Source organism: Primulina huaijiensis, chromosome 5, assembly GCF_012295235.1.
Source record: "Primulina huaijiensis isolate GDHJ02 chromosome 5, ASM1229523v2, whole genome shotgun sequence".
Lineage (NCBI taxonomy): Eukaryota > Viridiplantae > Streptophyta > Magnoliopsida > Lamiales > Gesneriaceae > Primulina > Primulina huaijiensis.
In genome coordinates, this window is record NC_133310.1 from 5,436,171 (window position 1) to 5,508,259 (window position 72,089).

General features: G+C 34.8%; 5 protein-coding genes across 5 annotated transcripts; 4 read left to right on the forward strand and 1 right to left on the reverse strand.

Moving 5' to 3' along the window:
• Positions 1–11,067: 11,067 nt before the first annotated feature.
• LOC140977478 (uncharacterized) lies at positions 11,068–11,559 on the reverse strand. The gene has a single exon (XM_073442214.1). The coding sequence runs from the start codon at positions 11,557–11,559 to the stop codon at positions 11,068–11,070; it is 492 nt and encodes a 163-aa protein (XP_073298315.1).
• A 30,965-nt stretch (positions 11,560–42,524) lies between these two features.
• On the forward strand, positions 42,525–53,226 carry LOC140976532 (pleiotropic drug resistance protein 1-like). The gene is made up of 24 exons (XM_073440754.1): positions 42,525–43,019; positions 43,118–43,238; positions 46,614–46,702; positions 46,790–46,874; positions 46,970–47,129; positions 47,215–47,291; positions 47,400–47,453; positions 47,535–47,625; positions 48,126–48,427; positions 48,510–48,791; positions 49,250–49,566; positions 49,652–49,812; positions 49,923–50,026; positions 50,119–50,275; positions 50,354–50,434; positions 50,517–50,614; positions 50,697–51,029; positions 51,117–51,407; positions 51,499–51,582; positions 51,694–51,827; positions 51,919–52,146; positions 52,232–52,403; positions 52,489–52,743; positions 52,860–53,226. Exons 1-24 carry the CDS (start codon positions 42,688–42,690, stop codon positions 53,115–53,117), a joined length of 4,266 nt encoding a protein of 1,421 aa, XP_073296855.1. The 5' UTR covers positions 42,525–42,687; the 3' UTR covers positions 53,118–53,226.
• Positions 53,227–59,800: 6,574 nt separating this feature from the next.
• LOC140977479 (uncharacterized) lies at positions 59,801–61,141 on the forward strand. The gene has a single exon (XM_073442215.1). It carries the CDS (start codon positions 59,801–59,803, stop codon positions 61,139–61,141), a length of 1,341 nt encoding a protein of 446 aa, XP_073298316.1.
• A 6-nt stretch (positions 61,142–61,147) lies between these two features.
• On the forward strand, positions 61,148–61,594 carry LOC140977480 (uncharacterized). The gene has a single exon (XM_073442217.1). The coding sequence runs from the start codon at positions 61,148–61,150 to the stop codon at positions 61,592–61,594; it is 447 nt and encodes a 148-aa protein (XP_073298318.1).
• Positions 61,595–62,950: 1,356 nt separating this feature from the next.
• On the forward strand, positions 62,951–63,840 carry LOC140977481 (uncharacterized). The gene is made up of 2 exons (XM_073442218.1): positions 62,951–63,180; positions 63,570–63,840. The coding sequence occupies exons 1-2, from the start codon at positions 62,951–62,953 to the stop codon at positions 63,838–63,840; spliced, it is 501 nt and encodes a 166-aa protein (XP_073298319.1).
• Positions 63,841–72,089: the final 8,249 nt, after the last annotated feature.

Genomic DNA, 72,089 nt, shown 5'->3' on the forward strand with positions numbered 1-72,089 from the left:
AGATTCTCGTTTGCGAATAACGACTTAAAACGACCTATGGTGATTTGGTTCTATTTACTATAACCTATAATATTGATTTTTCTCATAATTTCTAATATTAGAAATGGAGGTCCAAACTTAGCATATTTTATTTTCCTTATACTGTACCCGAGATGTTCATCAACCTCTTATATTTCAAGACTAAAATCCCAAAAGCACCTTTTCTTAAATTTATTGAATTCAAGGTATTATAAGGCTTTAAATCCAAATATTATCATTAACACAATTCAACTTAAAAGATCTTAGCACCAAAATTTACTAATCGACTTCTATCCTGAGTAATACACTTAATAGTTAGCACTTATTTCAACCCCATAATAATATTAGTCTAAGATCTTTGAATCAAATCTTTATCTTACAGTACCAATTAACGTAACTTAACTATTTACAAGTACATCCCAAATATAAAATCGTTGCAAATCTTAACTTTCGAGTAATGTTAATCCATAAAACCAAATATCAAATATCGATCTTCTACCTATATAAAACACTTTCTAGCATCCATAACATGCTTAAACTATTTTCTTCCCAATTACAATTTAGTTGAGGCCTAAGACACTAGGACTTTTCTCATTGGAACGAATGTCGTTTTCTATCGTATCCTTAATGTTTAATTAACATTAGCATATAAAACTTAATAAGTTATCCCATGTTAATGCTAGACTAGCTCTAATAATCTGTCTTCACTTATAGTCCATAGAATTCTAGAACCCACATATCAAGATTTTAGATTTACTTACTCGATAAAAATCTTCATATTTGTTAACTGGTAACCTATGTTGAACACAACTGATTGCTTTTTGCTTTTATTTCTCCCAAAATTTTTATATAAACACATATCTCATAAACTTGTAATTCAAACTTATATAGCCCAAATAGTCTTAGATAATATAATTCCAACACACATTTTCACTAAATCCCAAGTTTCTTAATGACTTTTAAAAATTCCTCAAGTGCCTTTATTTTTATTAAGCATAACATCCAAATTTCTATGAGTATGCCATATATACTTATTTTTATGAGTATACCATATACACTTACTTCCAAATATCACGATATTACTAGACTTTTAAGAACATATATTTTTAATTTCCCCAAGACAAGATGTCTATCTCACTTCTTACATACGTCTCCCATGTAACCTAACCATCAATCATACACAACTTCCTCAAAAATTTAACTCTAACAAGGGTATAATTTTAACTCTTAAGATCATAACTAAAAATTATGATACATGTAAATCAAACCCTAAGTTCTCGAAAATATGTTTACTTAAAGTCTAATACTATAACTTGACTAATTGGTCAACTTTACCATAAATTGTCATCACTCTAAATTTTTAATTTGCCACAACATTATTTCACCAACACTTAGATTTTCAAACCCAATATTGATTCATTCTACAATTCCCTTGATTGTCATTCCTTACAGTATTATAACCAAGATATCTCGAGGTTCTAAATACCCCTCCATTACTAAATCCTCAAAATTTAATAATTGGCCCTAATATTCATCGAAAATTCACCATTTCACCATACATAATTTTCGAAAATTGTGTTTCCATCCCCTAAGATTTCGAATTCTTACCATTTAGTCTCAATAGTTCCGACGATTTGTATCATAGCTCATGAATTTCACATTCCATCAATTTGGCACCTAAAATTTCAGAAATTATTTTTTTCACCCCTAGAATTCCAGAAATTGCGAAAACAACACCTATTTACCTAAGATTTACAAATAGTCCCTAGAATTTTTAAAATTTGCAACTTAGTCCTGAATTTTCGAAAATTCCAGATTTTACCCTAGAAATTTCGGTTATCGCAAATTCAGTCCCTGGACTTTTAAGTATTTTGGATTAGTCCTTAAAACCTCGGCCAAGTACAATTAGGCTCTCTAAGTTTTCGAATTTTGCAATTTGGCCCCTAAGTTTCCGAAAAATGCCATACATGCCCTCAAATTCTTAACAATTGAAAAATAAATTCCTACTTTCCTCGAAGATTATCCAATTGGTCCTAAATTTCGAAAATTCTACAACTAACTCATAAGTTCTTAGCATTCTTAATTTCATTCTATAGGTTTCCCATAACATGAAGTTCAATAATTTTAAGCTTATAAAACCCAAAATAAATTCTCATAACCAATCTTCCCTTTCCATCAGAACCTAAAATCCCAAATTATACATTTTTATAGTTCTAAAGACGTTTCAGTATTCGAATCATTATTCCTTATACATAATTCTCAAAGACTAACTCAATTAGTAACCACGAACCATCAGTATTTTCTTAGAAAATTTACATCTCCCAAAAGCATGTAAAATCTTCATTATTAACTTATGGTCCAAAAAATAGAACATAAGTACTAAAGTCCTAAAATCCATATAGTCAAATCATTTTCAACCTTCCCTAACGCCCATTAACCAAATTCTTAAACATGTCTACTTACACCAAAAAGCCAGCATGCATGAAAATCATATAATTTCTTATTTCATATCGTAACTTGCATAAAAATTCTAAAGCATATAGTCTTCTACCAAAAAAAAAATCATGCAACCATGCAGGTTTAATCGTAAAAATCATTTATCATGCAAACTTAAATATAAATACCATTTAACTTCAAAAAGTGTTTACACATGTAGCTTAAACGTATAGACCATGTAAACATGCAGGTGATAACATTAAAAATATTTAAACTTACTGACTTGAGGCTTGACGATTTAGCTTTCCGGAAATGGCGTGGAACAACCCTTTGCAGGAACGTCGGCTCTGATACCAACTGAAACGTCTACTCTCGTTTTTCTTTAAAATATCCTAGAATTTTTTTTCCTTCCTATACTACTCTCGGCCGCATATACATATTATTTTGACATCATTTAAAATAAAACTTACAAACCAAATATTTAAAAAGTCATAAGTAAGCATTCAAACATAAAGTCATAAATCAACAACCAAACATAACTTAGTATTTTTCAAAATATAGTATAAACTCTTTGATCCTCTCAAATCTCTCAAAAACATATAAAAGTGGAGAAATCTTTAAAGTAAACTTAAATCATAAAATTGGTTTTAATTGTGGAAAACTAGCGACGGTCCTCGGGTTGTGTGCACGTTCAGCCTAGCAAGTTCAACCATCAAGACCACCATCATATTCATGCTTACCTATATCAATCACACCTAGTGAGTCTATTGACTCAGCAAACCTTAACAATGATAACAAGTAATACATATACATCCACATGCAACAGTGAAAATACTTTTACTTAAAATAACTTTTCGTGAACATGCATAACTTAAACATTTTTCTTTTTATCATATACATTTCTCTTTTCATCATATATGTATAGGTTTTCCTTTTATTGAATTCAGATCGTTAATTGTGACTTTCATATCAGCTGAAAGTCGATTGATTCATCTACGTGTAACCTTAGTACTGGGCGGCGGGGACATCAGCGACACTCTCATCCGTCAACTGAGCCTTGGCCTTACATATCATCATATCCTTTTGATGGGAATACGATCGTCGGGCTCCCTCTGTGGTCTTTTTCCTGATGATATCCCCAATCATATCATCGTATCATCGTATCATCGTATTAGTCACAATTAATTCACCTTCTTCAACTTACCGTAATTCCATCACTTATAAAAATTCATGCATATACATATCAATTTTCTTTTCGAAACCAAGCATGCAACACATCTTTTAGCATTAATGTTTCATCATTAAATTTCATAAACATTTGAAATAAAAATTTTAATATTATTAACAGTATTCAGGGCACTGCCAGGACGTCTAACATTTTTCGGGTGTAAAATAACCGTTTTGCCCCTGAAACCCTAACTTTCTCAATTTATCCTTAGACCTTGAAACGACGACCCAAATCCATCCAAACTTAACATGATACCTTAAAATCCACCCATAAATATTTTTTAAACGTAAACTTAAGCTTCTCGACTAATTTTCCAATTCGTTTCTTAAACTTAAATGTACATCTAAGTTTTGATTCGTATGGACTCGAAACTTAACTTAACTTTACCAAACTTGAACCAAAGCTTCCTAACACATAACTAAACCTTTTTCAACCCAAACTAAGCCAATTAGAACCCTTGAACACCCTAGGATATCTACTGAAACTTTCTGCACAAAGAGTCCTAGTACTATGCGGTTTGAGTCCATAGTATGCCTCGGCTCCAGCACTAACCAGAGTGTCCAGTCCCTAACCATCGACCCTAGGACCCTAACCGACGCCCCAACAAGCTATTGGACAAAAGCTAACCCCCCATGAGTGACCAACCCTTCACCCATGCACTAACAAGCCATGCGCGACTTCCCTCATGCCGCAGCCCCCTTGCCTTCGAAGCAGCCTTCGTGTGACTTATCTAGGACCATGGCTCAGCCTTCTTAAGACCCTTGGATAAAGGTTTCATATTTGACTAAATTGATGTAGCAAATCTAAGGAAAAAAACTTACCGTGCGAATTAATACTTCGAAATTTGGCAAGCTATGTATCTTCGAGTAGTTGGACTATTTATGAAAGTGCTTCGACCAGTTCCTCTTTCGTCCAGCAGTTCATTAAGTTCATTGTATTGTTGTCGAGTGAAGGCGGAAGAAAACAGAAGGTTAGGGACTTGGGCTAATGGGTAGGGCTCTCATCCTTGACCCTCATATTTTTCTTTCAAAATGAGTTGGGTGGGTTTGTGACGGAAATCATACACTCGAATCTCACATATGATTATCGAATAAATTCATATTTTGATTTAGGATCTTTGTAGTTGATTTACTAATCTTTTTCGATGATATTAATACACTTCGATGGTCTGATGCCGATCACGAACGGAAAGGAATCAATTATGCACAATCCAAATGCTTAATAATAGTGATATGTTTGTTGCGATATTTTTGAAGAACAAGTCTCGGCCCCCCATAATTTGTATATCATAATCATTGTTTTGGAGTAGGATTAGGGAAGTTATTTAGAAAAATAACCACTCCCTCCATAAATTCAAATTACCAATTTGAATTGTTTGGGTCGGGTCGGGTCGGCCCTCATGGGCGACCCATTACCATTAAACCATATATATATAAATTCTTACATCTCCCACTCGCACATGAGGGCTAGACATCTTTCCTAGATTTATCACAATCATATATCACCAATTTCATACAAGCAAATGGATCGTGTGACCAACGAGCATATTAAATAAGATCTCAGAGCCATACACGGTTAAGGATATATAGCAGCTCAATTCAAAAAATATTTATGAGGACTTTTTACTCGTTATACCTCAGATTTATTTTATTACACTAATCAACGTATCTCTTGTCCCAAAATAAAATAAAAGAGCATACTTGATTCAAAATTATTCATATCTGTATGTATTCACAATTATGTTCTAACAACTAAGTTAAACATAATTAGGCGGCTTGTGAATACAAAATAAGTGTCAAAATAAATCTTCCTCTCCCACTAGAATCTTTCGATCTTTATTTTAGCTGCTTTCTTAGACATGTACCTCATCACCGAATCGTTCATAGCTATTGGTATCATGCTAAAGTAGCATCACTAAAATAAAATTAAAGAAACAGTTGAAAGTCTTAAGGGTATAAGTTTAGGTTTATTTATAAACCTATGGATCTCACACAATGATCTGGGACTCGAATAATCATTATCCAAATGGTCACTTCAGCACACGCGGTATGAAACACGTGCTACGATGTGTTTCTTCCTCTTTAAAATGTATGTCACAAAAAATATTCACATCGTACAGATCTTAGTTCAAGTGCATCTCAACACTCAAATTGAGTTTATTTTTTACTTATCCTCCAACATGTATCAATATAAAGAAAACTCTAATCTGGCTATAAGACAAGTTAAATGGATTGTGGGAAAATCCATTTCGATTACAATAAAATCTAAATAAGTAATATCATCTTGGTAATATATACCAAGGCAACATATGTATGGATTTGTTCTCAACAAAACCAATATCGTCTCATCTCTGCATGTTTCTCAGCACCAGAGGTGATTGCTCGTGTGAGAGAGCCAATCTCAACTTGTCAGACATACGTTCAATTTTCAGATTAGTAATTCATAAAGTGTACACATTACACATAATGAAAACATCATTATAATAATGAGTACATTGTCTTAAATACATGTGTTTAGTTACAATCATATCTTACGTAGTCCAAGAGATCTAATATGATCTATAAATATGTCTCTTGGTATTGGCTTAGTAAACAGATCAGCCACCATCATGCGTGTAGGAATGTATTTCAAAATCACTTCTTTCTTTTCAACTATATATCTGATAAAGTTGTACTTCGTGTCAATGTGTTTGGTTTTTCCATGGTATTTGGGGTCTTTTGTGTAAGCAATTGCCGATTGACTATCACAATCACTACAAGAAAAATGATTTTCCGCAGCACGTCATCAACAGCGTGCATTAAAAGCACGCTGCGAATATTACTTTTAACGGCGTGCATCCATATGTGCGCTGTTAATATTATTGCACTTGACAGTATTAACAGCGTGCATTAAAAGCACGCTGCGGATAGTAATATCCGCAGCGTGCAGTTATATGTGAGCTGTTAATAACTTATGCAATTTTCGCAGCGCACAATAAAGGCACGCTGTTAATAATATTATTAACGGCGTGCATGTTTATGTGCGCTGTTAATAGTAAATCATTTTTTTTAAAAAAAATAAATTTTTTTTAACGGCGTGCATATATAAGCACGCCGTGGAAAATGGGTGCGCCATCATTTAGCGACGGTTTATTTAACCGTCGCCGATTTAAATTTAGCGACGGTTGTTTTTATACCGTCGCTATTGGCGACGGTTTTAAATACACCGTCGCCGATTTAAAACTAGCAACGGTTTAAAATAACCGTCGCGAAATTTAGCGACAATTAAGCATTAATCGTCGCTATATTTAGCGACGGTTTTCTTATACCCGTCGCAAGGTTTTACATCGGCGACGGTTTATTATAAAACCGTCGCTAGTAGCGACGGTTTAAATACAAACGTCGCTAATAGTCTATAAATATCCGCATTTCCTTCCCATTTCTTCACAACACTCAGAATTTTTCTCACGATTTTAAGATTTTAGTTTCGATTTAGTGTACTTTTTTGTTTCGATTTTTACTTACTTTGTAAATATTATTAAAAATCACGAGTATTGTTATTAGATTGTAAGTTTTTTTAAAAATTTTATTAAATTATAAAAGTAATTTTTTTTTATTTTAACGAAAAGATTAGCGACGGATTATGAAATTCCGTCGCTAAATGTATCGACAGTTTTAAAACCGTCGCTAAACTTAGCGACCGTTTAAAAACTGTCGCCTATAAATTTAGCGACGGTTATAAACCGTCGCTAGTAGCGACGGAATTTTAAAACCGTCGCTAAAATTAGATTTTGCAATAATTATTAACAGCGTACATTGCACGCTGCAGATAATAGTATTAACGGCGTGCATGTGCACGCCGCGGATAATAAGATTAACAGCGCGCACATGTACGCCGCGGATAATCTTAAACTTTCAACAGCTTTGAACTTTGCAGCGTGCAATGTGCGCTGCGGAAAACGAATTTGCGCGCTGCGAAAAGCCATTTTTGTTGTAGTGAATAAATCGTTAAAGCTCCCACTGGATTTCTTATGATACCCAAATGACATAGGAATCTCTTCAACCAAACGCTTTCTTGCACTGCAGAAGTACATGCCACAAATTCTGCTTCCATTGTGGATAGTGATACACGAGTTTGTTTCTTGCTTCTCCAAGAGATGCATCCATTATTTAGCAAGAAATCATAACCAGAAGTTGATTTACGCTCATCTAAATCACCACCCCAATCAGCATCTGTGTATCCTTTTAGTGTTAAATCTTTTCCTTGATAACAAAGGAAGTAATCTGTAGTGCCTTTCAGGTATTTTAGAATCCTTTTAACTACACTCCAGTGTCTTCTTCCTGGATTAGATTGATACCTGCTGACCAGACCCACGACATAACAAATATCGGGACGTGTACACATCATTGCACACATCAAACTCCCAACTGCACTAGAATATGGTACTTTAGACATCTCAAGGATTTCTTCAGAAGTGTTTGGGCACATTTCACGACTTAAGCTTTCACCTTTGGCCACAGGAGTATCAATGGGTTTGAAATTGGACATTCTAAATCGTTCTAGAATCTTTTTAATGTAAGATTCTTGAGACAGTGCAAGAAGTCTCTTAGAACGATCTCTGTGATTTTTAACACCTAGAATGTAATCTGCCTCACCCATATTCTTCATTTCAAAATTTGAGGACAACCATTTCTTAATGGTTTCTATATACTCCTTGTCATTCCCAGCTAACAATATGTCATCGACATAAAGAGATAGAATTACAAACCTTTTATTTGATCTTTTCACATATACATAATGGTCTTCATCTATCATAATGAAGTCATATGAGATTATTGCTCTGTGAAATCTCAAATACCATTGTCTAGAAGACTGCTTAAGGTCATAAATTGATCTATTCAATCTACAAACATTTTTTTCTTGACCTTTAACAATGAAACCTACTGGTTGTTTCATGTATATTTCTTCCTCAAGTTCTCCATTGAAGAAAGCAGTCTTTACATCCATTTGATATAATTCTAAATCAAAATTAGCAACTATGGCCAATAATAAACGAATAGCAGTCAATCTCACTACTGGTGAAAAGGTTTCTTCGTAATCAATACCCTCTTGTTGAGTATAACCTTTTGCCACTAGTCGAGCCTTATACCTCTCTATAGTTCCAGCAGACTTTCGCTTAATTTTGAGAACCCATTTGTTCCCAATAGCTTTACGTCCCTTTGGAAGTTCAACTAGTTCCCAAACTTGGTTTGATTTCATTGAATCCATTTCTTCTTCCATTGCATTCATCCATTTGTCACTTGAAGGACAAGATAGAGCCTCACCTATATTTTTAGGCTCTTCATCATCTATTGTAGATATTACATAAGCATGTCCTTCAATCTCATATTGACGTTTGAGCATACCTTTCCTATTACTCGTTCGAAGTTGGGGATCAGATGGATCAAAATGATCAAGATTGCTTCCACTAGGATCACATGAACCATTGTGATAATGATTGTTCCCATTTGAATTAATCCCACTCGGATCAAATGAATCATTTTTATCAGGATTTCTCCAGTTGGAATCAAACAACAACTCATCTACTTGAACTTTTGATGATTCATTTGGCAACAACTCATTATCTGAATTAGATAATCCAAATAAAGGTTCATTCTCCTTGATTTCACCTTTCTTAGGAAAGTCATTTTCAAGAAATTTTACATTTTCGTGATTCAATCTCAGTGATGCTTCCATCTTCTTTTTCACCAATGAACACGTAACCCTTAGAATGCTCAGAGTATCTGACAAAAATACATTTCTTTTCTCGAGGACCCAACTTTCCATATTTACTTGTTGTGTCATAAATATATGCAGCTGATCCCCAAGGTATAAGGTTACTTAGGTCTGGTTTTCTACCAGTCCATAGTTCATATGGCGTGGAAGGAACTGACTTTGAAGGCACCTTGTTTAGTATATAGGCCGCAGTTAATAAAGCATTTCCCCAAAAAGAAATATGCAAATTAGCTTGCGCCATCATGGACCTTGTCATGTCTAACAATGTTCTATTCCTTCTTTCAGCAACACCATTTTGCTGAGGTGTGTAAGGAATGGTTAATTGTCTAACTATTCCCTTTTCATTACATAGATCCTTGAATTGATCAGACAAATATTCACGGCCTCTGTCAGTTCTCAAGGCTTTTATTGTCTTATCCATTTGATTTTCTACTTCATTTGCATAACGTCTAAAACATTTCAATGCTTCAGACTTATGTGAAATCAAATAGACATGACCATAACGAGTGAAATAATATATAAATGTAATGAAGTAAGAAGCTCCATGTCTAGCCTTCACATTCATTGGACCACATATGTCTGAATGAATCAATTGCAATAGAAATTATGCCCTAATTGCTTTTCCAAATGGTTTTCGTGTCATTTTACTAGCAAGACAGTGTTCACAATCCAACAAATCAAGTTTAGACAGAGAACCTAAAAGTTCTGCTTTGATTAGTCGATTCATCATGTCTTTTCCAATGTGACCTAGTCTAGCATCCCAAGTGTAAGCATCCACATTTGCATTACTAGATGAACAAATATTTAACGAAACACAACGATCAACATAATAGTTAAACATTTGTCTGTCACAATCCAACACGATAAAACCATTCCTAAGATGTCCACAACCATAATACATATTGCTATAGTAAATACGAACAAGATCACTACTAAAGTTCAAACTGAATCCTAGTCCTAGAAGAACAATAACAGATATTAGATTTCGTCGAATCTCTGGTGCATAGAGGACATCAAGTAAGATAAGAGTTCGGCCACCATGCAACTCTAGTTTGGAAGTACCGATGCCTTTGAATTCAACTTTCGCATTATTTCCTACATATATCCATCTCGTGCCACAAGGAACTCGACGAAAATCTACAATCGCTTCACGATATCTAGTTACATGGTCTGTTGCTCCTGAGTCTACAATCCACACAGGATAAGATTCAGTTAGTAAAACAGTACTAGAGACACATATAGTACTCAAAAAAGCGTTAAGTGCTACCTTTTTAGGCTCAGGGCACTCACGAGCGAAATGACCAAATGCTTGGCAATTGAAGCACTTCATTTTGCTCTTATCTTCCTTCTTCCCAAACCTCTTACGCTTGTTCTTTTGGTTTGGCTTGAAGTTGTTTTTCTTAGACCCTTCCACAACATTCTTCCCTTTCCTGTTTTTCTTCCAATTCTTAAAGCGTTTAAAGCCCGAAGCTTTCTTGGAACTAGATTCAACCACAAAAGCACTTTCTATGGACTTAGCAGCACCAAGCCGCTCATCCTCAAGTTCAACATGGTGAGCAGCATCAGAGAAACTTAATGCTATCATTGTGAGTCAGATTAACTTTCAGATGCTCCCACTTTTCAGGAAGAGGTCAGATCAAAGCTTGAACTTGTTGCTCATCAGAGAGGATATGACCAGCTGAAGTCAATTCACGTATCATATTTGACATAGTTTTCAAATGTTGTTTGATGCTGTGATCAACCTTTTTCTTGTAAGTGTCAAACTTGATAGTCAATTGCCTCAGATGATTGACAGTAGTACCTTCATATTTCTCTCTCAGGTACACCCAAATGTCATGAGCAGTGAGATGCTGTTCACATTCATGGATGAGATCATCAATCACAGAACTAACCAGTATAGCACGAGCAGTGGAATCTTTCTTTTTCCATGCCTGATAAGCTTCCTGGTCTCTCCTCTGCTGAGCAGTGTTACCCACATCGGGATCCTGCATGACTTGGTTGATACCTTCTAAGGCATCTTGCTCATCAAGCACATACCCAATCTTATGGCGCCAAGTATCATAGTTGTCACCATTCAGTTTGTCATCCTTGTTGAGATCAGCAATGATAGATTTTGATGACATGGTCTGTTTATTTTAGAGGTGATAACACATGTTAATGCTCATTAAATGTACACTTTAGTTTTGTACTTAAAATTAGCATCTATAATGATTTAACATAAGGCATAGACTCGAAAGTTCACTAAGTTCCTAATCATCATCTACAATCCTAATGTTGCATCATTATAAATTTAATTTCTAAGTAACAAAAAAATATCAATTGATTTTAGGTGAGAATCCCAACCTAAAAACTCCCACTTAATTTGAGATATCTCAATAAATTCAAAATAAACATATGTAGATAAACATGTATTAAAATAAACTAACATCAAAGTTTACAATACATGCTTCTATTTAAACATAGATAAAACACATACTACATTACATATGTCACATAACATGCTCACATAAAAAAAATGAAATAAATAAACATATATAATAACAAGTCATCTTCCTAAGGAAAATCTAATTTCGTTTTATTTTTACACATGTGGGATATCATTTTGGTCATTCCCTTCGAGAGCCTATCTGATGGAGCGAACTTCAAAAGACGAACTCCAGAATTTATCTGTAAAGATAATGTCTTCTTCATCTCAAGTTCAACTTCTTTCTCCCATCTCTTAATCAATGATGACTTCAACTCATCAAGGCAGATCATTGATCCCCTTTGGTTAAGCAAATCATCGATTATGCTCTTCCAATGTCTAGTTAGAGAATCTCTTAATAGTCCAACTATTATATCATGTTCAAAGTGATGACCCAAATGCATAAGATATAAACGTTTACTATCCTTAACTTTAATATGTTGAAGCAAGGTGTGTATGGGATCCATTTTATAATGTTTAAACATGTGATACTTTGCTATTCGTTCTGGAGCTCTTTGAACTTTAGCTTCTCCCCGAAGGATACTAAGAGTGTGTTTAATTCTTGTCATATCTATAAGAAGAGAGCAAAATTAAATTGGACACAAAGCCAACCTTAATATTTAAGATTCAAGATGAAATTTTTTTTATACATGATAACAATCTCTCATTGTCCATATTATTGACAAGCTATCCTTTGATATTAAACAAATGAAACTCTTATCGTGGATCACATGTAGCCATTAAAAAAAAATTATTTTTATTTGTACGATTTCCAGTCATGAATCTCAAACGTTGCTTCCTGGAACCAATGAAAACGTGGTGCAATGATGTAATCACATGAAACAAACTTTGCAATTTTATAATCACATGAAACAAGCCGTGAGTCTCATGAATTGGCCAATGAATTAGATTCAACATCATAGCATTAAAAAACAAAACCCACCGCATGGCAAAAAAAAAAAAGAACATAATTGTGAGATTATCGTGTCAAATATTCCATTTTGAACACATTTGTTTCTTCATTCTCATTCTTCCTTGCTTCATATATATTTATTTTCGAGAATAAATTTTACATGCATATGAAGTTTTGGAATTAATATTGAGCGAACATAAAACATTACCGAAATGCATAAAACCAAGTTAGAATATCAACTAGCACATAGCTCTGATACCAATGACGGAAATCATACACTCGAATCTCGCATATGATTATCGAATAAATTCATATTTTGATTTACGATCTTTGTAGTTGATTTACTAACCTTTTTCGATGATATTAATACACTTCGATGGTCTGACGCCGATCACGAACGGAAAGGAATCAATTATGCACAATCCAAATACTTAATAATTGTGATATGTTTGTTGCAATATTTTTGAAGAACAAGTCTCGGCCCCTCATATTTTGTATATCATAATCATTGTTTTGGAGTAGTATTAGGGAAGTTATTTAGAAAAATAACCACTCCCTCCATAAATTCAAATTACCAATTTGAATTGTTTGGGTCGGGTCGGGTCGGCCCTCATGGGCGACCCATTACCATTAACCCATATATATATAAATTCTTACAGTTTGGGTTGATATGTGGAATGATTCTTAATTCAGGTCAAGCGATCTCAACAAAAAAAAAAAAATTGGATAAGATTTCGAGCCCAATCTGATCTGAATTGAACCAAAAAACACTCAACTCTAACATTATATTTTTCAGGTTGACTCGAGTTGGGTTAATTTTTTACACCATTACGTTCAGACTGTATATCGTTTTTATTTTCTATTCTTTGCATGCACAATATTAGGAACAACAACGGAGGTGTTACCTAATTTGTATCTTGCATTCAAATCGAAGAATAAAGTTAATAATTTCATTACAATATATTTGAATTTCAAATCAGTAATATAAATCTACTCAAATTCTTTGGCTATTCAAATTAATCTCTCAACATTAATTTTAATTTAATGAACCAAACCAAAACATTTCAAATCTTCAAACATTTGAGTTGTTGAGCATTTATTTTGATGTTTATTACCAGAATTGCTAAGACATCCAATTTATTCACAATTAAATCGTGACAAATAAACTTCTAAATAAGGGGAAGTCGTGTTTCTTTCTTCTTCTTTTCAGAGCTCGCCAGTTAATACCGACTCTTTGGTAGTCTTGTAGAGGTGTCCTCAGTCTAGTGTGAACCCATATTCAACCATAAGTAGGCCCTTACAACTAAGCCTACTTTTATATATCAATGAGTGAGTTTGTTTGTTTGTTTGTTTCAATTTTTTTTTTTTTTATTTTTAGTCGTGGTAAGTGGGCTCTTGTTTTTATCAAGTTTCATGCTAATATACCATTTAAATTTAATTTTGATGAATAAAAACTAAACTAATATGATTTAGCATAAATTAATGAATTCATATTATCTAAATTGAACTGACTCGCTGAAAGACGTACTACGCTGATATAAGATGAAACAGACAAAAAAAATTGTGTTGTCCAACTAAACTGATCTGAAGAGTATCTACAACAACTTAAATGAAACCAAACTGTTCACGTAAATGATGTAATAGAACATATCAGCTAGCACTGATCTGGCAATTTTTTTTGAAGACAATAGATAGTTATCTCCGAGTATATTCCAAAGGTTGTTAACAAAGAAATAATAAAAGATCTGTTAGTTACTCTTTCTAGTTTTTTTTATTACAATACACGCGGAGGAGGGGAATCGAACTCGGGGAGGGAAGCCAGCTAATCTGACAAGTGAGACCACTGGGCTACAAGCCTGGTCTCTACTCTTTCTAGTTAATATCCAAGAAATTTGAATTCTTACTTACCTTTTTTACACACTAGCTTTATTGTACTGTGAGAATCTTTGTAACTGTCAGAAGACTTTTTATTAATTTATTGAGTTAAGAAAGAGTTACTACGAGTTTCAGCTCAATAGGTTAGTGAACCGAGCTAAAGTTAGTTTGTACAATAGGTTGTACCAATAAAATCTTTTATTAAAATCCTTCTGAAAACAGAAAAATGTGAGACGTAGAAGCTTACTCTTTGAACTTCCATGAACAAATTATTGCCTATTTTCATTTTCAGCCATCTTACCAGTCCTATTTGACGTTACTTGTGTTGTTCATTCATTTATTCCAACTGATATGTTAAACTCAAGTATATCTTATTCACTTAGTGCTTTAAGCTGTTTCGGAACTTAGTATTATTGTAGCTCATTTTACTCAGTCAAATTAGAATATTAACTTGAGTTCTTAACGCAGTTTAAGTTTTACACTATTTCTCATATTTGTATAACAATTCATTAACTCCCTCTAAAATGTTATTTTCGATCCTAACAAGTATCAGATAGGTTTATTCTGATATCTGAATATCTGATATACTTTGATGACTTTTTTTAATAACAAAATCTTTATGTTTTCTAAAAGAAAGTATGATATGACTTGAAGATCCTAATGTAGTCACATTTATCATCTTAAGATGACATAGACGGACCTATGAAGATCATGAAAGCAAATATAATTGTGCAATAACATAAGGTTTTCTTAAATGGTAGAAAAACCTAGAATGTAGTGTGCTGCCGATGACAAAAAAAAAGCTAATCTGGACAAAATTGTCAAAGATATCATTTACAAAACATTAGATAAAAATGTTTAGAAAAATTAGAACATGTTCAAATGCTAAAGAAATATGAGAAAATTAACCCAACTTTGTGAAGAAAATGATTTGATTAAGGAGAACAAGCTGATGGTGGTCATTCAAAAGTTTGATAATATCAAAATGAAGGCTGGAAAGATGATGAACGAGTTCGATGAGAGATCCAGTAGCATTGTTATCGAGTTGGCAACTCTTGTAAAAGAGTATAACATCAGAGATGTTGCACTTAAAAGTTATGAGAGCTCTGCCAAGAGAATGAGACGTCAATAATATAACCATGCGAGAGTCCAAATATTTGTATAAGCTTAAGAACAATCTGTTTGTTGATACGAAGGCTTATGAGTTTGAGTTGGGAAAAAAGAATGAAGAAGAGTCATTTGTTCCACAAGTTACAAAGATCTTATCGTAGCAGAAGAATCTCCATCAAAGTCAGCAGGACAAATAAGCAATGACGCCATGTTATTGTTCTTCACGAAGTTTGGAAAATTCATGAGAAATAATCATAATAATTTTCAAAATTTCATTAAAAAGAACAACTATAACAAAGAATCAAACTCTTCTGATCAAGCGTGGTTTAATTTTGGCAGACCAGAACACTTCATTGCTGACTCTACTAGTCTCAAGAAGGATGGCAAGAAGTCAGTTGACAAGAGAATAACCAAAAAAGAAAATAGATCTTTTAGAAAGAAAAAAGAACAGAAAGTGCTGATAACATACGAGAGCAAAAGCAAGTGGGCTGAGTCAGACTCAGATACCATAAGCTCAGATGATGCCTCTAGTGAAAGTGACGAAGAGTCAGTCAAATGATTAACGACAAATGATGATCTGGAATCAAACCTTGATGATCTATTTGATTTTTCCTCTAAGGAATTTACACGAGATGAGTTAGTCACTACACTTAACAAGATGATTATGAAGTACAAAGACTTTCATAGACATTTGAGGAAGTCAAAGCCAAAAAAGGGTTGATATTATAACGACTAAAAATGAAAATATGCGATAAAAATTCCAAGTAATAACAATTGAAAATAAAAGGTTGAACAATTTGGTCAACACTTGGATAAAGTCTTCTATTTCACTTGAAAAATTGAATGAAGGTGAAAAGCAAGATAGTACCAGATAAGGTTTAGGCTTTGGCAATAATGATTGAAGCTCTTCCGAAACAAGTACTAAGTTTTTCTTAGAGAAATACAAATCTCATTGATATATTTTGTCAGACCCAACACCATGTATAAAAATTTAGAATTTGAAATTCAATTCAGTCAACCTATTTATAAAAAGAACAAAAGAATGCATCGTGGCCTTGGATATGTAGAACCTTAGAGTTCTAATTCAGGATGACTCAAAAACAGAATCAACATGAATGGTTATAGTTCACATTCCAAATTGATCTGGTCTGATAAGAGTCATCAGACTGAATTCTATGAGGCTCAAATATAATAATTACTACAATTGCAAAATAGTTCAGAAGAGATACATGTTAACATATCAGAATGGAAGGTCCAATCAAAGTTTTGTTAAGCACATACCACACAACACTAGTAAGACTAAAATATTATGTACCCAAATATATGTGGGTACCAAAGTCATTTATAAACTGCGCTTGTAGGTAAAAGATTTCGAGCTGTTGAAGAAATCAACATGGTACTTGGACAGTGGATGTTCAAGACACATGACAGGAAATGATAAGTTGATATCCGAAATTATTAAATATCAAGAACCCAGAATCTCTTTTGGAGATGATTCGAAAGGTAAAACTATAGTAAATGGTAAGATTATTCATGATACTATTTTTACTAAATATATACTTTTACATGAAAACTATGTTATAATTTAATTAACATAAATCAGTTATGTGATAATAGATATATTGTAGAATATCACAAACACACTTGCAATGTTAAGATTCCAATTGGTAAAACTATGCTGATAGGTAATAGAACTGGTAACACATATAAAATATACTGGTCTATTGAACAACCATATGATCCGACATGTTTTATTGTTGTTAATGCTAACAAAAACTGGCTATGGCACCAAAAGCTTAGTCAAGACCATTGCTAACTTGAGTTAGAACAGCTTAGTAGTTGGTTTGCCCAAGATTGACTTCTCAAAAAACAATAAATGTTCATCATGTCAGATGGTAAAGCAAGTTAGATCGACCTTCAATAACAAATGAAGTATTGCTTCAGCTCAATGCTTGGAACTACTTCATATGGACTTGTTTAGTCCTATATTGATGATGAGCTTAGGGAGAATGAAGTACACCTTGGTGATTATCGATGATTTCTTAAGATTTACATGAGTCATCTTCTTGAAGTCCAAAGGCTAAACCAGTTCTCAACTGATAAAGATCCTAAAGCGTATATAGAATGAGAAGACCTTAGTGGTCGAAAAGATCAAAAGTTATCAAGGAACTGAGTTTACCAATAGGTTGCTTGAAACTTATCTGGAAGACAATGTAATCAAGCATGAGTTCTCAGCTGTCAGATCACCTCAGTAGAATGGTGATGCTGAGAGACAAAATAGAACACTTAAGGAAGTAGCTCGAATCATGTTAGCTGACTCTGGGATCTCACAGGGTTTTTGGGCTAAAGCCGTGAACACCGCCTATTATACTCAGAACAGATCGATAATCAACAAAAGACATGGAAAAACACCTTATCAGATCTGGAATGGAAATATACCAAAAATATCATACTTCTGGGTATTTGGTTGTTAGTACTTTATTCACAACAATAATAAAAATTATTTAATTACATTTGATGTAAAATCAGATAATGGAATATTTTTAAGATATCATATGTTATATCGTATATTTAATACTAGAACTCTAGTTGTTGAAGAATCGGTTAATATAACATTTGATGAATCTTCTATTATTCCTAATGCAAACAATGCACATTTACACTACAAGAAAAGAGACATACGACAATGGTGAAAAATCGTTGTCATATATCTTGAAAAACAGTTGTTAAAGCCCATGTGGTTAAATGGTTCGCTCAAAGACAACGGTTTTTCACCGTTGTTGTAGCTACAATTTGCGACGGTTTTCTCATGATTTCTGTCGCTAATATTTTCAATAAAAAATAAAAAATTTACTTTAATAATTTTACAAATCTAAAAAAACTTACAATTTGATTATACTAACAATATTCATTAACTTAACTAACACTTAAAAATTTACCAAAAATTAAAGTGAAAAAATTTATCCTAAATCGAAACTAAAATCGTGTAATAGAGAAAAATTTTAAGTGTTGTGAAGTGGTGGAGGAAAATAGACCGAAAGTGGGGAGATTTATAGACAATTTGCGACGGTTTTTGCTTAAACCGTCACTAATAGAGACGATAATTGCAAAACTGTCGCAAATTTTAAATTTGCGACCGTCACTAAAACTAGCGACGGTTCGGAAAAACCGCCGCTAATTTAAAACATGCGACGGTTTACTTAAAACCGTCGCTAAAGTTAGTGACGGTTTAAGCAAAATACTCGCTAATTTTCTGAAACCGTTGCTAAATTTAACGACGGTTTTATCAAAATCGTCGCTAAATATGGCCACAGTTTCTCCAAACCGTTGTCGATTGTCCAAAAAAACATGCTCAAAGACAACTGTTCATAGAACTGTTGTCTTTGACCATAAAAAAGGCTCAAAGACGGTTTTGTAGAACTGTTGTTATTGACCCTAAAAACCGTTGTCTTTTGCCCCGAAAGACAACAATTTTTATAAAACTGTTGTCTTGTGCTTAAAAAACGCACATACGACAACTGTTTTCACTAAAACCGTTGTTAAAAAGTATACGACAACATTACGACAACGGTTTTAGTAAAAACCGTTGTCATATGTGCGTTGTTGTTTGGGTTTTTTCTTGTAGTGTTAAATGATCTTACAAATAGAATGAAAAACACTAATATTCGGTCTAAAAATGATGATGAGTCTGAGTTTAGAAGAAAAGATAACTTGCATTGTGAGCCAGACATTTCTATCACTCGAGCTGATGAAGACATCGAGTTGATTCCAGAAGATCAAGGTGAACTAACAATATATCAAATTGATCCAATTCAAAAAATCAAACTAAGCTTGTTTTAGAACAAGCTAATCCGATCCAAGAACAAAATTCTCCAACTGTAGATCCAAATCATTTTGGACCATGCTATCGGTGGAGTAAAAATTATCTACCTGAGTTGTTTATAGGTAATTCTTATGATCCTTTAATAATTAGGTTGTAGGACTTGTTGATTAAAATTAATGATTAAAATTAATATTGAATGTTTTTAGGGAGAATTTTCAGAATAAGATAATAAGACAGCAGTTGTATCTATATGCTCCAGTTGTTTAATAGCTCAAGCTTATGAGTAATTTTTATCTCATCATGTAGCTCTTATTTTTTGATATTTACCCAATAGAAATTTGATAAGAACGTTCAACTATCCACTTTATTATTGTATTTAATTTTGTCAGACACATTTATTTACCATCTTAATTGTACAGTTTTGTCTTTTCAATTTTTTTTTTAAATTTCAAATATTCTCCACAAACATGTTGACACTTAGACTGACACGTTTGTCTCTTATGCGACTGTATATATTCCTAAAATTTCACTGAATCAAGTTATTGTTTTTTTATTATCTTCTTCCTCAAGCCTTTTCACTCAGAGCAATATTTTTCAAAAATCATTCATACTATTCCTTGAAAATGTCTTCCTTCACCATAAATGCCCTTTCAATATATTTTGATGATATTTATCCGATATTGGATGATAGCATGATATCCATGCTCAAGACTTTAGAAGAAACTGGGCTGAAAGGTTTTCTAAGATGTGCCAATTACATTTACGAAAAAAATTGTCTCAATTCTTTTCCTCTACCAAAATAGAAGATGAGGCAATAATTTGCACCATTGGTGATTAGACCTTCTTCATCGGTCAAATTTTTTTTACTGAAACCTTCGGTCTGCCAACATAAGGAATCACTGAGTTTAACAGACTACCTTCTGCAACCACTGAAGAACTGAAGGTTAAGTTTTCACATTTTGGTGCCTCCCTCAAATCGCTCGGAAAGAAGAAGAAAATTAAGCTTGAGTACAGGTTACTGAATGATATCGTAGCAAAATCACTTAATGCAATATCCAAATCATTTGATGCCTTCACTTTTTAACGTCTCCAGATAATGATAGCCATAACAGCCGGAGTCAAGACCAATTGGTCTGATATCCTCTATAACATTATGGTGGTCATGATTTCCAACCCAGACAAGCAGCACCAAAGCTTTGTCGTACCAATCTATCTGCTAGTTGAAAGAAGTAAAGCTCAAATGGGACCATCTTCTACTCTACACATACATAAAGTGTTAAACAAAAAATCTTGCCATCTACAAGTCAAAGAACGTCATTTGACATGATGATCTATTGAAAGTTATGAAAAAAGTGGTCGAAGAGAAGAACAAGAAGAAATCACCCAAGAAAGCTCAAGTCAAGTGAAACCTAGAGGTTAAAACCTCTTACTGAGAAGGAATTAATTCAGATCAAGTGACAAGAGAAGCTCTCGTTAACTCAGGTCTTCTCCTCAACTCATGAGAAGAAGAAGAGAACAAAGAAAACCAAGCTCATGAAACATTTTAATGAACCTATCAGACCAGCTCCCATTCTATCTTTTCCAACCACCAAGGTAATGCCAAGTTTCAAAATCTTTAAAACCAAAATCAATGAGAGTGCACGTTATGAGCGTTGAATTAAAACTGCCCCATCATCTACAAGAGTAACAAAAAAAATTCCTTCAGACCAGATGGAAGAACAAATCAAGCATCTAGAAGCACATATTCTTCAAAATAAAGAAACCTTGGTTGAGTCAAATAAAATAAAACATCGGAATTTTCTTGGTAATTTCTAACTCGAATCATAAAGTGCATTTCAAATAATTCAAACATGATTTCGAATATCATAACTAATATCGAATAAAAAACTGATTTCAAAGATATCATATCAAATATAAACGAATATATATCATGTCGATCAAGTTTTCGAAAACATACATAATAATTTTTGGAAAACATTACACACACTTACCAAAGAAAATATCATTGTGCAAATTTTACGAAGAATATATATACAAAAGCCCACTTACTTGATGTTGATCTTAATAAAAAGAATATTCATCGTCGAAATACTGCGACCTTGGGCAAAACTCTTCTCGAAGTTGGACAAGAATCGGCTACTGCAGGGGCTACAAAATGGACAGGGACTTGGACTGGAAAATGGGCGCCTCTTGCTCAAAAATAGGTAGCACCTTTACTGAAAAACTTGCCAAAATTAAGCATAATTCGCCCCTTCTTGTAGCTAGTGGTTCTTGAATATCTATAGCCTTCGTAGATGAATTTTTGGTGTGGTTTTCCTCTTGGATTGAGCCACTATTTATAGGCCAACATGACCGGTTGAAAGGGCAGCTGTTACTACTCATTCAAGGCTGATAATGACTAGTAATTAGTTGTTACCTCTCCATTTTAATTCAGGTTAATCGGACCTTTTAATTTCTTGAAATAGATGGTTAATACAATCTGCAAATTATTGCTCAAAATGCTAGGTCTTGACATCCCTCCCTCCTATGAGAAGTTTCGTCCTCGAAACTTGTGTTTACTTAATTCTTGAAGAGGTAAGGGTATTGCTTTCTCATTTTCTCTTCAAGTTCTCAATTAGTTTTTTTTTTGTGATTAGATCATTGTACTTTGACATAAAGAATGATTCGTCGCCTAAGTATTTGGTCTTTGATGTCCACAATTCGAGTAGGAACTTCTTCGTACTTTAATTCTTCATTTAAATTTCCTTCGATAAGAAGTGGTCCCACCTCAAGAATATGACTTGGATCCGAAATATATCTTCTCAGTTGTGAAATGTTGAAGACATTGTGAAGTCTTGACATATCGCGTGGAAGTGATAATCTATAAGCAAGAGTTCTCACTTTCTTTAGAATTCCAAAAAGCCCGACATATCTAGGATTCAATTTCCATGCCTTATTGAATCGGATCACACCTTTCATGTGTGAAACTTTAACATATTCTTTCTAGATCACTTCAAATTACACTGATATTCTCTTCAGATCAGTCCAAATTTTCTTTCGATCTTGTGCAGTCTTTAGTTTCTCCTTGATCATAGTAACTTTATCCATTGTTTTTTTTTGGATAAGCTTGGGCCCAATGATGGATTGTTCTCATACTTACTCCCAATATAATGGTGATCAAAATTTTCTTAAATACAAAGCTTCGTACGATGCCATTCCAATTTTGTCGTTGTAACTTTTATTGTAAGCGAACTCAATCAAGGGTATATGTTCACTCCCATCACCACTGAATTCTAGAACACATGCCCTCAACATATTCTCAAGAATTTGTATTGTCCTCTCAGTTTGGCCATCATTTTGAGGGTGGTATGTCATACTAAGAGTAACTTTAATCCACATAGCTTGTTGAAAGCTCTTCCAAAAATGAGACATGAGTCTCGGATCTCGATATGATAAAATGATTACTGGAACTCCATGAAATCTCACAATATTATTCATGTTCAAGGTAGCCAATTTGTCCAGATTGTAATTCATATGGACAAGTAAGAAATATGAAGATTTTGTGAGTCTATCTAAGATTACTCGTATACTGTCATGACTTTGTCTTGATTTTGGAAATTCCACCACAAAATCTATGGAAATATTCTCTCATTTCCATTTTGGGATTTCCAGAGGTTGGAGCAGTCTTCCAGGTAGTTGGTGTTTGGCTTTGACTTGCTTACAGACTTGGCATATTGAGACAGATTCTACAACATCCTTCTTCATTTGGTTCAACCAGAAGACTTTCTCCGAGTCTCTGTACATCTTAGTACTACCGGGGTTGGACTGAAAATTTTGACTTGTGTGCCTCAGACATCACTCTTTGTCGAAGATTATCAATGTCGGGTAAAAACAATCGTTTTTTCATCCACACGACTCCTTTGTCATTTGCCTGGAGATCCAATGATTTTCTTTCATTGGCTTGTTCTTTCATTTTCATCAAGATGAGACCTCGATCCTGACTTATCTTTATAATTTCTTGTAGGCATGATTATTTTGAAAGTGACGCTAGGATTACTTTACCCATATTCTTCTTACTCAAAGCATCAGCTACCTTGCTTTCTTTGCCAAGATAGTAACTTATAATCAATTCGTAGTCCTTCAAGAGTTCAATCCACCATCTCTGCCGCATGTTTAACTCTTTTTTTGTGAACAAATATTTGAGACTTCGATTATCAATGAAAATTTCACATTTGTCCCCATAACGATAATGTCTCCAAATTTTTAATGCGAACATTACTGCAGCTAGTTCAAGGTCATGAGTCAGATATTTTTCTCCTATGGTCTGAGTTTCCTTGAAGCGTAAACAATTATTATCCCATATTGCATGAGTACACATCATAAGCCTTCTTTTGATGCATCATTGTAGATAGTGAAATTCTTGTCTTCTGTAGATAGTTCCAATACCAGTGTAAATGCAAGTTTCTTCTTCAAAGTTTCAAAATTTTGCTTTCATTATTCACTCCAGGGAAATAGAGTTCTTTTGTGTGAGTTTTGTGAGGGGTGTGGCTATTGAAAAGAATCATTCAACAAATTTTTTATAGTAACCAACTAACCCCAAGAAGCATCGAATTTTTGTCACAGTCTTTTGTCTCGACTAGTCCAGGATTGCTTCTACCTTCCTAGGGTCCACAGATACTCGTGCTGATGATATTATGTCTTCCAAGAATGTGACGCTTTTTAACATGATGCAAATTTCTTGAATTTTTCATACGGTTATTTTCTTTAAGCATCTGGATGGTGAGATGAAGGTGTTCTTTGTGGTCCTCCTCACTTGGTGAATATACAAGAATATAGTTGATAAACATCACCACAAACTTGTCAAAAAATGGTTTGAACACCTTATTCGTGAGATCCATGAAGGCTGCCGGAGAGTTTGTAAATCCGAATGGCATTACCATGAACTCGTAATGTCCATACCTTGTTCCGAAGGTCGTCTTTGGAATATCTTCTGCCTTGACCTTCAGCTGGTGATTACCTGACCTAAGATCAAGCTTGGAAAAGATCGTAGCCCATTTGAGTTTTGATTAAACATGTCATCTATCCTTGGAAGTGGGTACTTGTTCTTGATTGTGATCTTATTAAATTATCGGTAATCAATGCACAATCTCATAGTTCCATCCTTTTTCTTCACAAACAGGATTAGAGTTCCCCATGAGGATGCATTTGGTCAGATTTGCTTTTTTATCCAACAGTTCTTAGAGTTGTTCCTTTAGTTCTATCAATTCTGTTGGAGCCATTCGGTATGGTGCTTTTGAGATCGATGCGGCACCAAGCACCAAATTAATCTCGAATTCCACTTCACAGTCAGGAATTGCTCTAAAGAGTTCTTCAGGAAAGAAATCCAAAAAATCTTGTACTACTGGAATCTCCTCTAATGCAAGTGTAGTTTCTTCCTCTACCTCTCTTATCACAGCTAGGTAAACATCTTCTTCTCTTTTCATAGCTTTCGAAGTTTGAGAAGTAGATAGGAGGCAATTTTTTTTTCCTTGACTTTGCCATGGTAAACGTCTTTCTCCTGGCTTAGAGCTCGTAGTTTGACATTCTTCATGCAACAATACACTAATGAACGATTCTTTGCTAACCAATCTATTCTTAGAATGACGTCGAACTCCACCATGTTTAGTTAAATCAATTTGTCTTGAAATAGGTGCTCAGTGATACAGATTTTACAATCTCGGTGCACTCTATGTGTTTCAATTGTCTTACCAGTGGGAGTTGCTATTCTAAAGGGTTCGACAAGTATTTTAGGTATAAGCCCTAACTTCTTAGTAAACCTCTAAGATATAAACAAATGAGTGAAACCACAATCAAATAATACATAAGCTGGTGTTTAGTTGACTAGAATGGTACCTGCTACGACATCAATCGACATCATTTTCCTCTTCCCGAGTCATCGCAAACACATGATTGTTGGGCTTATTCTCCTTTGGCTTGATGAGGGCAGCATCAGTACATGACCATGTCCCTTTCCTAAGCACAAGACAATCAGCAATTTGATGTCCCAATTTACCACAATTGAAGCATGCATCAGACTTCTTACGACATGCTCCAGGGTGGTGGCTATTGCATGTGGGACACATCTTGGCCTCTTGGTAGGTTGGGCTAAACGAAATGCCTTTGAATGACCCACTGGGCTGATTTGATCTTTTGAACAACTTCTTCTCTTGAGAAGATTGCCAAACAAGAGGTTTTTTATTCTTATTCTCGTCCTCCCAGCACTTGATGTTTGTCTCGGCTTTTATTGATGTGCCCATAAGATCAGCAAAGATCGTGATTTGGTAAACTTATAAGGCTAATTGGATACGGCTGATCAGACCATACTTGAACCGATGCATATCCAAGGTATCATTGGCCATGATAGTAGAAGCATATGTTCCAAGAGAGTTGAACTTTGAAGTACACTCATCCACAAACATATACGAAGTATAAGTGAATTTTTCGAGCTCACTCAACTTTTTAAATCTCACTTCAGCCAAGTAGTATTGTTTTAAGAACACCTCTTAAAACTGTTGACATGTGATTGGTCTCGTTGCTGTAATAGCTAATGAGACTGTTTCCCACCATTTGGCTGTCTTTTCCTCTAATAATGGAGTCACCACATCCATCTTAAACACGTTGAGAATCTTGAGTAGGCAGAGTTGGCTCTCGATATTTTTGAGCCAGTTTTGGCCAACTATAGTGTCCGAATCTCCTTTGAATGTTTGAGTTCGATTCTTCTGGAGAGACTTGTAGAGATACTTGACCCTATGTGTTTGAGGTCCTGCGGGTGGTGGGGGATTTCCATTGGCGTTTCTATTTCCCAACCTTTGGATGATGGGAATCAACCTCTCCCACCAGCACCAGGATTGGGCATACTGACCAGTCTCCTAAATGTTACTCCTCTAAGGGGCGAGATAAAATAAACTGTTATTATATACTACCACATCAGGACCATATAAAATCAAATCAAACATCATAATGACCTTTGTCATTTCTAACTCGAATCATTATAGTGCGTTTCAAATAATTAAAACATGCTTTCGTATATCATAACAAATATCGAATAACAAATAGATTTCAAAGATAGCATATCAAATAAAATAAATAGGTATCATGCCGATCGAGTTTTCAAAGACATACATAATAATATTTGGTAAACATTAAGAACACTTACCAAAGAAAATATCAGTGTGCAAACTTTATAAATAATATATATAAAAGCCCACTTACTTGAAATTGATCTTAATAAAATCATGGAAGAATGCTCGTAGTCGAAATACTATGAACTTGGGTAAAACTCTTATCGAACTTGGACAAGAATCGGCTGCTCCAGGAGATTCAAAATGGACATAGACTTGGACTGGAAGAAAGGATTGTCGCTTGTTCAAAAATAAGCTTTTGAACAAGCAGCAACTTGACTGAAAAACTTGCAGAATTCTCGAATTTATGTAGCCTTTGTAGATGAATTTTGGCTTTATACTTATCTATGCCTCCATTTGATTTCATTTTCCGTTTGAAAATCAATTTGTAGCCTAGTGGTTTGCTTCCCGGAGGAAGATCACTAATTCCATGTATGTTTTTTTAAAATGGATTCCGTTTCGAAATTGATAGCCTCTTTCCATTGTGGCCCCTCAGATGAATTCAACGCTTCTTTGAAGCTTTGAGGTTCACTTTCCATTATGAAAGTGATGAAATCCAGACCAAATGACTTTTCTGTCCCACCTCTCTTATTACATCTTGGTTCAACCTCATGGTTAATCTCTTGTTCTTTTCCAATGTCTCATGTGATATTTTGGCTGAACTTGGTTATTCCTTAGATTTTCATTGAAACACATGTCCAAAAAACGAAACATTTCTTGATTCCATTATCGTATTCATGTGAATATTAGGTATATAATATTCATGTGCAATGAAACGATAAGAGCAACTGTTTTATGCATATCCAATGAAAATGCAATCAACATTTTTTTCCATATCTTTACCTTATTCAGAGTCGATATTGCTACCTTGACCAGACATCTGCACACTAGCAAGTATTGGTAGGAATGTGTTCTTCTTTTTGTTTATGCTGCAGATTATTCTTGAAATAATCTCAAGCTGGAGGCAACTTTTCAATGATAGCCGCCACTTTGAAGTTTTCACTCAGCACCATGCCCTCTGCGTGAATATCATGTAGGATCACTTGGAGTTCCTGAACCCGACTGATCACCATTTTGGAGTCGGCTATCTTGTATTCCAAGAATCGACCAACAATAAATTTCTTGACCTTGTAATCCTCGGTTTTGTATTTTAGATTTAGAGACTCCCACAATTCCCAAGCCGTCTTATTTTCACTACACACATTGTATAACAAATCAGCCAAACTATTCATTATGTAATTTCGACAAAGGAAATCTAAACGGTGTCATGCATCAATAACACTAATAGTATGCATATCTCTGTCAACCTCATCTGGTTTGGGAACATCCTCTTTGAGGAACCTTGCTAGATTCAAGGTGGTGAGATAAAAGAACATATTCTATTTCCATCTTTTGAAATTTGAGCAGTCAAATTTCTCCGGCTTATCAGCATGTCTCACAAGAATAGCAGCAACAATGACTTTCATAACTGGGGGAGTAACCTTTGGAACGTTCGAGTCATTCGAATTAGTAGCCAAGTCTTCAACAAATCACGTAATGAGTATAACAAAATATGTTTTAAGATTATTAGCCAAAATACTAAAATTCGAAGTATGAAAACAACAATTATAGATCAGTAAACGAAAGCTTGATCTTATAGATACATATAGAGCATTAAATGAAAGAAGTATGCAACTTGAAATATAAATATCGAGTATGTAAAATAATAAGAAATCAGTAAATCAAATCGAGGCCTGTACGAAGTACAATTTTCATAAAACAGATTTATCCCCTCCGAAAGTACATCAAGGATCAGGATAGATAATTGTTTCCAGTATACAACGACAAAACCATGCAACAACTTAACATGAAGTCACTACACCGACGTACTGAAAATGTGCCTTCATTTTATTACTAAAACTTAACGGAGGTCAAATGAAAAGCTAACAATATGAAAAACAAGAGTATGCTTGAGTGAGATCTTGAGTGTGTTTGTAAAAAATATACTGTAGAATCGAACACTTGCCTCTTTATTAAAGTTATTGTGGTGGTAATTATGCAATTCAAATATTTTAAACTACATAGTAGCCAAAGCGCCATAGTTCAATCGCTCTACCCAGCTGGGACAATTATTATACATCAACAATCTCACTCTCAATAATTGCAATCCTTGTCATCAATGAGAATCGAACCCATTACCTTGGCTCTGATATCAATTGTTGGACCGAGCGCTTGCCGTTTTACCAAAAGTTATAGATGGTAGTAATGATGTAATTTAAATATTTTAAATGCATAGCAGCTCAAACGACATGGTTCAATCGGTCTACTCATCAGGGACAATTAATGCATCTCAACATATATTTTTATATATGATTTGAATAAATGAACACACTATTTATAAGATTTAAAATACACACCAAAAGTCATGCAATATTAATTAACTCAATTAATCTTGTAATTAACACAAAAATATGAAGATCTAGCTAAAATTCTTCAACTAACTCAAGAATGTAGAAAGTCAAAATACACTTTTATAATCATGAGTCACAAATAACTCAAGAATATGGAGAATCAAAAGACATTCTTACATTATTCTTTTCAAATGTTTTTTTTTAAAAAAATTATAGTAAGGGACGATGAAACAATTGTTTACCAGTAACATGTGTACACCTTACACTAATGCATATAATTGATTGAGCCGTGTCAATTTTTAAGAACTTTTTTTGTGGAATTGAAAATTATTAACAAAAGTAAGTTGATATACATAGCAAATATATAAGTATATGTTATTTATATGTATTATTACAAATATAATTTTTTTAATTACAATATCAGAAAGAAATAAGATATTTTTTTTTGTTTTTACATGGTTTCGAATTCACAACTCTCCTTAAAAATAAGATGTTTATGCTTCATGTACATGGTGATGATACGATGATAGGTATTTGGTGAATGGATATATATATATATATATATATATATATATANNTATATATATACATACATATGTATGTATATATACATACATATGTATGTATATATATAATCAACAGATTTTCCATACATTTTAATTACTCATGCTAATTTTTTTTAATTACTCAAAAATGTAATTAAACAGAAAGTTACCATGTATAAAACTAACTTAAATATCGACTTGGCAGANGATTTAAAATACACACCAAAAGTCATGCAATATTAATTAACTCAATTAATAAGCATTAGAAACTATTAATAAGCATTAGAAATGTTTTTTTCCCCTTATCTTCTTACTCTTTTTTTAAATTTTATCATTAATTAGAAAAAATTATTTATTTTTATTTAATTTTGAAATAAAGTGTCACAAATCAAAATTTTTAATCAAAAAATTAATTCTGCCCACACTTATCATAAATATTATGATAGAGAAATCAGGAAAATTAATATATTAGTTTGCATAATATTATAGAAAAATTAATATAGTTTTCTAGACATTCCAATAAAAAAATAAAATATAGGTAATAAATACCTAGCTACTAGCTAGCTTCCCTATACATATTAACTTGGTTTTATGATCTTATCTTTGCATCCATTGAATCAAGCCCAGGCCCCCCCTCCCCCTCCCCCTCCCCCTCCAACGAACCTCCCAACTCTTATGGCTGGCCGAGGGTTTTCAAAATGTCAAATATCAGATGTTCAAAATAATTCAATGATCCATGTTTTAAAGAAAGGTGTCACCTTTGAGATTAAAAGAAACTTCTTACGACTATAATTAACTTCTCGAATTTTCAAATAACTCACATATCTACGTGTTCAAAATTTTGAAACACGAGAAGTTAATAGATAATTATTTTTTTAACATGAGAGATTTTTAGAAATATCATAAATTCGCAGAGTTAGTAAATGCAATTAACTCTTCGAAAATTTCTGTGCCAATTAATTTACAATGTCTCGTAAAATTCTTTATGCATCACGGAATAAAGCGTGGATATCATTAGGGTTTTCGAGAGAAATTCGGAAACTCGAAAATCAGATTAAAACGTTTGCGGCCGTGTTTTTGCATGTGTTAAAATTAATTAGGTGTTTTTTTTTTGGTTGTCAATGGCACAGTTAGTAACCTATATGCCAAATTATGTACATGATTTTCATGACTTTTGTTAACTTTCTACGTTTTGTTTTGTACAAATTTCACGTCACAAACAAAACACCAATAAAAAAAAAATGAAGCGTGATTTTCCTGCTGTGTACGTCAAAGTGACTATTTTCAATTTCCATTTATTGAAATACTGAAATTGAAATAGTTCCAATTTCCATGTTTGAATGCCGAGCTATATTCACGCACTCGCACATGATAGACCCTTTAACAGAAAATTAAAACTTGTGTTATTTAAAATATTGATGTGACATCAAAATTCGTCGATTTGCTAGATATCATTTCAGCAATTAAACCAAAATAATAGAACTCACTTTTCACCAGAGAAATCAAACTAAAAGGGAGAAAGACGTTTAACTTCTAATTAATTTAGAATAGATACACAAAGTTTAATTATGAATAAAATTTATATTTCCATTAGGAATAAATTATCCAACTTTGGCTAGGAATATTTTTTTTTATAATTATTATGTTAGGTTGTATTTGGATTGATGTGTTTGAAACAAATGCTTTTAAATCTGTAATAGCAAATCCAACTTCTCGATGTGTCGTATTATTCATTATGAGTTTTCCGCCCTTTCAATTTCTTAACATTTATTTCCTCCTCTCAAATAAATAGTTTTTTTTCCACATAGATTAAAAAAAACAATTAGAAAAACAAACTTTACAAACAAACATAGCTAGATAGAGTATCACAAAATTACGGCCTCTTACAAAAAACTTTGGTTAAAGTTTTTTAAATGGCTACAAACTCTATTGATATAAAGATTATTCTAAGGTACAACTTAAGTAGTTTCTCCTATGATGTGTGATACTCACTGAAAATTAGGTTTGATTCCAGCAGGTGACGCTAGTCCCAGCGTAGGCTTCGAATTAGATCTAAGCATGAAATCACAAAAAATACATTTAGAGAGGGCCGGGAGGGTGTCCCGACATAGCCCCTCCGACGTTCAAGTCAGAGACCGAGGATATAAGGAGAAATCAGCTAAGGATGCTGCTGAAAAACAATATATTGAATTCATGAATTGGACGCTCAAACCTGGTATTTATAGCAGAATATTTTGCCTGTCATGGGCCTTCCATCTGGGCTAGGTATGGGCCGGGGGTTTGGGTCTGATCTTGAGAAGCCCATTTATGGGATATCAATGTGGTCAAATGTTAACTCGTGAATCATTAACATATATGTGTACTTTCATAAAAATATGAATGATTTACATGATCTAATGATATTAGAATATTGAAAAAAGATTTCATGTATGTCATAGACTAATCCAATAATTAAAAAACATCTCCTAGTTAAGTTACCGACAAGAATTGAATCATTTAGTTGAGTTCAAAAGCGAACCAAATTTCCGATTTTAGCCATTTTCTTTATTGAATGAAATCGACATAGACGGAATATTTAGCATCGGTCAGTTCTAGGCTACAGTGGATATAGTACAGCCTAATTTTTTTTTATTATTTATTAAATATTTTGCTTAGCCACTAAAGCTCACATTCTCCACACTCGAAGTCACAACTTCATTGAACAATATAATATAACGATTTTTTTTGTTATATATGTATAAAATTTATTACATTAAGTTTAAGTCTTCCCTAACTATAATCCGGATCCGTTACTCGAATAAACTCATCTGGGTAAATCACCTCCCGCAACGAACTATTCGGTTTGAGTTATTTTCGGAATTGAACTTGCAATCAAGTATCCATATTTTTATTGTGCTTTGGTTAGAGTTATTTTCGGAATTGAAGTTGCAATCAAGTATATATTTTTATTATGCTAATGCACATTATAGTTTTTCGAGATGTTATATTAGGACATATGGTAAAAATACTACCCACTATTTTAAAAATTAATATCCGTTGATATTATTTATTAAGAATAAAACTTTGTAATAACTGAATTTAATATTTTTTGAAATAATAGAAGTATTCTTGTGAGGTCCAAAAATAAGATAACGTAATTCAACTGCATGCAAATATAAGAAAAATGGAAAATGACTAATTAAATTGTTTTATTAGCATGAATTAATTATGATATGCATGATTATATGTTTATAAATAGATTTTATTGTTAGAATGCACAAAAATGTATTTTAAAAAAAAATCTATTCGAGATGCGATCGAGGAACGGACATCGAGGGCTGAAAAAGGGAAAATATTTTTATTAAATAATTATTTTTAATTATTTAAAATAAGTTTATGCTATACGATATTTTGAGAATGAGGTGTTTGGAGGTGATTTTATAATTCGAGACGTGTTTTTAAACGATATTCGATTTTCAATGAAAATATGAATTTTTTGAGAACTCGGCTAATAATTTCACAAAATTTTCCTAAACAAAATATTTTAAGTATTCACTAATGGACTTAATGAGCCTAGTATGCCATGCTAATGGTCCTAAGCATATACTAGGTGTTTTAATTAAAATAAAAAAGGCTTCAAACCCTCTCACTTTCCTCACAATTCACACGCCCCTCCCCTCTTAAAATTGCAAGGACTCTTCGGCAGCACACCAAGCACACACAACACAAAATTTTGAAGGAAAAAACCTCGTAAGCTTTAAAGGGAAAAAAATTCAGCCTAGGGTTCTACGTCGTCGTTCTTCGCATCGCCAAAACGTTTTCATACGTATAATACACAAAAGCACGCCTTAATTCTCTCTTTCTCATCTATCACACCATGTTACATTATTGATGTATGTTTGCATGGAAAATATGTTAGTCTTATGTTTATTTTCGTTTTTACGCCATAGCATGTCAATATCTCATGTTTTTGTGAACTAAAACTTGTGTTAACTTTACACTAAGGGGCTGCCACGGTAGGAGCATCCTAAAGGACGATTTCTAGTAGGTTTAAGGGTCAGTAAAGACATGGGTTAAGGCTGGACAGAAGCTAGGGAAATCTTGCACGAAAAATTATTGAATTTTCGCATGAGTTAGGGTCGAGCATATCTTCCTTGATGCCACGACATCTAACTGTTATAAGGGTGCTACTAGGGCTCGTACTGGTCTTGGTTTGGACTTAGGAAGATTCCTAGCAAGGGTAGGGCTCGAAGACAGCAACCGAGGGAGAGCCCCATAGGGGTAGGGCTCTTCCCATGACACGCTGGGGACGGCGCTGGTCTAGGCTGGTGGCCAAGGGTTGGAACAGGGTCTAGTGAGGGTCAGAAGTGTGAGGGCTTGGGTGGTGGCTCTGGAGAAGGGTCCTAGTTGCATTAGGAGTCCTAGGCGCTCATAGAAGGAACTCGCGCGGCTCTTGTTTCAGTGCAGAAGGTTGCAGCGTGGGCTAAGGGCTGGTTCAAGGGGTCAAGGCTGGTCAGTAGGGTCCATAGGTGGTCAGGGCAGGGGTTGGCTCGAGGTGGCTCGGGCATGGCTCGAATAAATCACGAGATGGTTCGAGGGTAGCTAGCTATGGTTCAAATTTTTGAATTCTATGGTTAAGGGGCTGAACCATGGTCCAAGGGTGTCAATTCATGGTTCACGAGGGTAATTTAGGTATAAAAGTCTATGTTTAAAGTTTGAGATTAAAATATTAAAGTTTGAATTAATTCGATAATTAAACGCTCTATGAATTAATAATTATGAAATTAAATCAAAAGCCTCGAATTTCAGCTACATAAAAATATGAGAAATTTAAGTTAAGCTTAAATAATTATTTGGGATGGTCTAGAGTCAATGAAAGGAAGAAAAAGTCAAAATCGAGAAATTCTAAGTCTAGGGATAAAACGGTCATTTTGTACCTAAAAATAGTAGATGTCCTGGCAGTGCCCTGAATGCTGTAAAAAATGTTAATATTCTTATTTTAAATATTTATTAAATGAAGAAACATTATTGACAAAAGAGATGTTGCATGCTTGGTTTAAAAGAAAAATGATTTATATATGCTTAAATTTTTATAAGTGATGAAAATAAGAAAAGTTGAAGGAGGTGAAGTGATTGTAACTGATACGATGATATGTAAGGTCAAGGCTCAGTTGACGGGTGAGAGTGTCGCTGATTTTCTCGCCGTTCAGTATTGTGGTTACACGTAGATGGATCCATCGACCTTAAGCTGAAACGAAAGTCACAATTAACGATATGAATTCAATAAAAAGGAAAAATGTATACGTATATGATGAAAAAGAAAATGTATATGATGAAAAGAAAAATGTTTAAGTTTATTCATGATCAGGAAAAGTTATTTTATGTAAAAGTATTTTCAATGTTGCATGTGATTATATATGTATTACTTGTTATCATGGTTAAGGTTTGATGGGTCAATAGACTCACTAGGTATGATCGATGTAGGTGAGCATGATATTGACGTTGTTGAGGGACTTGATGGTTGATCTTGCTGGACTGAAGGTGCACATAACCCGAGGACCAGCGCTAGTTTTCCACAAATTAAGTTAAATATATGATTTAGGTTTACGTTAAAGATTTTATGACTTTTATGATGCTTTTGAGATGATGCTAGAGTTAGTTTTATGTTGAAATATTGCTAAGTTTAGGTTTGGGAGACAAATGACGATTTTATGTTTTGAATTCATTCATTTGAATTTTCAAATATAGTTGGTTGTTTTATATTTTAAAATGATGAAAAGCTAATTTAAAAATATATGTCTATATATATATGTATATATATTCGGCCGAAGTAAAAGAAGCAAAAAAAATTCTAGTACTTTTTAAAGAAAAACGAGTAGTAGACGTTTCAATTCTATTTTCTTTTTTGTAGTATGAAATTGTCCACATTTGTCACGCCCCGAAACCGAGATGTGTCATTGGTGTTTTTAAAAATTTTAAAATTGCAAAACAACAAGCCACGTAGTACATAAAATAGCTAAATGTCAGTCTATTACATAAATCAGAACTGTTTTTATAGTGCATAATATAAATACGGAAGCGATAACATAATGAAAAATTAAAATTAAAACCGATGCTTGAAATTTCGTGTCTCGAACTGGATCACCAACCCCAAAACTTGTGTTGATTTTCCTCTTCCAACTAATTTTAGTCCTTATCTAGGGAGAGAAGTAAGGCTGAGTGTTTGAGGACTCAGCATGTAGGGCCAATTGTACACAAAAATATCGAAATATACATATGATATTAGTTCAAATGTAACATGTTGCATAATATGTCACAACATGAATCGAGACATGAGACAAACATAATTTGAAAAAAGGCATCAAAACATGTCAGAACCGAAACATAAACTTATGCATGGTACTGTTATTCATTTATTTATCAATGGTGTACTGATCAGTCCCTAATTGTTACTCCTCTAAGTGGATGAGACCATATATCGTTTATTTATACTCATCGCATCAAAGCCTGAAACATATATGAAATCAAAGGACATGAAACAAGTAGTGTACGACCGAATTTTCAGAATAAAAAAGGAACATAATTATTTTAAAACACATATATAAGCTCATTTATAAAAATATAAATAAGTTTGCAAATTTTATAAAAAGAACAAAGTACCAAGATTCCATTTACCTGATGATTATCTTCAAAAATGAGAGAAAACAAACTGAAAAGTCGAACACGAAAGCTGCTGAAATGCCCCAAACTTGGCTGTTTGCAAAGTTTATCAGATGACAGAAATTTGGCTTCAAGGATTTTTCTACACAGTTTCGAACTGAGCTGCTGTAATGCCCTTAGATATGACTGATGAAATGGCTCGATCTTAGATAACACATTGTCTACTGAAAGGTCTTCGAAATTGAAACGTCTCTTACTTTTTAACTTTGAAATCCTAATAATATTTTTTTGTAACCATAAAATTCGAAACACTCATTTAAAATAACCCAATCTTTAAAAATCTTAAATGCATAAAAATCCATAAATCTTCAACCACCAAAATCATAAGTCAACTTTTAAAATAATCCAAACCTAGACTTCAAAATAAAGCATAAAATCTCTAAATAAATAATCCTCAAAATCTTGACGTAAAAAACTTTAAATACTAAGTAAACGTGAAAATAAAGTACCTCGAGAATGTACTGCCGGACTCAATCTACTCAAGCGTCAGCGCCTCCTCAAAATCGTCCTCAGTTGCAACCATTCAAACCTAGTGAGTCTAATGACTCTGCACGTTAGAACCATACATAACAAATAATACATATACATGCACATGCATTAAAATCATACTTTTATTTAAAATAAGCTAGCATAAATTTCTAAGTGTAAATAATCATAAATAATTAAAACGTGAACCTTTCCATCATCGTATATAATTTTTGGTGAAGTTTGTTCCTTGAAAGTGACTAGCTGTAATCATATCATCATGTGGTCGACTGATCAGTCTTAGCTCACCATTGTACATGGGGGCAGGAAGTCAGCAACTTTCGTCACTGGGCCTCGGCCAAAAGTGGAAATACGATTGTCGGACTCTCTCTGGGACCTTCTCCCGTAGGACCTTTTCCTTCACGATATCCACAATCATATCATATCATATTTGTCACAGTCAATTCACATCTTTCAAAATATTTTCTTTTCCTTTTATTCATAAAACATCGTATCTTTCAAAACTCGTAAAATAAAATTTTTCAGGAAAAATCGTACAACTTTTGCATATATCGTAAAATATCATTTTTTCATCATAAATATTTTAAAATATAATTTAGAATTTATTATGATTATTCGGGATATCGCTAGACCTTTTGTACTACTCGGGACATAAAATGACCATTTTAACACTAGACTCCAAAATTCACGATTTTGATTTTTTCTTACTTTTATTGACTCGAACCTATCTCAAATCATCATAGAAGCTTAAATTTGACTTCTAACATTTTTCTTAGACATAAACCCGAGCCTTTCCATATATTTACTTAATAAATAAAGCGTGAAGCGTTTCAACCCGAATAAATTCAAAACTTAATATTTTCTTTTCAAATTTTAAACTTAAGCTTTTCATCCCCAAACTACCCTCGTGAACCATGAACCAGCTCCCGTGAACCACAGTTTGAGTCCCCTATTTTTCCCAAGCCATTTTTGAACCCCATAACATAATTCAAGCCAGGTTTTCCCACAAAACCAGAGCCGCCCTAGAGCCACCATGGACCAAACCCTGACCACACCCTCCTGGACCATACCTGAACCACTCCTAACCAGCACCAAACTAGCCCAAGCCGCGCCTAGACCCACGCGCACAACCCCCGATCTCCCATGCTCGCGGCGGCCACCCTCTTCAAGCCACCAGCCCACGAGCGCTTGACCACCCTGCGGTCGACCTAGCCCACTACGTAGGACCACCATGAACCCTACTGACCACCTCCACGCCTATCTTCCAAAAACCGAGCCCTAAAACACCTTCCAAGGTCGCGGCTCCTCTGCCCTTGCGAACCCTTGAGTCCAGTCATGCTAGGAATCTCCCTAGACTTAGGACATTGCCATCCTAGTGCCTTGACTGAGCTTGGTTGAGCCCTAGGTCCAGCCCCCACTAGCCGTCCACTATAGCCCAAGAAGACCCTAGCAAACACTAGGTTCGACTTTCCCCTAGTCTTGCATGTTTCCAGCGTATGTTTTTCCGTTAAACGACTATTTTCCCATCCCATAAACATGTCTTATTCGCAAAGTGTCCCTTAGAACGTTTAGCACAATTCATATAAGCATAGAAACGTCAACACCTTAAAAAATATACGTGGCATAAAATAATTTGAACTTAAATGTTTTTCATGCAAAAAAATAAATCATGCATATTATAAATTGAATGTTGCAAAAAATAAGGTTTAGAAACGTGTCTTTACGTTTAGAACACTCGAATATTCAATCGTCGGCGTGGGTTGCGAAGAAGAACGAACGGGCTACGAAAAACCTTGAATTTTTTGCTCTTAAATTTTTGAAATTTAGTGTGTGTCTTGTGTGTGATTTTCGGCTGCTAGGAATCTTCAAAGGCCTTAGTTTTGATTTTATAATTTTCGAAATTTAGTGTTGAAAAAGTTAGGGTTTTAGGATTTAAGTTTAGGCCCAGTAATCTCAGATAAATTAAGCCCATTAAGACCTATTTAATTGAAAAATAAAAGTTTACAAAAATTCTTTTTCAAAAATAATAATTTTTGGGCCTTAAAAACTCATTTGTTTGACTAAAACCGGCTTCTCGGATAATTTAGGGCTCGACTCGCAAAATAATTTGGACTCCGACATTTTTAAAAATTTTAATCATATTTAATCATATTATCGAGCCTTAAAAACATTTATCGAAAAATATTTTCACCTTGGTCGTCCCCGATCTCCTTTCCCTAGCCTATTATCGAATATTCGGATAAAATCTTTAACTTTCATGAAATCATGCAATTAAACCTTCAATCATATAATATGCATCATTTAAGCATTTAAAATCAATTAAGCAATTTAAATATTTTGTATGCATTTGGTTTACATGGACTGATTTTTGGATACTATAGAAATGGACCGAGAATGGAGTTTAAAACTGAGCAGAATTATACTTTGATATGTGATAAGTGCATGTTTTGCACTTAAATTACCCTAAGAATTGGCATGGATTATGATAATCTCGAGCAGATGGATTTAAGTGTTTTAGTAGTTCTTTATGCTGTTTGTAGGAATCAAGCTTAAGCACATCACTTGCAACAAAAAATGAGTGAAATGGAATGAAAAATGGTGAAGTGAAATGAATTCCAAAATGGAAGAATGAAGCATACAAGAAAGCATGAAGAAGTGTTGGGCAGAACCAGAGCGCGCCTGCTCATTATAGACATGCACCCACATGTCTGAAGCCAACCAACACGAGAAGAACAGAGCCAGGCGTGCGCCCGCGGGTGCACATAGATGACCACAGAAACAGAAATAGGCGAAAACATGCGCGCCACACAGACCTGCAAAACCAAAACTCTTGAAATTTACGGGCTTTTCATGGATATAAAAGGACGAAGCTCTAGCTACTAACAGGGGAGGCGACCCACATACTACAAAGAAAAGAGACAGAGAGCGAGAAACGTGAAGAAAGAATAACAAAGAGCGAATACGAAGCGCACATCTACCGGGGACAGAGTCGTAAATTCAGATTCAATCTTTCTTCCTTTTTCTTCTTAATATTTCTCTGGTCAATTAGTTTGATGTTGAGAAACATGAATTCGTTTTGTAGTTTTTTGTCATGAACTAATTAATTTAGTCAAGAGGACAACATAGCTTTGTCGAATCTATACGTATGAATTATTGATTTATATATGCAAATTCTTCTTGGTTTATTTATATTTTATGGGTTTTACTGCTTTCAACTACTTGATCAATAACTGGAGTATCATAATTGTTTGAGATCTGTCACTCGGGAGAGAAGGTTTTGAATATGACCATAGGAAACTCTATTGTTGGTATTTATAGAGTTCAGAAGACCTATAATTCCATTGAAACCATTAAAAGAATTATTTTGCTAATGAAATTATTTACCGTTTAATTTTTAATAGGGATATTGAAAACGATATTAGATAATTAATTCATACGTTTCACTTGGGAGAGGGAGTAAGAATATTTGAGAATTCTTATGTAGTAAATAGGTTGAATTTATGAATATAGATGTCAATGATAATTTAATATATAGTGAAGACCATGTGAAATCACACATCTAGATTCCTGTTCTCGTTGATTTTAAACTGTTTGTGTGATTGATTTAATTTCAATAATTAATTCAATTTATAGTTAATCATCAAAATTCAATTTAATTTTCTAAATAAAGTTGGACTATTCTAATTACGGTAATTAATATATTGATAAATTACACTCCCTTTGGGAACAATTTCTGTGCTTATCTAAGTACTAAAACTTGACAACATACACTTGCAATTAGCAAAATATTGCAACAAAATGGTCAAAATGTTGGCTTCAAGATGCCACTGAAATATCTTAATCCACACAGCATTTCTCGTTTGAATTATAACATAATTTGATGCTCGAAAATTGCAAGAATTTGTTGATTTTTTGGTTGTTTTCCCCCTCAACCTTTGGCCTCATTTATAGGTGAAAATGATCAGTTGAATTGGAAGTTGTTACCACACTATAATGGTTGTTAATGGACCTTAAATCAGCTGTTACAACTCCTCCAAACCACCTGTATGTGTCCCATCTAAATTTTCGAATTTGAAGGCTGAATGCTTGTATTTTTTTCGGCTATGAGGCTGTTTAACGATGAGTCAAATGACATTTAATCCTTTTTTATTGTATTGTTACAACTTGATCAATTTAATTTAGAATAATGGTAATTAAATGGAGATAACACATTTTGCAATTTTATTTGAAATGCATGAAATATTGCAAGACTGAATTGAATACCGGTTTTCACAATATCCATTTTTATCTTTTATTTAAAAACCTCTACTTGACCATGAGAGGACGTTCGAGTTAGTAGAATAAGTGAGCACTTGACCAATTATTAGAATTTCAATTTTCTCAATCAACATTTTTTCAGGTGAGCTTGTCACACGTAGTTTGTCCAATGAGATTTACAAGAATAGTGTGGTATGCAGATTATTGCATTAGTATAAGGATTTACCCAGTACCACCTAAAAGTAATAGTTGTGGGTCCTGTCATCATGAAAAAAGCTCTTACTAGAGTCAAAAACTTTCCAAAAATCAAACATATCTCGTGAAAAAGAGTAGATCTCTTGTGAGACGGTCTCACGAATCTTTATCGAGACCGTCTCACAACCCTACCGATATTCATAATAAAAAGTAATGGTCTTAGCATAAAGAGTAATACTTTTTAATGGATAACCCAAATAAGAGAGATCTGTCTCACAAAATACGACCTGTGGGACCGTCTCACACAAGTTTTTGTCCGTGAAAAACGCAAATGACTATTTACAACATCAAGCCATATAGCATCAAAACAATTACTTGAGCACAACATATACTTAAAAAAACTCGCAAAGATTTCTTTTGGATTTATCCATGGATAAAATTGAAGAGAATTTCAAATCTTATCTATATCAATTATTTAATCATTTTTAATAGTAATTATGATGCATTTTTGATAAAAATAAAATAAAATAAAATGTTTTTTGAAATTCATTGTTCAAATCATTCCTCAAATGAAATCAATTTCTATAATTCCATGCAAACATCAACCTAAGCCTTAAGTTGATGTTTTTAAAATTTTGTTTTATTTCCATAGAAGTTTCTCAAAATTAGCCATTTAATCATGCTAGTTTTCGGGATAATTACATCATCTTTTTTGAAAAGTCTAAAACATATAAAATTCTGAAAAAATATTAATATGCTAACATCTTGTTATTTTTTAAAAATCAAACACATTTCACTCATATATATTATAAAAACTCAGGCACATTTACCCCTCAAATAGGGTGTTTTTTTTGTCTTGATTTTCAAAAGCACGAGGCCTAAAATATTAATAATTTTACATATATAATGTGCTTTTATTATTTTTATAGGGGGTAGTCATGCAGTTAGCCCGCTAGCTCTCGTTAACAATGCTCTTTTACAGTTCATGAATATACGGACAGCTCAATTATCCTGAAGCACATAAAAACACTATTTGGCTGAAAATATTATAACTAATTTATTTTTAAACAAAATTTAAACAGTAAATCGGTTAAGTTTTCATTAGTATTTAACGTAGTCAACGTGGCAAATTCTATATATACCTCACCATCGAAACATACATTATTACATAAAAGAGAAACTAAAGTACTCTAGCCTTCCAAAGTTCAAGAAATTTAATTTTCTTCTCTCATGTTCAGAATTTCTCTTCAATTCTTGCTCATTAAGCCATATCTATAATAATAAAATAATAAATAAGATTACTCTTTTTTGGTTTTCATGAAATGATTATGATCTTCTGATATCTTAAGCACTAAATGGAAATAAACAGTACTTTGCAAAGAGCCAGCAACAGTATCGTGAGAAATGTTTCAGCAGCATGGAGAAACAGCAACGGCTTAGAATTGTTTTCTGGTTCATCAAGGGAAGAAAATGATGAAGAGGCCCTTAAATGGGCCGCCCTCGAAAAGCTCCCGACGTATGATCGTTTGCGGAAAGGCATTCTTCTTGGATCAAGAGGTGATCCTAGTGAGGTAGATGTAACTGTTCTTGGATTTCAAGAAAGGAAGAAATTGCTCAACAGGCTCGTAAACGCTACCGAGGACGATAACAAGACGTTTCTGATGAAACTCAAGGATAGGATCGATAGGTACGTTGAACCATGAAAACTAGCTTTTAGTGACAAGATTGTTATTATATTGTATATGATATATATTCTCCACATGCTGTGTGGTTTTTTGTATGTAGGGTTGGAATAGAATTGCCTACGATTGAAGTGAGATTTGAGCACCTAAATGTTGAAACAGAAGCTCATGTAGGAAGTAGAGCTTTGCCTTCTTTCATCAATTTCTTCGCAAATATCTTTGAGGTAATCAAAACTTGTCATGTTTATCAGCAGGTCGTACAGATTTTTGAATCTATACAATTATATTTAGTGATAATAAATGAAAAAAGAACAAGTAACTCAAGATAATTTTTTTTTGGAACTCATGAACTATTTTATTAATAAAAACCGAGTCCGGTTTGAGAAGGGAATATGTCAAAATCATCCTATAAGTTGGTCTCTTTTTGACTTTTGATAATTTTAAGTAGTTAAAATTTATTGGTTTAAGTTGGATATTTTTAATCTTATTTTATCGAAGTATTTTAGACGACGTATACGAGTAATACTCAACACTGTCGAAAAAAAATAAGCCCAAGTTTTGACTTCTGAAAGGAACAACCGAGAAAAAGAACCCTGAAAATGAAAATTTGTTTTATTTAACTTGCATTTTTATCGATGAATCATCGATTTCAAATATATTTTTGTAGTTTTTAAAAAATAAAACTATAAACTCACCTCTTACATGTTTATATAGTGTTTCATGTTAATTATGATGGATTTTAAATTTACCTAATACTTGAAGCATTTGAAATATATATTACTTTGTATAATCTATATATATGAGTTTTATTTGTGAATTTACTTAGTTATTTTTTTTTTCACTATTGCTTAATTAATGTTTTATTTATTTATTTAGATGACTTTTTGATTTTCTGATTTAACCACCTAATTTATTTATTTATTTAATTGATACATTAATATGATTTCTTTTTTCCCACTATTATTTAATAATTGATAGTTTTTTTTTAAATTTAATTTATACATAACCATACTTTATTTCAAATAAAATAGTCTAATACTATTAATTGTTTTACATATTTTTTTACAATGTTTTCTTTCGCATGAAATAGTGGACTATTATTAATATTTTTTAAACCTACACTATATTTTCTACTTTTTATAACAATAAATAGTTCCTACTTAATACTTTTAACTTAAAGTTAAATGAATATATAAATATGTCTTTATCTCATTTATATTTATCTATGATACTATTCCATACATGGTTAAATATCTAATAATTGATTTGCGTATGGGTTCAATCTATAAATTTAGCTTAAATAAATATTTGTGGATGTTGATATATACTTTATCGTACTTGAAATAATTGTGAGGTCGTGACGATATGAATAATTTTAGTTCTTTATTTTTGTAATAATAATAATGTATTGTGATTTCGTCGAATTATTAAGATGGACATAATCATATAATGTTGCTCTAATGTTTGTTAATTTGATTGATTGATTTATGATTAATGTATATTTTAAATTTTTTAAACTTCAAGTTAAATGAACATATATATAAATTTGTGATTAGAGGTTCATACTTAATTTTTTAAACTTCAACTTAAATAAAGTAAATTTATTTAATTGATAGATTGATATATCACTGATCATTATTTTTTCCTACTATTAATTAATACTTGATAGTTTTTTTAATTAATTAATTTATTTATTTAATTGATACATAGCTATGCATTCTTTCAAATAAAAAATTCAAATACTATTAATATTTCTCACATATTTTTTTATTATGCATTTTTCACATAAAAAGTGGAATACTATTAATATTTTTTAAACATACAATATCTTTTCTACATTTTATAACAAAAAATGGTCCGAACTTAATTTTTTAAATTTCAAGTTAAATAAACATATATGTTTTATAACAAAAAAATGGTTGGAACTTTATTTTTTAAATTTCAAATTAAATGAACATATAAATATGAGGTTAGTGGTTTAGACTTTACACTAATAGAAAAATTAAGAAAATGAGATAATAAAATATAAATCAAACAAAGAGGAGAATTTTGTTTTTTGCTATATATCTTTTTTATTGAGCAATAAGTCTTTTATAGGTAAATATACTAACGGAAAGAACCATAAAAATAGCAACAATATTTTTATCACTAAAACTATTAAATAACAAAATATGCAAATATAATTACTTCTTGTGATACTTTGTTACTAATAAACAATGACTAACAGACTTCATTTGACAAGGTAGATAACTAAATACTTGGACAAATATTTAAAAATTCAACAAAACCCCCTTAAACCGATAAGGCCAACATCGATTTAATAAGAGAATCCTCCCTCAAATTTGTTCTGAAGTGTGCTAATACCAAGTAGCTCCCTTAGTTTCTGAAATACAGGTAGTTTGAGGGACTTAGTAAACATGTCAGCTACGTGGTTTTTGCTTGTACAATAGATGAAATCAATTGTTTCATTCTTTGTGAGGTCTCTTAAAAATGATATTTCACAACATTAATGTTTTTGCTTCTTCCATGTAGGATTGGATTATTTGACAGTTTTATGACTAAAACTATTATCACAATAAATTTCAATAGGATCATGATTATTGAATTTAAGCTCTTCAAGAAATTTTTTCAATCAAATAGCTTAACAAACACATGAAGTTGCTGCAACAAATTCAACTTCAGTGGTTGATAAAGTAATAATTGATTGCTTCTTCGAAGTCGATGGAAAATCCGATGAATCTAAGAGAAAAGCATATCCTGAAGTTCTTTTTCTATCATCTTGAACTCTTGCATAATCACTATCACAAAAAGCCATACAAAGCTTTCTTCAATTTATACATTNTATTATGTTCTACCAAGTCCCTATGTAAGAACGCCGAATATTTCACATTCAATTAGAAGATAGATCATAAATATTGTCCTGTTAAGGCAATTACCAATCTCATCATATCATGCCTTGCAACTGAAGTAAACATTTCTTTATAGGCGACTTCAAACTCTTGTTTGTAACCTTTTGTTACGAATTGTGCATTAAATTTGTCGACTTTTCCATTTTCTTTCAATTTACTCTTGTAAATCCACTTCACACTTATTGTTTTTGACCTTTTGGAAGCTTGTTCAGTTCTTAAGTTTTATTTTTTCTCGATGGAAGTTGATTCTCGTTAGTATCTATTTGGTTCAACTTTAAACACGAGTATTTTTCAATGCATATATTTTACTTGCTGACTTGTATCTCAATCGATTTGAGATAAAGTGCTTGTGTTTTGTTAGTACGAACCAATTATGCCGAAAATTTTACTAGGTGTTCGTTCATTCACCTTCTAAACATCTATTGTTTAATTATTAACAATAAAACTCGAATCCATCTCGGTGATCCTAACTCACCAAAAAGCGTTTTGCCCTGCATCATATTTAAGCACGAAAGGCTACTATTTTCATTTATTTTTTTGAAGGACTATTTCAGTTTTTATTTTAAATAAAATTAGTAATGAAATCCTCAAAAAAATTAAAAATTAGTTATGAAATTTAAAATTTTGTTTTGATCATTGTTATGTTCGTTTGCTACGCGGGCTTCTATCTAAATTGCGTTTCTTTTAAAGGGATTCTCAAACTATCTTCGCATACTTCCTAGCAACAAGAAACAACTATTGATCCTACAAGATGTCAGTGGAATCTTGAAGCCAAGCCGGTAAATTGGCCAGGAGAAAACTTATTCCACTTCATTTACATCAACTGTCTCTCTGTTTTTCCCTCCCTTCACTCAATTTTTTGGCAGAATGACACTTCTTTTAGGTCCTCCGGGTTCTGGAAAGACGACGCTTTTGTTGGCTTTGGCTGGAGTGCTTGATCCTTCTTTGAAGGTTAAGTTGACATCCTATACTGTTCGATTCCTTCATGTATTTCACAGGAGAAATGTAAGGGAAGAGTTGATCATTTTTCCTTTCTTGATGATCAGTTCTCTGGAACGGTTACATATAATGGGCATAGCATGAAAGAATTTGTACCACAAAGAACTGCTGCGTATATAAGCCAACATGATGTTCATTTAGGGGAAATGACTGTAAGAGAAACCTTGGCCTTTTCTGCGAGGTGCCAAGGAGTTGGGAGTAGTCATGGTTAGTCGTTTTAGTTTCAGTTTTTTGACTTTGTATATGTATGATCGGTATAAAAGTTACATCTGGTCTGTTGACAATTCTGCAGACATGCTGGTAGAGTTATCAAGAAGAGAAAAGGAAGCAAATATAAAGCCTCATCCTGATGTGGATATCTATATGAAAGTAAGAATTTTGCTTATCATCAAAAAAATGCGATTACTACTTTTTTAGTAAAATTTGTGTTTGAATGTGAATCTTTTAGTTACTGTTTATTGTCCATGGATCATGTAGGCAGCAGCTATAGAAGGCCAAGAAGAAAGTATAGTCACAGATTATATTCTTAAGGTAGCTTAAATTCAATAATTTAATTTCTATAAGTGGGATAATATAGAACTTATCCAAGTTGATTTGAGAGAAAAATTTCAGGTACTGGGATTGGATGTTTGTGCTGATACAATGGTAGGAAGTGACATGATAAGGGGGATCTCTGGTGGGCAGAAAAAACGAGTCACAACAGGTGAATGGAGTTACCATTTCTTTCCAAGAACACATCGATTATTAGAGATTTCAACTATTTGTCTGACCTCCAACAAGTCAGCTAATTTTCTTAAAATGTAAAGCAGCTGAAACACAACGTTCTGTTAATACATGATATAGATAGTCACAAGGATTGCATGAGCATATTTTTTATCATGAGCATTTTTTTGTCTGCTTTAGGATCACATGAGCATTTGTTGATCCCCCAAACAAAAACCTACCAGATAATTTAAAATAATGTGCAAATCTTAGAAATCACCCGCTTTCACATCAATTGTTGGATTAAGAGCCAATAGCTTAATGTACAAATGATACAGATAGTGAAACAGCGCCCGAAAAATCTTTTAGACCATATATCGGCCTAAATACCATATTTGCCTCAAATGGACATGCGAACAATAAACAGCCTCCTGTGGCAACATAGACAATTGTTGCTTTCCAACGCTTTCTTTATTATGTTTCTTTAACAAAAATTATCAGGTGAGATGTTGGTTGGACCAGCAAAAGCACTCTTCATGGATGAAATATCGACAGGATTAGATAGTTCCACGACATTCCAAGTGGTGAATTCCATCAGGCAATCCATCTATATTCTCAATGGGACAGCTCTCATTTCACTTCTTCAACCTGAACCAGAGACTTACGATCTGTTCGATGATATAATACTTATGTCTGAAGGAAAGATTGTTTATCAAGGCCCCCGGGAAAAAGTGCTTGAGTTCTTCCAATCTTTGGGCTTCAAATGCCCTGAAAGAAAGGGGGTGGCAGATTTCTTGCAAGAAGTAGGATTCTTGAAGAAGAAAATTTACTTGTTTGGCCATTTACAAAGTTTGGCTATTAATTTTCTAATTTAATTCCATGCAGGTAACATCAAAGAAAGATCAGCAGCAATATTGGGCAAATAATGAGAAGCCTTATAGGTTTATTAGTGTTAAAGACTTTGCTGAAATGTTTAAGGTGTCTGAGATTGGGCAGAAACTAAGAGCCGAATTATCAATTCCTTTTGACAAAAATAGAAGCCACCCTGCTGCATTGGCAACTAAAGACTATGGTGTCAGCAAAATGGAGCTTTTAAAAGCTTGCACATCCAGAGAAATCTTGCTCATGCAGAGAAACTCGTTTCTTTACATCTTCAAGCTCTTCCAGGTTCGCATGCTTGATGGGCACCATTGTGCAAAAAAATTCATTAGAAATGTTTTTAAACCGTATGCGTTTTCCAGGTTTCTTAGTTTTAATATATGGTAAATTTACATCAGCAACTACACAAGTTGGTGTTAATTGCCGAAACCAATCCTTGTGTAATTCCGTTTTTGAACCTTTATAGAATCATCACTTCTTTTTATAATTTTTTGGTTTCTTAACCTTTGAATTATGCTGTAAATTTTTTACGCATTCAAGAACTAAAGGATTGATGCCCTTGGTTTCATGTTGAGGTCTGACTGGTTACAATGACCCCCCAAATATGATATTTTACCCAAAAGCATCAATTTTTTGGCATCAGATTGAGAAGAGTTGTGTTGTGAGTATTCGAGTGTGTATCATGTCAGTATACCAAATATTTAATGATGCATTATTCACTGTTGATTTCTTGAATGTACCTCTAGATTACTATAATGGCCACCCTTGCAATGACGGTATTCTTACGACCTAAAATGCAACGAGATGACGTAGCAGACGGAAGGATATTTTCTGGATCATTGTTCTTTGTTGTCACCATTGCTACATTCAATGGAATGGCAGAGCTAGCCCTGATTATTCAAAGGCTTCCTGTCTTTTACAAGCAAAGGGATTTTTGCTTTTACCCTGCATGGACTTATGCTCTTCCAAATTGGATCCTTTCGATCCCTGTTAACTCAGTTGAAATAGCTGTTCTTGTGGCTTTAACTTACTATGAAATTGGTTATGACTCAAACGCGTGGAGGTAAAAGTTAGCAACACATTTTTTAGCCGTTCCGGAGATTATAAGCAAAACAAATCTAAAGGTTGACGACCTTAATTTGTCACAGGTTTTTGAAATTCTACTTGTTGCTCTTACTTGAGGTTCAAACGGCATCGTCTTTGTTTAGACTCATCGGGACGGTTGGTAGGAACATGATCATAGCAAACACTTACGGGTTTTTTGTACTGCTTCTAATGTTTGCCTTGAGTGGCTTTGTCCTCGCACGAGGTATCAACTGTGCTTTCATGTTGAACGGATTAAGCATTTAACTTGGAAATTTGATGCTTAAACATAATCTAAATTATTTGTTACCTTTCATTTTGAACAACGTTTTCCAGAAAGCATCAAGAAATGGTGGATATGGGGTTATTACATATCTCCAATGATGTATGCTGACAATGCAATTTTGGTTAACGAGTTCAGAGGGCATAGTTGGAGACAGGTTTTTTAGTATCCAATTATGAATGAGATACATTCCTGTTCTTGGTCTCAGACATGCCAAGCTGATATTCGAGGTTTTCTCAAATTTCTTAGGTTCCCGCAAATTCAAATTTATCATTGGGAGTCCAGGTTTTAAAAGGTCTCGGGTTTTTCCCCGAATCGTACTGGTACTGGATTGGGGCAGGGGCATTAGCAGGCTGGATATTACTGTACAGCTTCTGTTCGATTCTCGCTCTGACCTGGCTTAACCGTTAGTATCATTAGTCTCTTTGCCATCATATGATCCTTACTTGCTGCTACTATATGTGGTATGGTATGACTTTTGCAGCTCTAGGGAAACCACAAGCCGTACTGCCTGAAAATAGTGCAGAAAATGAGAACGAGAGGGTCGCTTTAACTGAAACAATTAGTGAGTTATGATATCCAAGATTTACCTGATGACTTAATTCATATTCTTGAAAGATATCAATGAAATGCTGAATGAATCTCAGATAGAGAAGATCAGAGAACGAAAAGAGAATTTACTCTTCCATTCGAACCACACTCTATCGCGTTTGATGATGTCACATACTCAGTCGACATGCCTCAGGTAACATATAGGTGATTTAGGAAACCAAAAAGTTTTTACATTTACAGGAAAATTAGAGATTTAAGGCAAACATGGGCTGCAGGAAATGATAGATCAGGGAGCTAGTGGAGAAAGATTAGTTCTTCTCCATGGTGTGAGTGGTGTTTTTAGGCCCGGTGTTCTCACAGCTCTAATGGGAGTGAGTGGTGCCGGTAAGACGACGCTTATGGATGTCCTGGCTGGTCGAAAAACAGGTGGATATATCGAAGGACGTATCATGATTTCCGGTTATCCTAAGAAGCAAGAAACATTTGCTCGGATTTCTGGTTATTGTGAACAGAATGACATCCACTCTCCTTGTGTTACAGTTTACGAGTCACTACTATTCTCAGCTTGGCTTCGTTTGCCCTCAGATATAGATTCCAAAACCAGAAAGGTACATCATCAAAAAATCTTTTTTGTAAGAGCTGTAACGATTCTATTCATACTTTAAGAAGATGACATTTTTTTCCCTGTATTTCAGTTGTTCATTGAGAATGTGATGGAACTTGTGGAGCTGACACAGTTGAGAGAAGGACTAGTTGGCTTACCTGCTGTCAATGGTCTCTCAACTGAGCAAAGAAAGAGGTTAACTATTGCTGTAGAGCTGGTAGCAAACCCATCTATAATTTTCATGGACGAGCCAACATCAGGGCTGGATGCGAGAGCTGCCGCAATAGTTATGAGAACGGTCCGAAACACAGTCGACACAGGTAGGACAGTCGTGTGCACCATCCATCAGCCTAGCATCGACATATTCGAAGCTTTTGATGAGGCAAGATTCTTTATATACATTAGTTAAATGATTCTGAGTAGGTACAGCTTGGTTGATTTTCACGAGATTGCTCGTTTTGCTATACTTATAGCTATTTCTGTTGAAACGAGGGGGGCGAGAGATATATGTGGGGCCATTAGGTCGTCATTCATGCCATCTGGTCCAGTACTTTGAGGTGAGTTTGCAGGATGAATGACATCATAAAACCCCTTTTTTCAGTGAATTAAATGAGTGTGTTGTAATCAAAAAATAAAATAAAATGAGTGTGTTGTTTTCTTTTAAAAAGAGGATTCCAGGAGTAAAAAAAATCAGGGATGGTTATAATCCAGCAACCTGGATGCTTGAAGTGACAGCTTCATCTCAAGAAATGATCCATGAAGTTGATTTCACTGAACTGTACAAAACCACGGAACTTTACAGGTAAGATCGTTCACAAATTACCATATAGTTTAACCTCCGTACCCATTGGTAATATCAAGAAACTCAACAGCAGTTCGAACGAAATTTTCAGGAGGAACAAAGCTTTGATAAATGAGTTAAGCACCCCGCGTCCTGGTTCTCAGGATCTACATTTTCCTACTCAATATTCTCAACCATTTTTCACACAATGCATAGCTTGCCTATGGAAACAACATTGGTCATACTGGCGCAATCCTCTTTATTCTGCAGTGAGGCTTGTGTACTCAACATTTTTAGCAATCATCTTCGGTTCCATGTTCTGGGATATTGGTAGCAAAAGGTAATCGTGAAAGAAACTATTTCAAATATCATTTTATTTTCATGAACTAGATTCTTGTTTTCATTTACAAAGCTACACATGACAGGGGAACACAACAAAACATTTTCAACGCTATGGGATCTATGTACGCTTCCGTTTTCTTTCTAGGGGTGCAAATTGCATCGTCTGTGCAACCCGTCGTGTCTGTCGAACGAACAGTTTTTTACCGAGAAAAGGCTGCTGGATTGTATTCAGCTTTGCCATATGCATTCGGCCAGGTTACTATACAACTCAATAGTCAAGAAACTTGAAGCAAAAACATAATAAAAATGACATTTTCTTCTAATCTTTTTTTTCCAACAGGCTTTAATTGAAGTCCCATATGGTTTAATTCAAGCTATTATTTATGGAACCATAGTTTATGCAATGATTGGATTCGAGTGGACAGCAGCAAAATTCTTTTGGTACATATTCTTCATGTCCTTCACTATACTGTACTTCACATTCTACGGCATGATGGCTGTGGCGATGACTCCAAACGTGAATATAGCAAATATTGTATCGTACGCATTTTACTCATTTTGGAATCTCTTCTCCGGGTTTATAATCCCCAGACCGGTACGTTACGTTTCAACAAACATTATTCTCTAAATGATGTGTGTTACTTGTGCACGAGCCTAGGATTCCTGCAAAGTTGCTAAATGTTGATTGTTTTGTTCATTGTTCTGGTGCAGAGAACACCCATATGGTGGAGATGGTACCATTGGGCGAATCCAGTGGCGTGGAGTTTGTACGGCTTGGTTGCGTCTCAATTTGGGGACGTGGAGGATCAGCTTGACACGAAACAATCGGTCCAAGATTTTGTGAGAGATTATTTTGGGTTTAGGCATGATCTTCTTGGCTTGGCTGCTGGTGTTATTGTTGGATTTGTTGTTGTGTTTGCTTTTGTTTTTGCATATTGTGTCAAGGCTTTGAATTTCCAAAGGCGATAGGTGTTTCTTTGCTTCTTTGTTTGCATAAGCATTGTTTTCGGATCAATTAATTTGAAGTTTTCTTCTGTCATTTGATTTCAAGTTATAGAATATATAATAGAACCCCGATTTCTTGGTATTATACTGGATCCAAAATTAATTTGGAATCGAGTTGAATCGCATCGACTACGAAAAAACTTGTAAAACGTCAATATTTTTAATTCACAACAGTTAAACTTTAGATCTAGTTTGAGAAAAAGCTAACAAACCTTTGAACCAATTTGTATTCACCCTTGATGTTAAACATAATATGGCAGGTAGAGCAGTCATTTTGTGTTAGGCCCGTCGAATCGACCAACCCCTAATAAAAAAAGCAGGTCGGTTTACAATTTTGGCAACCAGTTTGAATATAGATCAAAACGGGTCAGCTCATTTGGGTTGCGGGTTGGTGCAGGTCGGTGCGGGTCGGCCCGCCACTATTTGAAAATATTAAATTTTCTATTATTAAAGAATTATTCTATAATTATGCTAAATTTGTGGGAGTATATTATATACATATAGTAGGATTTATTGTAGCCGAGTTAGGTGTAGTTTTATTTCTAGTGTTTCTAATATTAAAGTACGAGCGCTCAAAAGATAAAATAAAATTATAACATAAGATCATTTGAGAAGCGAAAAATGTAATAAAGACTATCACTATTATCGGAAGGGAAAAAAATAAAACGATATAACATTTTAATTTTTTTTACAAAAATTTAGCAATTATAATCACTCAAATTTAATTTTAAAAAATAAATATATCTCACTACGAGAAAACTCTCACTTGAGCAAAAGTTTAAAATAAACCGTTCTAAATAGGTGATTAGATTATTAATAAGAAATATTAAACAAAAATAAATCCGTAATATTATCAAAAAAATAATATACTGAAAGTACAACGAATATCAAACAAAGTATTGTTTTGCCTTATCGTGGTCTTGGTCTAAACAAATTATTCCATAAAATTAAAACCAAGCTTTTCTGCGAAGGGAAGCGCGAGCAAATTGTTTTAAGAGCCAATCGATCGATCAAAAATTAAAACCAAGCAAAAACACAATGTTTGAATTCTTATGAATAAAATCTAAGAAAGAGTTAGAAAATCTCAAAGTGGTTGAAGCGATTCCCCATTTGAAGTTGTCTTCCTCCTCTCTCAAACCCTAGTAGCTTTCTTCTTCCTCCAAGTTTCTCTCTTCCTCTTTGCTGCTGTCATCTACGTATTCTTCTGCCTCCTCAGTTCCCTTGCTATTGTGTTCTCCTCTGTTCACGTGAAGTTCTGTTCCATCTTTTGTCAACTTTAATGGACCAAGATTTTTAAAACCCCAAAAACTCTACACGTGAAGCCATAATAAATTAGACTCAAAATCTCTTTAATAAACGGTAGATTCTCACGTGAATGAGTCCAGAATTTTCAAAATTCCCTTTTTTTTTTTATCCTTGCTTCCATTGTCTTTTAAAAGGAAGTAGAATAAAAATTTGTTTTTATTATTTTATTTCCTTATTTGTAACATTTTGTTTTCCTTGAAATTCTCGTAAAATCACATTATTTATAAAATTATACTTTTTTCCTCTTTTGTTCAAATATACAAATATTATAAAATTAATTCAAATACGCACAAGATAAGGGATAACGACTCTAGATAAACACAAAATAAAGGATAACAAAATCAGATAAGCACGAATATGATAAAATAAAACCCTTAAAATCTCTATAAGATTCAGACTTATCAATCCTCCCACACTTAGCCTTTGTTCATCATCGAACAAATCAGAAAATAAAAATATAACCGAAGAATATTCAACGATCTCCAAAAAAATGACACAATCAACAATTTTTAACCTACCAAATTCCGTCATACTAAATCAAAATATCACACTTTGAAAATTATAAAATTCACTTTCGTTGCAACTTCAAAACTCAAGCACTCGATAGGCAAAAATAAAGATGATGAGACATGTGTAGTGTGGAAGTCAAAACTGATATACCTCAAATATGTTTTAGTTCAAGGAGTGCTCATATTTTTTTATTTTTTTTACCAAACTTTCCATAAGCTCATCTTTCGTACCCTTCTCCACTAAATCTTGGAGGATTATGATCCAGTCAATAAGTCATTTCAAGCTTATAATATTAGGTCACGACTCATGACTAAAATAAAGGTGGGGAGATTCAATAAGAGATAAAATAAATAATTTAATCATACAATGCAATCATCCATCTCTTATCTTTCTGCCCTTATTGAATTTTATCATCTTCCATATAACTTTTTCATCTTGCTTCTAGTTTCATCATTCTTCATCATCTTTTTTTCTTTCCTTTAGCTTATTATTATATTCTTCCTTCATCTTTTTTTATTTTCCTCATACTTTAATAATCTTTTCCCATCTATTTTCTTCCTCCAGCTTGTTTTTTTCGCAATACTCCAGCTTTGATCCTCGATCTTCCTACTTTTATCTTCTTCTTTTTTCATTTTCTTTCAGCTTTTTTTCTTCTTCATTTTTTTTTCAATCCTCGACAACATTCCTTTTTATTTCCTTTCAATCCCACACCATGCAACATTTCTTCCTCCTCATTTTTTTTCATTATTTTTTTTCATCAATCCTCTTCCCTTTCTACAAGAAATTTTTTTTTTTTTTTTGCAAACTCATCCAATTCTTCTTATCTATTGTCAACACATGGGAGTTATTGAAAATTTTAAAGTGCTAAAGAGGTTTATTTCTCTCAAAATTAAGGTAGAGGAATATTGTTTGAGCTAAAATTGGTAGTTGACGTTGAATTTTGAAAGAATACGATTGTGGACTAATTTTATGCCTTTGACACATTCCATTCGATTTATTAGGCTTAAACAGGGATATTAGGGTTATGAATGATGAGTTGGATAGGCTCGAAAAGCTCTAACAGTTCATGGAATGCCTAAATCATTCATAAGTCATTCTCCTCCGTATTTTTGTCTCGAAAGATAATCAGAAAAATTTTAGATTGTTTCTTTTTTTTTCTTTTTTTCATGATCTCTCCTTTTGCCAATTCACAGTTAATTCATATAAGTATGATTTAAAATGCTAATATGATGTCTCGAAATATGATACAAAAATACTTCATGCTCAAATCCTTCAACTACAACTTATCTCAATCAATTCTAAATGTGATTCTATATCTTGAGTGATCAAAAATCCAGAAAGTCAATTAGTGTGTCATTTAATCACAAGTGCAGTTTCTCAAAGAGAAACCATAAAAAAATTCATGCTCGAGGAATAAACATTAAAACACATGCTAAGTGTTGTGAAGTAAAACAGAACAACCAATCCTCCTACTCTTTAAAGATTGACACTATCCGCAGTGTCATTCTATGTTAAAATAAAAATAAGAAAAAAATAAATAGCAAAAACACTTATCTGGCACTATCGTAACTTTGAATAATAATTGGGGAAGATGCTTCTAGAAAAACTCAAATGATAATCCTTTATCTTGACAACTCATCGGGGTTAAATCAAATCATTGCTAAGAATTCAACATCTATAAAATAAAAATAAATAAAAAATAAAATAATAAAATAAAAAATACTTAAAGAAAGAAAAAAAATTGAAACATAACAGTGGGTTGCCTCCCAGTAAACACTAAATTTATTTTCTATAGCTTGACTATGGAGAAGCAACCATCAAAGAGCGGCTTCCACCCATACTAAGTATCATACAATATTACATATGAGTTTTGATTATGTGTGTCTACAAGCTTGACATGATATTGAGATTGTAAGCTCGTCGCTCCAGCGATACTCAGCATAAACTGATTTTTATGGGAAGAACAATCTAATCAACGATGAAGCTCGTAGAGGATGTAATATTCTGGAGTTTGGGTTGATGGAAATAAAGGATCTGCTTGTGGAATATATGTTAATACGATATATGTGTGAAAACCCAACTAGGCAACTTTAAATTTTATGAGTTATTAATTTTTGGGTGTATGTATTTTAGGTGGGATTTTTATATAACACTTTGGAAATACAAATCTTTAATATACAAGGGATTATTTTGAGACACTTTGGTAATACAACCTTTAATAACCCTACTCATATATGCATATTTTCGAAGATATGCAAGGGAATTCACAAGATTTGGGATATCATACACATTAGAGAGATTAAGGCATGAAATTTCTAGCAAATTTCGAAAATCATCCACCAAATATTTTGCCTAAATATTGGAATATAGGCAAGCTTGTGCCACAAGAAAGGAAGCAAATCCTCCCCTCCTTTGCACCTCATTTTCGAGCCATTGGATTAGGATTTTGGGGAGCTCGATTTGGTAGAAAAATCAGCAGCTATGGAAGGAGTTTTGGAGCCAAAATTGTGAGATTTATGTCAATCTTGAGCATGATTTGAGTGCCATAAATAATTCCCTCTCCTTCACCTATAAATACCACACCATCCCTACTCATTCTCCACCCCCAAATTTCGAAATCCTAGAGCTGAAAAACTCAAAAATTCCAGCACCTTGTCCTAGCCGAAACTCTGCACAAAATCGTCCAGGAAATCGAGCCGAAACGCTGTCCGAGCAAGAACGAGAAGCGACCCAATTCCCGAAGCCGAGCACATACGTTTTTAGCACCAATATTTACTATAAGTAAGCTTGTTTTTAAAATTTAAATTTCGGTTTTATGCATATGAAATTTTTGGTTTTTGGTTTTAAAATTCGGTCGAGCTCCGTCTCCCGTCTATACGTTTTTATGAAATTTTAATATGTTTATGTGTTGACATTGTGAGGATTCCCTGAAAATGGATGGAATTCCAACATATGGCCCTTCACGGTGGGCCCTAGAGGATTAAAACTTAGGGACTGACGTCAGTAAACAGTTAAAGGTGAAAAATCGCAGTGTTGTTATGATACGGATATGATGTTACGATTATGAAAAGCATGCTGTATTTATGTGTTATTTTCGAAAATTTTATAAAATTTTTATGTTGTATTCGATATCCCCCACTTGCTGAGTATTCCCAAAATACTCATCCCCCTTACTCTCTCCTCCCAGACAAGTCCGAAGAACAGGTTGAGGATGAAGAGTCTGAGCAGTTTTGGAACTGGTGATTCACGAGACCAGTAGTAGTTTATATTTCGAATTTATTGCTTAAAACTTTGTAAGATGTTTCCGCATTTATTTCTGTCGTTTAGTGATTTTGGTTGTAAAGACTATGTTTATTTCGTTGAAATTATGAATTATAAGCTGGCTTTGGTTTATACTGTGCTACAAAGGCTTGTTGTTTCAATTGTGTGATTATTAAACAACGCCGGTGTCAATCCCGAGTTTCGGGATGTGACATTTACGTGGTATCAGAGCCGCCAGGTTCATAATCCGGTTGGGGAAGAAAAATTTTCGGAAAAATTTTCGGTGAGATTTGGAGAATCGGCCAATGCTATCCCCTCCGAAACGGCCCAACAAGCGATTTTCACCACTTTGTTGTGAGGTAGGGACTGAAATCGCGAAATTCCTTCGTTTAGGCCTCCGAAACGTCGTTTTTGTCGTTTTAGGAAATATTCATAGACCATCTAACTTCGCATGGGAAATTCCGAATATGATTCCGTCGATTGTTCCGGAATTCTATCGACATATGCTTCAAACCCATATGTCAAATTCAAAATTTCCATTTTTGGAAAAAAATAAAATGAAATAAAATACTTGTATATTTTCAAAAATTACATGTATATTGCATATTGTCACTTGTTCTATATTGTCTCTTTCTGATTCTGAGCATTTCCATTTTTGATTTCAGGAAATGGCTCCATCTACTCCCATGCGACCCCGCACCCGTGCCCAAGCTGCCATTCATATGAAGGAGCTTGCTCTTCACTATCAGTCTCGTCAGATTCAGCGACTTATAGCCAGATTGAGTGAGAGGAAGAGGAAGGTCGAGGCTCTAACCGCTGAGAAAGAGGAGATTCGTGTCTTGCTTAACCAGTCGATCTATCAGGGAGAGCTAGTTAGATGTGATAACATGGACCTAAGAGATGTCATAGAACAATGCAAGTATCAACATGGAAAGTTGCAAGAGGATATGGAGCGTTATAGCAAGGAGCTGGAGGAAGAGAAACAGCAGAATGCAAAGGGTAAGAGAACACTGGAGAATTCATGTGAGGCCATGAACAGCCTGGCGTATGTGAACCAACGCTTGACCCAACAAGTTGAAGCTCTGAAGGACCAAATCAAGCAAAAGAAACAGTACCATCTGCAGTATCAGCAGCATTGGAATGACGAGATGGACGTGGCTGATGCGGAGATACAGGGACTTAAGGCATAGGTGGCACAGCTCACAGAAGAGAACGCCCAGCTTACCCATATGGTGGAGATACTTCAAGAGGAAGAGCCAGAGGCAGAATCGGAAGAGGAGGAGCTGATAGAGATAAATGAGCCTATAGCAGCCGTAGGAGATGGAGAGATAGAGGACTAGAGCATCTTAGTTACCATTCTTTAGGAGTTTATTTTATCATTGTTGATATTTTATTTCAGTCAGTACGATTTGTTTTCATTCAGTATGCTTTGTTTCATTCAGTTGTTTCTCTATATTCAAAAATTAATAAAGTTATGTTTGTTTATTAATCTCAGTTGTTCCAGCATAACTTATTTATCCAATAATGTTGTTATGCACAACAAATTTTTAGAAACGTTTAAATTGTAGGAAATGGTCGGTAGACCTCCGAGACAAAACCGCAACCCCCGTTATGCAAACAACAACAATGCCCACGAAGAGGACAATGGACCACCACCTGGGTTCAGTCTTAACCAGGCCGACCTGATGGCCATAACCACGATCGTGGCAACGATACTGCAAGGGATAGTGAACCCGAACGCCAATCAACCACCACCACCTCCACAGCACGGAGTCAAGTTCCATTATGAATCACTGCGCAAGAACAGGTGCCCAACTTTTAGTGGCGCTGCCGACCCTGAAGTTAGCCAGAGCTGGCTAAAAAGCGTGGAGACCCAACTGCGACTGTTGGAAGTCCCTGAGGTACTGAAAGTGGACGTGATTGTGCCTTTCCTGGAAGATAGAGCAGGCAAGTGGTGGGAAGCAATCTCGCCAGCCATGACAGCTGTGGGGCCAATCACGTTGCAGAATTTTCGAGAAGCATTCCTGAAACAGTATTATCCAGCCGAGGTCAGACTGCAGAAACTGAGTGAGTTTGAGAATTTCACTCAAGCTCCGGATATGTCAGTTGTGGAATACACCTCTCAGTTCAATACCCTTGGATCTTATGCTCCGGCTATCATGGCGGACGAAGTTTTGAAATTGCACCGCTTCAAGAAGGGATTGAACAGCAGAATCCATTCGGCTTTGGCAGTCTATCAGCCAACGAATTTTTCAGACCTGATGGGTGCAACTATCCGAGCTGAAACTGATATCCAGCGCAGAGAGAAGGAATTTAAGAACAAAAGGCCTATGAGTAGTCAATCCCCACATAACGGTCAGACTTTCAAGAAGCCTAACCAGTCTTGTGGACCATCAAAAGGGCCTTCGCCTCCCACAAATTACCAAGCCATTAAGCCCTGCCCAACGTGCCACTTACGACACCTGGGAGAGTGTCGTAGAGTGAGCGGTGTCTGCTTTGGATGCGGGAAACCAGAACACCGTATGGCAGAATGTCCAGACGTCACCAACAGAACAAATGGACCGGGTAAAAGAGACGGATCAAACCCAGGGGTGAATGCCAATAAGCCGCGGGAGAACAAAGCAAATGCCAGGGTGTTTGCCATGACACAAGAGGAGGCAGACGACGCGAATGACGTCGTTTCAGGTACCATATTTATTCAGCAAGTGCCTGCTTATGCGTTATTTGACTGTGGTGCTACACATTCTTTTATATCTAAGAGATTTGCTAAGAAGTTAGGATGTAAGTCCGAAAAACTAAATGAGCCCTTTCGAATAGCCACACCAACAAATAGGGCCATTGAAACCCATGAAATTTACAAGGGTTGTAAAATTGGTATCAGTAATCAGATTTTTAGCGCCGACTTGATATAGTTGATCATGGTCGATTTCGACATCATCTTAGGAATGGATTGGTTAGCAAGAAACAATGCGATGGTAGATTGTAAGGAAAAGAGAGTTAAACTCCGAACCCCAGATCAGGAAGAAGTCGTGTTTCATGGTAAACCCAAGGAACGGAAGTCGCTGCTTTCCGCATCTCAAGCTTGGAGAGCCATTAAATCCGGAGAAGACGTCTACCTAGCAATGGTCAGTGAAATAAAAGAAGAAGTAGAGCTGAAACTGGAAGACATTCCGATAGTGAGAGAGTTCCCAGATGTTTTTCCCGAAGAACTCTCAGGGACGGTCCCGAACCGCGAAGTAGAGTTCGAGATCAATCTGGTTCCCGGTGCTGCACCAATCTCTAAAGCATCTTACAAAATGGCACCAGCCGAACTCAAGGAGCTGAAAGGACAACTCCAAGAATTGCTAGATAAAAGGCAAATTTGACCGAATGTGTCCCCGTGGGGAGCTCCAGTACTCTTCGTGAGGAAGAAAGACGGGAGTATGAGATTGTGCATCGACTACAAAGAGTTGAACAAGATCACCATCAAGAACAAGTACCCTCTACCTCGGATAGACGATTTGTTTGATCAGTTTAAAGGAGCCGCCGTCTTTTCTAAACTAGATCTGAGGACAGGTTACCACCAGTTGAAGGTCAGGGCTGAAGATATCCCCAAAACAGCCTTCCGAACCAGATATGGACATTATGAATTCACAGTGATGCCTTTTGGTCTGACCAACGCACTAACAGCATTTATGGAACTGATGAACAGAGTATTCAATCCATTCCTGGATCAGTTCATAGTGGTATTTATCGATGATATCCTCGTCTATTCTCCTGACGAGACGAGCCACGAAGAGCACATTCACCTTGCTTTGCAAACCTTAAGAGAGAATAAGCTCTATGCTAAGTTCAGCAAGTGTGAATTCTGGCTAAGGAGTGTGTCATTTTTAGGATTCGTGATCTCGATAGAAGGAGTGTCAGTGGATCCAAGGAAGGTAGAGGCAATTACTGAGTGGCCGAGACCGAAGAACGCCACCGATATCAGAAGCTTTCTTGGATTGGCAGGTTACTATCGGAAGTTTGTCGAAGGGTTCTCCTCGATAGCCGTACCACTGACGAAGCTCACACAGAAGAATTCTAAATTCATCTGGAATGAGGATTGTGAGAAGAGTTTCCAGACACTGAAAGAGAAACTCGTGTTCACGTCAGTGTTGATCCTGCCCGCAGAGGATAAAGATTTCACTATCTACAGTGTCGCCTCTAAGGATGGTTCAGGATGCGTACTCATGAAAGAAGGAAGCGTGATCACCTACGCATCAAGGCAATTGAAACCGCACGAGCAGAACTACCCTACTCATGATCTGGAGCTTGCAGCAGTTGTCTTCGCCTTAAAGATTTGAAGGCACTACCTCTATGGTGCTAAATGTGAAATCTTCACCGACCATCAGAGCCTCAAGTACTTGTTCACCCAAAAGGAGTTGAATATGTGACAAAGGAGATGGATCGAACTTCTGAAGGACTATGACTTGACCATAAACTACCATCCGGGTAAAACAAACAAAGTGGCTGATGCGCTAAGTCGGAAGAGCCCAAACAAAGTGACTCTAGCTTCCGTCTTGGCCCAGCCATGTCTGCAGGAGACCGTCAAGTTAAACCAAGATCAAGACCCGACACATACCAAACTTAAGGAGCAAGTCAGAGAAGAGAAGTCTCAGGATCATCAAATTGATTACAAGAGAATCTTACGGATGAAAGGAAGACTGTGTGTGCCCGACAGTGATAACTTTCGCCAAGAGATAATGGCAGAGGCACACAAGTCTAAGTTCTCAGTCCATCCAGGCAGTACAAAGATGTACAGAGACCTCAAGAATAATTTCTGGTGGTATGGCATGAAAAGAGATGTAGCTGAATTCGTCTCCAGATGTCAGGTATGTCAGCAAGTCAAAGCAGAACACCAGCAACCTGGAGGATTACCGCAACCTCTGAAAATTCCCGAATGGAAATGGGAGCATATTTCTTTGACTTTGTGGTAGGATTGCCGAATTCAAGGCAAAGTCACAACGGTATATGGGTAATCGTAGACAGACTCACGAAGAATGCACACTTTCTACCCGTCGGCATGAACTACAATCTCGACAAGTTGGCTTCGCTGTAGATGGACAACATTGTGAGACTGCATGGAGTGCCAGTGAGCATCCTATCTGATAGAGATCCGAGATTTATCTCGCGCTTTTGGAAGAGCTTTAAAGAGGCTATGTGAACGAAAGTGACCCTAAGTACGGCCTATCATCCTCAAACCGATGGGCAAACGGAGAAGACCATCCAAACCTTAGAAGATATGCTGCGAGCATGTGCCCTTGAATTCAGTAGCAACTGGAGCACTCATTTACCCTTAATTGAGTTTGCTTACAACAACAGCTATCACAGCAGTATCGGAATGGCTCCATACGAAGCTCTTTACAGCAGGAAATGTCGATCACCACTTTATTGGGATGAAGTGGGAGAGAAAGCCTTGGCTGAACCCGAGCTAGTACAGATGACAGTGGACAAGGTTAGAATTGTCCGGGAGAGGCTCAAGGCAGCTCAAGATCGACAGAAAAGCTGGGCAGATCTTAAGAGAAGGCCTGTAGAGTTCAACGTGGGCGAGAAGGCTTATGTGAAAGTCTCGCCTATGAGAGGAGTTGTCTGATTCAGTAAAGCCGGGAAACTGAATCCTCGATATGTTGGACCCTTTGAAATATTGGAAAAAGTTGGCACGCTAGCATGCAGACTGCCACTGCCACCGAACATGTCAAGAATCCACAACGTGTTCCACGTGTCCCAACTAAGGAGGTACATCCCAGACCAAGTCACGTTTTGGAAGTAGAACCACTCATAATTGAAGGAAACTTGGTAGAAGAACTGAAATACGAAGAAGTTCCTATCAGAATCGTGGAAACCAAGGAACAAGTCCTTAGACGACGTATCATCCTTTACGTCAAAGTACAGTGGTCCAACCACACAGAGCGAGAAGCAACTTGGGAAGTTGAAGAGAAGAAACGAAAAAAATATCCCAATTTGTTTTGTGATTTAGCCAACTCAAGTTTCGAGGACGAAACTCCTCATAAGGAGGGAGGGATGTCAAAACCCAACTAGGCAACTTTAAATTTTATGAGTTATTAATTTTTGGGTGTATGTATTTTAGGTGGGATTTTTATATAACACTTTGGAAATACAAATCTTTAATATACAAGGGATTATTTTGAGACACTTTGGTAATACAACCTTTAATAACCCTACTCATATATGCATATTTTCGAAGATATGCAAGGGAATTCACAAGATTTGGGATATCATACACATTAGAGGGATTAAGGCATGAAATTTCTAGCAAATTTTGAAAATCATCCACCAAATATTTTGCCTAAATATTGTAGTGCCTAAATATTGGACTATAGGCAAGCTTGTGCCACAAGAAAGGAAGCAAATCCTCCCCTCCTTTGCACCTCATTTTCGAGCCATTGGATTAGGATTTTGGGGAGCTCGATTTGGTAGAAAAATCAGCAGCTATGGAAGGAGTTTTGGAGCCAAAATTGTGAGATTTATGTCAATCTTGAGCATGATTTGAGTGCCATAAATAACTCCCACTCCTTCACCTATAAATACCACACCATCCCTACTCATTCTCCACCCCCAAATTTTGAAATCCTAGAGCTGAAAAACTCGAAAATTCCAGCACCTTGTCCTAGCCGAAACTCTGAACAAAATCGTCCGGGAAATCGAGCCGAAACGCTGTCCGAGCAAGAACGAGAAGCGACCCAATTCTCGAAGCCGCGCACATATGTTTTAAGCACCAATATATACTGGAAGTGGGCTTGTTTTTAAAATTTAAATTTCGGTTTTATGAATATGAAATTTTCGGTTTTTGGTTTTAAAATTCGGTCGAGCTCCGTCTCCCGTCTATACGTTTTTATGAAATTTTGATACGTTTATGTGTTTACATTGTGAGGATTCCCTTAAAATGGGTGGAATTCCAACATATGGCCTTTCACGGTGGGATAGAACCGTTTTATGGCCTCGCCCCCTTAAAGGATTAAAACTTAGGGACTGAAGTCAGTAAACCGTTAAAGGTGAAAAATTGCAGTGTTGTTATGATAAGGATATGATGTTACGATTATGAAAAGCATGCTGTATTTATATGTTATTTTTGAAAATTTTGTAAAATTTTTATGTTGTATTCGATATCCCCCACTTGCTGAGTATTCCCAAAATACTCATCCCCCTTACTCTCCCCTCTCAGATAAGTCCGAAGAACAGGTTGAAGATGAAGAGTCTGAACAGTTTTGGGGCTGGTGATTCACGAGACCAGTAGTAGTTTATATTTCGAATTTATTGTTTAAAACTTTGTAATACGTTTCCGCATTTATTTATGTCGTTTAGTGATTTTGGTTGTAAAGACAATGTTTATTTTGTTGAAATTATGAATTATAAACTGGCTTCGGTTTATACTGTGCTACAAAGGCTTGTTGTTTAGATTGTGTGATTGTTAAACAACGCCGATGTCAATCCCGAGTTTCGGGGCGTGACAATATGAGTTCAAATCCTTCGCCTTGTGCTCTTCTACATGTTCCAACTTCACTTTTGGCTCATTTTCGCATAGGGATTCCTTGAAGAATTCTTCTTCCTCTAGCTCAAATACTTGTTGAAGATCAGATTCAAGTGAATTTTCTACATTATTTGAATCGCCCTCCAAACCTTTGTTGTTTGAGTTGTCATCATTCACCCATACCTAATCGGTCGTTAATTGATTGGTAAAAATCGATTCATTCTCTTGAGGGATTTCAGAAACTGGTTGCACTAGAAGCTCAATTCGCTCATCTTTGAAACACATAGAGTTGATGTGAATTTCTAAAAACTTTTTACTTATCTATGTTGAATTATTGACCATGTTTTTCAACTGAGCCACGATTCCATCTAAATGTTCGCTACACTTCTTGTTGCTCAAAAAGGCAAAATTGTGGAGGATATTGATGACTCCAACTCTGTAGTGAAGGATCACAATGCCAGTAATAGTCTAAATCTGCTTCATCATTTAACAAGTGCATCTTGCTATTGTAATCTTTATTAAACAAGTGACTACCAGTTGCCAAAGCTCCATAGTTTGCCCCACTTCTTGTTGCCTCATTCAAACCGATATAGAAAATTCGAATAAGAGTGTAGTTTGTCAAATCATAGTACTGACATTTGCTTGCTGAATCTTTGAATCTCCCCCAAGTAACATAGAATTGGTTCGAGTATTGTTGGACAAATCCGTAAATATTCGTTGGTAATCCACCTCGAAGTACTTCACTAGAAAATAAAAATAAAATAAATAAATTAGAAAAATACAGATGAATTTTTTTTTAAAAAAAATGTCTAGTCTCAAGCAAACAATTTATTCTAATATTAACTAAATTAGTCTCTAGCAACCACACCAAAAACTTGACCGATGATTTTGGTTAGAAATAAATCTAGTAAGCAGACTATGTCAAGTTACAATAAATGAATGATGAATCCAAGTATCGATCACTGCTACTACTTAAATTATAATTCACCCAAGTGTAGGTTGTCTGCAAATAATATATTTCGTAAGTACGAGATCGATCCACAGAGAGATTATTTTAAGTTTAAATTTATTAATTTATAGATTACCAAATGCAAGAACGAAGTTTACAAATTATAAATTTTGTCAAGGCTCGAGGATTTATTCTTGGTTTATGCTATATTGTTTAACTAAAAGTAAAACAAAGGAAACCACCATAAATAATGGTTCCAAGAAAATTAAATATTTAAACACACACCTAATATAATATAGTTCCCACTATAGAAAATACCGAATTCACCGATATTTTATATATGGTACCTATGATTATATATATAATATAACTATATAAATATATAACTGCATAAAGTAAATGTTAAATTAAATCATTATATGAAACGTCTACTCATTTTAAAAGTACGGAAATTTTATTTTATTTTTTTTAAAAGCTCGCATTTATAAATTTACATTTAAAATAATCATATTTATTTGACCATAAAAATAACGCGGTTTAAAATAACCAAACTCATCCAAAATCATACGTAAACATAAATGAATAAAAATCTTAAAATCATCATCGTATAAAAACATTCATCTCCTTTCAATTTTATAAATCGTAATGCGGAAAACATGCGGTCCTCGGGTCGTGTCGCCGCACCAGGTCTGCCTACTCAGAGTTTGGCACCTCCAGTGTCCTCAACATTTAGCTCACCTGCATCATACACGTCTAGTGAGTCTAAAGACTCAACACACCTATACCAGGAATAACAAGTACATATACATAGCACACTGCAGTGAAAAATATCATACTCAACATATCTTTCATGAACTTTAAATGTTTAATGCCAACATACCTTTCATGAACTTTAAAACATGAACATAAACATGTCGTATAAAATCATGTCGTGTCAAATCATGTCATCTCGTATCATCATATACGTGTCAAAACAGCTCATCATGTCATCAAAAACTTAAACATTTTCTTTCGATTGAATTCAGTTCATTAGTTGTGACTTTCGTATCAGCTCTATCGATGGATCCATCTATAAAAACCGTGGTACCCGGCGGCAGGGGACATCAGCGACAGCATTACCCGCCCACTGAGCCCGGGCCTCAGCTCATCATATCTCATGTCATCGTGTACATATACATCGTCAGTCACAACCAATCCTCATCCTTCAAAAATATCATCATTTTCATCACTTAATAAAAACATGCATATGCGTAACTTTTTCTTTAAACCAAACATGCAACGTGTTTATCATAATTGCGTAAAAATCATGAAAATGATGCATTAACATTTAAAATATCATATATTTGTGCTCAGGGCACTGCCATGAACAAAATCTCACTCCGGGTGAAAAATGACCATTTTGCCCCTGGAAACCCAAAAATTATCATTTCACCCCTGGAATTCTAAAATTGACCCGAAACTTACCCAATTTCTTAAAATGTCCCAAATAATTTTTAAAATTAATCATAGACGTAAACTCGAGCCCATATTACAACTTAACCGATTCGTTTTAAAACTTGGACCGGGGTCCCGGTTTTAACCGATTCGATTCAACATTTATCCAAATCTTCCCCAACTTTTACCATATCTTAAAAACAATTAATAGGCCCTAAACTAATGTCATTAAGCTGCTAACCCACGGCTGCAATTTCCAGAACCTGAAATCAACTCTCGGTCCTATCCCATTACACCACCTCATGTGCACATATCTTTCAAAACTCACGCCTCAAGCTACCCCGTCGTTCCAGCCATAAACCAGCCTACCAAGGACCTAGACCAGATCCCAAGCCACCTATCAGAGCCAAGCTACCCGCCCCATGCTTGCTTCTAACAGCTAGGAAGCGAGAATTCCCAACCCGCCTCCTACCGAGTCCAACGCGTCACTATCTGGCTCGATCGATTGTCCCTTCGCTCCAGCGTTGTTCGAGCCCTTCCAGACCCCAACTCAGGCCCACCAGGGTCTTGTCCAGGGCTGGAGAAGGCCCTCGCACAGTTGGTGTAGCAGAACAATGTGTATCGAGCCCCCTCACACCTCACAGTACCCGATCGGCTCTCACCCTATTGCATCAAAACCCGACCGCGATGCACCCAGCTGTACCTAACCTCAATGATTCACGATCTGTACAACCCCTCATCATCGTATTACAGCAGCCCCTTGCACCAAAACAAGAAAATATGAGAGTTGGCCAAGGAAACACCATAATCACATGGAAACCGAGAGCATTTTCTTGTACGAAGCTAGATCGTGTTTGTCATGCACGGATATGATCACCAGCATAATAAACATGTATGATGAAGAAAGAACAAGTACGAAGCGTGCCTTAAAGATTGAAGAACGAGAACAATGTGATGGAGACCCGAAAGAATTTTCCCTTGCATGAAAAGAGGTGGCCGAACTTTCTTGATTTTCTGCTGTGCAAGCCGAGGAAAGAGTGCAGCTGGGGGACGCTGGAAATAGCTTGAACCGAGAGAACAATAAGGAAATGAAGAGGGTGTCGGTTGTTGGGGGTTATGGGTAGGTAAAGAGGTGCTTGGAATTAAATAATATAGTTAATTAGAAAATTAATGGGCAAATCTTATTAATTAAATTTTTAAAAGATGTTTAAGTCCAATGAGCTTAAAAGTAGGCTTATTAAATACATTCACACTTTCGAAAAATATATCGTGTTGGAAAGATTTTGAAAATATTAGCCGAACTCTCAAAAAGTCCTCTGATTGGATAAAATTTGCGTACCGTTAAAAATAAAGTCCTGCGAGAAAAAATACCCAATCAAATCCCATTTTCGAAAAATACACTTAAAAACACCCTGTAATAATTTATAAAAATAAATCGTGTAATTAAAATAATTTTCCTGAAATTTCTCCGGTCTCCGTTCCTCGATTGTGCGTGAAATGCATCTAAAAACCCTAATGCATGAACTTTTAATATTTCATGAATTAAATCATATCATGCAATAATAATGCATAAAAATAATTAAACACAATTTAATAAAATAAACACGCATTTTGTGCTTTAAAAGAATTTAATAAAATACCAAAGAAATTCGATAATTTAAATACATGTGGTTCACGTGGACTTTCCGATTTTTGGGACGTTACAATCTACCCCCCTTAAATTGAATTTCGTCCCCGAAATTCGCTTATCCTTGATAAACAAAAAGTTTAGACTCTTAATTCTAGTATCTCAATAATCCACGCTTCCGTTGCGCTACTCTGATAAAATAAATGTTAAACCGTCCTTACGTCTCCTCAATCCTAATTAAATTTGCCTACCAAAATTCTCGTTTGCGGATCCCAACTTAAAACGATCCATGGTGACATAGTTCTATTTTTCTATAACCTCGAATCTTGACTTATCTCACAATTCCTCATACTAGAGATGGATGTCCAAACTTATCGCACCTTACTTTTCTTATACTATACCCGTAATATTCATCGACCTATTATATTAGCATTTATGCAGTTCGACTTAAGAAACCTTAGTACCCAAAATTTACTGATCGACTTATATTCTCGGTAGAACGCTTAAAGGTTAAACCTTATCTCAACCTCATAATAGTATTAGCCTAAGATTTTTGAATCGAATCTTTATCTTACGACACCAAACTTACGTAACTTACTATTTACAAGTGCATCCCGGATGTGAAATTGTTGTAAATCTTAAACCTCGAATAACGTTAATCCATAAAAACCTAATTATACAATATCGACCTTCTACCTTAATAATAAAATTCTTCTAGCATCAATTACATGCTTAAACTATCCTCTTCCCAATTACAATATAGTTGAGGCCTAGGACTCTGGACTTTCCTCATTGGAACAAGTGTCGCATTCTCATGTATCCTTAATGCTTAGCATATAAACTTAATAAGTTAGCCCATAGTAGTCTTAGACTAACTCTAATAAATCAACTACGCTTATAACTCATAGAGTTCTTGTAGTGCCCGAAATCAGTACACGTAAATCCCATGCATTATTTAAATTGTTAAATCATTCATTTAAATTTAAAATGAGCTTTAGCCATGCATGACTTATTTACATGCATTATTTTAAATTATTTATGTTTATGTGATGCACGTTAAAATGTTTTTCGAGTTTCATGTTTCAGGCGATTATTCGATGCGGGATCGAGGAGAAGAGACCGGCGACGATTTTTGACAATTTTAAAAGATGGTATTTTATTTTAAGTTAGGATGGGGCATTTTAAATAATTTATTGAGTTTAGCATTTTAAAGCCTAAATTATTTGTTTAATGATTTTAGAATTTTGAAACTTTTAAAGTTAGCATTTGTGTATGTTATTTCAAATTTTAAGATGCTATTATTTTGTGAGGAGTTAGTATTTTAGTTAGTGTTTTATTAACTTTTAATTAGGGGTCAATTTTTAATTAAGCAATATTTTAATCCCCTAATTCCACTAAACTCACACACACACACTCCTCATGTAAAACACACAACACACACATACACTTGTTATTTTCAGATTTTTAAAAGAAAGAAAACCTAGGGTTCTCCTTCCCATGAGCAGCCGGCCACTCCTCTTTATAATTCCAGCCAATTTTCGTTGGTTTTCTTCAAAGAAAATCGAGCCAAGTCGTCCGGGATCGTCTCTCGCACCATCTCCGCTTCGGTATCGCAGCATCGTGAGTTTTAATATCAAAAAGGCACGTATATTCTGTTATTTCTGCATTGATCTTGTCGTAGTATGCGTTGTGTTGTTATTTAGGTGTAAAATATATGTGTGACGTGTAGAAGTTTGAGCAATCATGTTTAGATCAAGTTTGAAAGGATTTTTGGATCACAAATCTCGATTTCACTGTCTTTTAAATACTGCGATTTTTTGGTCAAAATTTTGAGAAAACTTTCACCACCAAAATCGTAGAACTTTTTGATACCTTTGATTTGATATAATATTCGAGTTATTTGGATAAAAATTGGGTGAGTTATGGTGTTTTTTGTAGGACTGCTCAAACTACGTTTTCAGAAAATTATGATGTTGATGCGTTCTTGAAGTTTAATGGTTGCAGGCTTCATTTGGGATCGACGGGTGATCGTTGCAACGTCTAGGTATATTTAGCATGACGTCGGGATGTATATTGGTGTGTCGTTTCACGTCGTTATGCTCTTGGGAGAACGAGTAGTCGTGTAAACCACTTTCTGTCAAAGGTTCTGTTTATGGAGTAATGAGTTATTTGGGACATGTGGTTGCGTTGGGGCAATCGTATAGGTTCGAGTCATTGATGTAGTATCCTAAGATGGCCTTGTGGTGTCGATTCATGGTCCGCTCGATCGAGTCTAGACTGTTAAGCAAAACCTATTCAGAATTTTCGTATGTTGGCTTGTCCCGCAGGTACACGGACCCATGG

Coding starts and splice junctions, on each gene's coding strand:
- LOC140977479 (XM_073442215.1), top strand. CDS start 59,801: ATGGTCGGTAGACCTCCGAGACAAAACCGCAACCCCCGTTATGCAAAC.
- LOC140976532 (XM_073440754.1), top strand. CDS start 42,688: ATGGAAATAAACAGTACTTTGCAAAGAGCCAGCAACAGTATCGTGAGA. Junction 43,239..46,613: donor TCTTCGCAAATATCTTTGAG/GTAATCAAAACT, acceptor TTTCTTTTAAAG/GGATTCTCAAACTATCTTCG. Junction 48,428..48,509: donor TGGCAGATTTCTTGCAAGAA/GTAGGATTCTTG, acceptor AATTCCATGCAG/GTAACATCAAAGAAAGATCA.
- LOC140977481 (XM_073442218.1), top strand. CDS start 62,951: ATGGCAGAGGCACACAAGTCTAAGTTCTCAGTCCATCCAGGCAGTACA. Junction 63,181..63,569: donor CATATTTCTTTGACTTTGTG/GTAGGATTGCCG, acceptor TTACAACAACAG/CTATCACAGCAGTATCGGAA.
- LOC140977480 (XM_073442217.1), top strand. CDS start 61,148: ATGGTCGATTTCGACATCATCTTAGGAATGGATTGGTTAGCAAGAAAC.
- LOC140977478 (XM_073442214.1), bottom strand. CDS start 11,559: ATGTCATCAAAATCTATCATTGCTGATCTCAACAAGGATGACAAACTG.